Raw genomic sequence first — 72,089 nt, forward strand, 5'->3', positions numbered from 1 at the left:
TCAATTTCAGACGTTGGTGAGCTAGGTGGAGCCGGTGGGGCCTACTAGCTACTCCTCGCGGCACGAATTTCGTACTTTTGCTCTTTTGTTCGTTGTGTAAGTATTCAGGCCGCTCTTATGTGTTAGTTGCTTATGTGTTTTGATATGTATGAAAAGGGTACCTAGGCGAGGGTGTACTTTATCGCACTCGACCTAAACCCTAATTTACGCACACATTTGTATATGGCATATGTATATGAATCATTTTGGAACTAAACCCCTTGAGCTTGTGGCTCGGGGTGACTTTTGAATAATTTTGTGAAGTTTGTGAGTTTGGGGTTGATCTTCCGACCGAGATGGACTATTCGAGCCGGTCAGGGCTTGGTCGAAGCCAGTCCAACTTAGTCTGAGGTCACCAAGTTTGTGAATCCGGTTCACCGAGAATGTGGACCAAGTTTGTGACCCGAGCTTGTGATTCAAGCTCAAGTTTGTGATTTCGTTCGCCCGGGCAAGTTTGTGAGGTGACTGGCCAGTGAGGGTGATAAGGTGTTCGGTGGGTGTACAAGTGAAGTTTCTACGGACCTTATCTATGGTCGACGGAGTGTCGACAGGAGATCACGCATGGCAAATGACTTGGCTTTGGAGCCACCTGTATCCTTATTATGTGATGTTACTTTTCTGCTTTTGCTTTACTCTTACTGTGCAATTGTTGTTACGTGAGATTTACGCTTTTGCCCCTATTTACTTACTAAGCATATAGCTTACCCCTTTCCTTTTGTTTTCCTTAGCAGGGGCCGACGCGGGGACTTTTGACACATACACTAGTATAGTTAGGTTTGATTGTAACAGTCGGACAGTTAGGATGTTTGTTTTTGTTTTGGTGGTTTGTATAAGAACCCTCCATAGGGTCTACCTTCTGCTGGTTGTTATTCTAATGTATTAGAGTGGTTTGACTCGATACTTTTGAAGATGTAAATAGAACTCTTTTGGCATTAGATATCTTGTGAATAGTATGCTTGTAGGTTTATTTAATTTTATTGTTTTAAAATTTTGAGTCCCGGCGAGAGCTGGGCAGGCGGCCCGCCGAACCCTTTGGTTCGCCTTAGGGGGAGGTGGGGCCGTCACAGAAATAGGCGGGAAAGTAGAGCATATTTAGGACACTATCTTATGATATTATACCACGTATCACGTATATACCTATTGAAACCTTAAAGCATACTTCGTATATCAAGAGTTTCACACCTTATACCACATCTTTGTTTCCAAAATCTCTCTACCTACTTCCAAAATTCTCAATCTCGGTACGCTAATAATCAAGCCAAGTTCATACGGGAATATTAGTGGATAGGTATCAAGGAACTATAGGCAAGGGTAGTTCGTCGAGAACCAAGCTACTGATATCCGATATCCAATGTGAGGTAGAGACCTAGATCATTGCAGTCAGGCCATCTAAAATCAAATAAACACTTATCAAGTCCTCACAGTCATAGCAAAAGAAAACAGGTCTTAGGTGTGAATTCCGCAATGTACCCTACAATCTAGTCACTCTCTATTACTCCCTAGCCAGACTAGTACGAGATTAGTCCATGATAACACTTCCAGATCCAACCCCCTCGATCAGTCTAATTACTAGGTCCAATATAAAGATCTTCCGTGCCTTGTTCTTGGCCATCAAGACTTACCTCAAATTCAATCAAGATACAGACCCTTATTCTAGTGCTCTCCACCCTTTGGTACTCAGGTCCAAGAATCTAAAATAAGATAATTCACAACTCGAGCCGGCCGGTCCCAAGAGTAAATCATCCATATTAAAGATTCTTACCCGACATACATATCTATTATCTGCAAGTACCATAAGAAAGGTTTGAAACCTATAACATGTCATGATTCACAACATATGATCGAAAGAGCACTTAGACCTTTAGGCCCGTTCACGAAATCAGGACCATAACACCCCTTGGCCCAAACTCACTCCATGCAGAGACCACGCGAAGCGGCTCTGATACCACCTGTGACGGTCCCACCTCACCCTAAGGCGAACCAAAGGGTTCGGCGGACTGCTTGCCCAGCTCTTGCCAGGACTACAGAGTCGAATCACACAAACCCGATATAGCGCACGAACGAATCCCCAAGAGAACAATCAATCGAACACTACTAAGTTGAGAAACATGAGTTCTACACCGTAAGGTACCATGGTTCTTCGAGTAAGCACCTCAATGGAAACGAAATTGAAGACGAAAATGCAAATGGAAAGTGGACACATCACAATCCGGCCAAGATACGGCCGGATTTGGTGAACAGTTCCTGCCAGAATTTTCTTTCCTTGTTCAAATGTCGCGCTCATCCGATCGTCCAATGGTTACAAGTAGCATCTCAACCAACGCAAAGGTACCATCTCAAATGAATACACTTAATGTACATGATAAAACACTTATATACATACATTGAAAACTATACAATTAAAAGCGTGATACTTAATTAAAAGACAATTAGGGTTTTGATTACACAAGAGCTAACAAAAGAACGTTTACACTAGCTCAACCCTTTTCTCAAAATCACGGTTCAAAGTGTGGTTCCCTATAAGGAAAACAAAGATAACGGGAAGGGGGTGAGCTTACGCTCAATGAGGTACCAAAATAATAGCAATTAAGAATCATGGAACTTCATATTCAATTAGTCACATATGCAAATGAAATAAAGAAATGAACAAAGACCAAAGATAGAAAGGATACGGGTGGCTCTCAGGAGCCCAAAATTTTCGGTTACAGTACTTGATCCAAACCCGTTAACTCTCCGTCAACGTATGAAGAACAACCATGTCCGTAGACCCCCACTTTACACCAAATTCCGTCCACCAAACTTACCCCTTACCGGGCCCGAACACCTCAACAGAAACAGAAGTGGTAATCCTCGAGTATACCGGAATGAAGAGTCTCAATACCCAAAGATTCCTAGAAAGAGACTACTGTGGTTCGTTATCTAATCGACCTGGCCCTTGCCGGCTCGACTTGAGTAACTAGCCACAGGTTTTGAGCTCAGAGATCGCAGACTTATACAGAGAACAGACACAGATAACAGATACAGAGAGCAAATACAGACTTATACAGTATGCAGGAAACAAAGTAAATAGACAAAAGAAACGAGAGTGATAAAGTTGTGAGAACCCGTAATTTTTCCATTTTTAGGTTTTATTCGGGTTAATGTCCTGTTTTCTGCATTTTCTTTATTAGGAAAATTTTTCTAGATAATTTTTATGAGTAAATATAGTTTTTAGATGATTTTTCTAGTATCGAATAGGTTTTGAGAAATTAAGAGCGTATACCGGACGTGGGACCCACTAGTGCGAAAAGTTCAGAAAAATTCGGCCAACTAGGTTAAGTCTCGGATACTGGGTTTAATTTGTCGGGTGCTAAGAGATATTTAGAAGATACCAAGTGGATTGATATGAAAGAGAATAAAGAGATAGAGATGCATTAAAGGGGTGACAAGTGTCACCATAGGATTGGATTTACCATTTTGAACACTATTCACCCTTTTACCATTTGGTTAAAATAACTCCAAATTTGACCAAAAATCACTCCAAAATTCACTCCTTGAAGCCGGCTCTCTTGACAAGAAGAAAGAAAGAAACTCTCCAAGTTCTTGATTCCATCTTGCTCCAAATCATCAAAACAACCACTTAATCTTACTTTTGTTCCATAGAAAAACTTAAGTGAGTGTTTGTGTGGGGTTTGGTGGAGTTGTTTAGAAAGCTAAGAGGACTTGTTGCTCTCTCTCTCTTGTTTCTAAGGTGAGTTATGAAGAACCACTCTCCTCCCTCTAATGATGCTTAATTTATGATTAGTGGTGGTATAAGGTGCAACTTTATGGATTATATTGTGATTTTTGGTTGAATTGATGAAGTTTTGTAATTATTGGGGATTTTTCTGTTTTAATATGAATATGATTGTGTGGCTATGTATGATGATTGGAAATGGTATGTAAGGGACCTAGGAGGTGGAAAAAGCGGTTAATTGCAAGCAATTGCTGTTTTGGAAAGAAATTGAAAACTTAGGGTTTCATTGTTCTTCATTCTGCCCGGTTTTGTAACTCATAGTTACAGTCCGAATTGGCCTTATCTTGAAACATGAAAGTTGTAGGGAATTATATTTTAGAGTTGCCTGAAAAATTTCAGGTCAATCGGAGTAGTACAGCTTGATAAAAGTCGAAATTACCCTTGCTGTCCTGGTTTCACCCGAATTTGGGAATTGCTTCTGCAATTGGTTATTTTGGTTAGGAATGCTTCCGAATTGGTTGTTGAGGTATTCTGATGAAATGTATACCTGTTTCTAAGCTTTCGGATGGCTTTGGAATTTCTGGATTTGGACTTAGGTAGGCTGATTTATGATGTTTACACCAGAATGCGTTTTGTGAATCTGTTTTTCCGGTTCTGGTGTAGTATCTTGCATTTTTGACCTTGTTACACTCGAAACTGGATAGAGTTGCCTTCTGGAACATTGTATCCCTATCTCTTAGCTTCGAAACGGTGGCTCTTGCACCTTCCTCCGATAATCGTAGTGCCATTGGCACCATTACCGCAAAATGAGGTCAAAAACTGTTTTTTTCAGGGCTAAAGCTAATTTTATTTCCGGATTTTTCTGGTTTTCTCTAATGCTTGTATATGCTTATGGAACCCTATTTTGGGAATATTTGGCATTGGTTTATGCCTCGTTATCGAGTCTCATTGTACTTGGTTGCATGTTTTAGGGCGTGATGGTGGTTCACGACGTTCTTTTGACGGTAGTGCATGAAACACCATTTTCAAGCTTGGTGAGTGTACTACTCACTTGTGTGTTACTATATGGCTTTGATACTTGAACTTTATGAGTTAAATGTTATTGTACCATCGATATTAATTGAAGTAAGGGTGTACTTTATCACTCTCACTTATTTCTCATGTTATTGGAATGTCACATGAAATGAAAAGTACTTGATTTGGCGTCGTTTGGAAGCTTGTATCCAACGACCTTTCTGTGACCTTTGGGCTCAACACCTGTGGCCAGTTACTCGAGTCGGGCCGACAAGGGCCTGGTCGATTAGATAACGAACCACGGTAGTCTGTTTTGGGATCTTTGGATATTGAGACCCTTGATTCCGGTATACTCGAGTAATACCACAGTGCAAATGTTTGGATTTCGGGCCCGGTAGGGGTATGTTGGGTGGAAGGAATGGAAGTAAAGTGGAGTCTACGGTTGGTTACTCTTAAACATTGACGGAGGGTCAATGAGCTTCGATCAAGAATGCAAACGAGGAAAAGGGCTCTTGAGAGCCGCCCGTATCCTTTTTATCTCCACCATTAATGTGTGCCTTTGCTTATTTTTGATGAATTGAAATGAAAAACTTTATGCTTATGTGAACTTTGCTGATTGAGTGGTATTATCTCACTGGGCAATTAGCTCACTCTATTCCTTTTGTTTTCCTTACAGGAAAATAAATACTTTTGGACTGCAATTGATAATTGGTTGCCGAATTGAGCTAGTTGGACATACCTTTTGTATAGCTCATTTATTGAAACTCTAAATGTACTTTTGGGACCGTTTCTCTTTTCATTTGGCAAACCGTACTTGTATCCACTTTTGAATCACTTTGGTATGCCGCTTTGGATTGTAGCTGCTAAATTTCAACATGTAAATATTTGCTTGATGTTTGGTTGGGGTTTCGACGGGTCGGTTACTATTCATGACCGACTCCGATTTTATTTTTTTATTTTTTTATTTTGACTTGTTTACGCATGTTTGTAAGTTCCGGATCGTAGCTCGCTCTATACCGAACCGTTAGTCCTGGCGAGAGTTGGGCAGGCAGTCCGCTAACCCCTTTGGTTCGCCTTTGGGGAAGGTGGGGCTGTCACAAAAGTACACCCTCGTTTCATATAGAGTATACAGAAGTCACGGATAGCCAGATAAGCAACAAATTAGGGAAGTGGTACACTCACTAGTTCAAGTAACACAAATTCAAACGTTCCCCCGCCCGAAGTACTTCCTGGATCACCAGCGCGTCCTAAAATGATCAAAGTAAAACAATTATGGTTCCTATGGGAATGAGATTCACAAATGAAACTCATCTATGAGTCGTATGCCTAACCAAACGAACTACGAATGCAAGGGTGCAAAAGCGTGATTTTGGAACGAAAAGGTAACGAGAGGACCTAGGACTTGAACGACCCAAAAGCCTTTCATTTCTACCAAAACGACAACTCAAACTTAAAGGGACCAAACGGCCTAGAAAATTGGACAGCATCTCCTCTAAATTTGCTTACTTTTCCATCCTACAATCAACACCAACTCATCTCAAATCAACCACAATTCTACATACAAATCATAAATACTCCTTTCGGCATAACAACCACAATTGAAGCTACACTTATCGGATTGAAACAAATTTTATGGCATTTCGAAACTAATACATATACCTACATTTCTTATGAAGGCCTCCAAAGCTAAAACATGCATTTCCAGGGTCAAAATGGGAAATCTCCATGGAAACAGAAAACTGTCCGTGAAACAGGGCTTATGGGCAGTCAAGGGTATTTCGGTCATTTCACATGATACAGTGCTATGATTGAGTTGAAAATTTACAGGGAGCTAGATAACTCAATTACCAAAAACTTTCATGTTTTGAGAAAGGGCTGATTCAGCCTTCCTCAAGGACGAACGTACAGTGCAAAACAGGACAGATTTGAAACCCTAAACCTGAAATTTCCGCACAAATTCTGAAATTTTCCGCAAACAACCGCAATTAACGCACAAAGGCTCCATTTAACACAATTTAGAGCTATCAATCCAAGGCTAACCATAACCATCATATAAAAACAGAAAAATTCTCAAAAAAATCAGAAATTTAGCTAACTCCACTTTAATCCATGAAATCTTCCATAAAACAACCTATTTAGCCACCATAAATCACTAATTTACCATTATTAGGAACAAAGAGTGAGTTCCAAGCAAAATACCTTAATTCCTTAAGAAAGGTAGTAGATTAGGGGTTTCTCCTCCAAAACAACTCCACCAAGACCTTCAAACCCCCTTAGCAAGTCACTTTGGTGGACAAATTCAAGAGTTAATCGGTTGGATTTCAAGATTTAAGCAAGAAATGGAAGAAGTAGTTGAAGCTTTCTTTTCTTTTCTCTCAAGGAGAGGTTCAGCCAAGAGGTTGGAAATGAAGATGGTTTCTTGGTCAAAATTGAAGATTTTAGTAAAGGTAAGAAAGTTAGGCAAGTCCAACTTCGAATAAGAAAAGGACACGTGGCACCGTTTATGCTTTAAAGTTATCTTCTTGTCTCCCCATGGTTAATCCATCTAGATAACCTCTAATTATCTCCTAACACCTAGTAATTAAATCCCTTTATGCAAAATTTAATCTAATTGGCCGAATTTCTCTCACTTAACGCACTAGCGGGTCCTACGTCCAATATACACTCCAAACTTAACATGAACTAACTTATATCAGGAAAATGATTTAAAAACTCTATTTACTTATAAAATCTCTAGAAAAATCAATATCATAGGGTATAGTGAAGAAAATGCATGAGAGAAAATAAAATAAAATAAGGGAAATTTATGGGTCCTCACACCTAGCTATTAAGGGGTATGATGTTATCCTAAGTATGGATTGGTTAGCTCGCTACCATGCTCAGTTGAATTGTAAAACGAAAACAGTAGAGCCTATGTATTCCGGGAGAGGCAACCCTAAAATTGGATGTAAGGGGTAGACTAGCCTCGTCTGCCCTTATTTCAAGAATTCGAGCCAGAAAGATATTGAGTAGGGGAGTTCAAGGATATTTGGTATTTCTTATAAATACTCCTGGTGATACGGGGAGGTTGGAGGATATGTCAGTGGTAAAGGAATACCCAAATGTTTTTCCTGAGGAATTAGAGTCATTGCCACCAGAAAGAGAGATAGCATTTAAAATTGATGTGATTCCAGGGGTAGCATGTGACGCCCCCATTTCTCCCTAGGGCGAACCCTAGGGTATCCGCGGAACGCCTGCCCAGCTCTCGCCGGGACTCACTACAATCCATAATTCAAAAACTAGAAATACTTCAAATAGTTTTCAATATACATTTAAAGTACTCCAAAACATTTCATACTTACCATTAGTTAACTTTCAAGCTTAAATACAAGCCAAAAGAATATGTACTACAACCATCTGCTATAATACAACTTAAAGTCTCCAAAGAAAATAACTTAGTACTATTCACGAGCACTCTCGATTTTGAACCCTGTTAAGGAAAACAAAAACGTGGAATGAGCTAAATAGCCCAGTGAGGTTCCAAAACACATAAGCAGTTATAATAAATCAAGTAAATTAAGCGTAACACATATATGGTTCAAGATTTCACATTGGCACATTAAAATGAGACATTTATCATTTTACAGAAATAAACACACATTAAAGGGATACGGTGTTCACGTGGAACTGTTTCGGTCAGCTGCACCTTATAATCCCAATAATTTCCCTGATTTGTCTGGCCATCGCCTTATTCCTCCAGTGGTAATACTCGAGTATACCGATACGGTGGCCCAAGGTTCCAACCTACCCGATCGAGTCCAGTCGTGGCTCGAGCAGGTTAGCAACCAAGGGCAGGGCCCAGTTCAGCTAAGCGCTTACAACATGTGCAAGTAATCAAATATACTGGTAAACGGTAGAAATTCACGGTTAAACAGTAGAAATTTATTATTTTTGTAGGTCGAGTGTGATAAAGTACGCACTCACCTTAAAACGGTGAAAAATTACATATGAGCTATTATAGGTAGCAGTTAGCACTTAAACAAACAATAAATATGAAGTAAACATGTAGTAAGACTATTCAAGTCACCCATACACGCGAGGAACACTCACAATTACGTGCGATATGTCTCGGTTCCTGGATAACACCCTTGATTACCCTCGAGTCCTGAGGTAAGAACCAACAAGTTTATATGAAAGTGAAAAACAAGACCTTAGTGTTTTCGCACTTAAAAAGTGAAGAAACAAGAGGTTGGTATATAATTCTCAAATGTATACTAAAGATTAAAGTGAGTCGTTATAGTTTTGAATCAAGCCTTTTCAAACTTAAAGTTCAAAAGTAAGAATGAAACCATGAGGAATCAAGTTCTAGGTCAAGAACTAAGCATAATTAAAGAACATCAAGGTTTCTCATTTAAATCCAAGGAAACATAAAGTACAAAGGAAAACTTGTATCCTCCATGAAATCAGGTTTAAAATGAACCATCAATCTCAAAAGGAAGTTGAATGTTCTTAAAAGTTAGTTTCTTAAGAAATCAGAAAATTTCGGCTTTACACGACAAAACTTGGAAAATCAGATCTTGAGTTTGGTAAGTCCAAAAATGGAAAACTTTATACTGTTGGAAACCAAGGTAATAAAAGTTCCTAGAAGACACTTTTCCAAGATTCCAAATGGAAGGCATTCATTTTTCAGATCAAAGTTGCTGATTTAATAAGGCAAGACAGACCCAGTCTTGGTTTTCGGTGATATTTGGAAATTCGAAAAAATTCACAGAAAGTGAACTAACCTTTGAAATTCGTAACACAGTAATAAGTCCCATATAAAGATTTAAACACCGCAAGCGGAACCAAATTCAGAGTTTCGAGCAATAAGATACAACAGTTGGAAGTTGGTTGGTTTTTGTACCCTATTCAGTGAATTTCCAGATTTGAGGACAAATCTTTTGGGCATTATTTGAGTATCGAAATGGCATTGAAATCACACCAAATCTGGTACACTTAAACTTCCATATATGAACTATTTCTCTACCAAAATTCAGGTAAAAACTCGTACGGAAAGGCAGTTAACGAAACGACCAAATGTGACGACCCCACCTCCCCCTAAGGCGTACCAAAGGGTTAGGCGGACCGCCTGCCTAGCTCTCGCCAGGACTCACTCACTCGTACCTCGCGCATTCATCCACGGGCAATAAATAACATCGCAATTCGAACTTAAAATTTACATCGATGCACAAATCAAGATACAAAACTTCTATACACCCAACATATTCCAAAGTATATATAATCCAAGTACAAGTCATCCTAATCGAGTGATAGCGCGAGTACAAGTCAAAAGTCAAAACATCTAGCCTATGCTAGTCTGTACACGTCTCACGCCTCGCTCGTACCCCTGTAAGGAAAACAAAACTAATGGAGTGAGCTAAACCTCAGTGAAGTTCCAAATATCAAATTGGCAAACAAATAAAGTAAAAGTAGCAATAGAGTGAAATAGCGAGCAAACAAGTCAAAATTGAGCAATAACACTTCGTATAGCCAAATAACAACTATTTCACATGTCACATGTAAGGATACAGTTGCTCGTATATCGGCTCCACCATAGCTTGATCGATTGATAGTTGACACTCTGTCAACTTTCAAGTAAGAAATGAGTCCAGTAGAACACCACTTAACTCCAATCTACGTCCACCGATCAAACCCCTTACCGGGCCCGAACTCCACAATAAACACTGGTGGTAATACTCGAGTATACCGATTAGTCGAGGAGATAACACTCCACTCGACATCACTAACTACCCAGGGTTCGTTATCTAATCGACCAGGCCCTTGCCGGCTCGACTCGACTAACTAGCCACAGGGTTTCTGGAATTCCAGGCAAGATGTACTTCATATACAGGTATAGCAAGTCAATTGCAATTCGATGACAAGAACAAATCAAATTAGGGCAAGTGCGATAAAGTACACTCTTGCCCTATCAATTCACTCATATATATCATGTAATCACATTGGACAAGTGTTACACACAAATATCAAGTTCAATCAGATATTTGGAAGCACTCACCAAAGTGTAGTGCCTCAGTGATCACGTCGGGGTTGGAGTCCAAATCTGCGATAAAACTTTATTTAAGAACGTTGAAAAATGACTAAGGTTTGAAACGTAAACGTTTCGTTCAATACGAATCAATTAATTGAAATTCATTTTGAGCATATTCGTGAAACACTTGCTTGCTTTTCAAACTATGAAATTTGGTAACATTTATATTCGGAAATACCATTTGAGTCGAAAGTACGAGGAAAACGTATTCATAGTAGTCATTATTTCATTTTTCAAGGGTACAAGTTCGGCCAAATCCTTACTTATATACCTCGATAAAAGAAGACGCAAATATCCTAGATGGTTCAAGTGGTAATCACTCTTAACCCTTACTCAAGTTGCAAGTATGTCTACCTAGCCCTTGAGCGTAAATTTGGGCAGCACACTCTTTGTATTTTCCTATTTTCCAGCCATTTATGGTTTCATTCTTTTCCTCAATCAACCCCAAAGTTACACACAAAATAATCTCATTTCAATAGCTGTTCAATAGGCTCAAAGTCATACAAGTACAAAATCAAGCTAAGGACATGTGCGGAAATGAAGTTTAGCACAAGACAGATTTGACATTGTTTTACGTAACGGACACAACCGAAGCTACACTTATCGGATTGAGGTTCAATTTATACCATTTCGAAGCTAAGGCAGAGAGCTAAAACTTTGGTGAAGACCACCTAGTCCAGTTCGTAGTGTATCTTGGTCAAAATTTGAAATTACTGAACCAGAATCGCACAAACAGGTCAGTTAACCGTGCTATGTTTAAATGACAATAACTCAGGTTACCGAAGTCCAATCAAGCCGATTCCAGAGGCGTTGAAAAGCTAAGACATAGGAATACAACTTTTATTTTTTCGTCAAACACTAATTCAGTACACATCAGGGTGAACAGAAGCGGTCATATTGGTGAAATGTCAAAACTATCCCTAAAGTTCTTCCTATGGCAGTCAGGGGTATTTTTGTCTTTTTACATTATACAGTGCTTGGATTGAGCTGAAAATTTACAGGAACCTATAAAATATCATTATATACAACTTTCATGTTTTATACTAAGCCTAATTCGGCTTCTAACATGATGAACTAGAACCGGGCAGAACAGGGTGCATACTAACTTCAATTCTGGAAATTTGCTACAATCAAGATATAATTCCTATTTTTAGTTTCAAACCATCACTACCACCCCATATACAAGCTTGTATACATCATATATCATCCATACAACAAGTTTGAGAAGGAAATCATTCAAACCCTAACTCAAGTGCATCACCCCAATCATCCAAATTCTCTTGATTTAAGCACCACAATCACAAATACAAGTTACTAAACAACTCCACCAGGATTAAGGAAAAAGAAAAGGGTGGTCAGCCATATTACCTCAAAACAAAGCTTGCTAGAGCTATCCTCCACTTCTCCTTGCAATTTTTTGTTCCTTAAGCTTCCCAAGCTCTCAACCTACAAGTTAATCGGTTTAGTTTTTCTTGGTTTCACTCAAATGGTTCAAACTCAAGATGATTTGAAGTTGTTTTCTCTTGCTCTCTCTCTCTCTCTCTCTCTTGCTCACGGGTGGTAGGAAGAAATGGGGAGAAATTGTGTGTTTTGTTATGATAAATATGGAGGAAAATGAGTTAGGCAAGAAGCCATAGATGGCCGCCACTTGTCGCCACCAAAATCCATCTCAAGTTTTTTTTTTATTTTCTCTTGTTTTCTTGGTCAAAAAATTCGACCAACATGATCAGATTTGGGCTGATATTTAGGCTCTAAGAATAAGGAGATTAACTTGATAAAATGGTGGTCAAATGGTGGGTTCAATCGGTAGTGAACGGTACTCGTCGGTTCTAGCCGTTTTTTCTTAAATCGCGTATACTAGGTTTTTAAATTATAATTCACTAACTTATTATTATCACCTCTAATCCCACACTTACTAGCATCTAAAACTCAGTTTTAATCACCAAATGTGATCCACACTTCGTACCGGATAGTCGCATTACGGATAAGCTTAAAACCCTAATTCACGCTAACATAAAAAACGGAAAGTGAAACTCTACTTTCTAGGTTCATTTGCACTTATTGTGGGGTGATTGAGTAGGGGCTATTATAAAATAATCATTTCCAAATTTAAGGGAATTTTTAAGAAAAACATAAACAATTTACAAGTCCTCACACCAAAGTTCATAAAATGTTTCAAAGCTAATTTGCCCTCTTGCTTTTCTTTCTTTTCAAACGTTTTGTCCAACACAATCAGCTCCAATTCGCTCCAATTTTAAAACCAAAGTTCCAGAAACATTTCGTAAACAATTGATGGTTAAATGAAACTAAAATTTTTGAAATATAACCTCCCAAAACAGATTCGACCATTCGGTCAACAAGGAAGGGAAATTCTTCCAATTTCCAGCTTTATCGCATTTTCGAAACCAAACCATATCTAGCTCTGTACAACTCCGAATTGAGATTAGTTTATGGTGTTGGATACTAGGTTCCAAATACTACAATTCATCAGAAGACATCATTTTGAAGATCATTTCATAAGTGGGACAAAATTGAGCCACAAGATGCAGCTTCCAGTTTCGTTCGCATACACAGTCAAAACAGAACAGCCAACTTTGCCGACTCGCTACAGTTCACACAAAACGAACCAGTAGGTGATTTTTTTACTGTTAGAAAGTTATGAATGTCTAGTTTTGAATGCCATTAATGGCACTCAATTTCAATTTCTGTACACAGAGATACATTCGGACAAAGAGGCACAGTCCGAGTGCACTATTATCAATTTCCAGATTTGAAACTCTTCCCAAAATTCAAGTTTTGCACAACCAAATGATACGATTTTTGAAAGGCACACTCTACACACATGATACAACATATATCACTCAGTTTAGCAGCCAAATAACCAACAAAAATTTGAAATGCAAGCAAGATAACAGCATAGCAGTTTCGGCCAACTGGGAAAGGAAAATTTCTAGATTCTTGGCCAATCTTTTCATGCATTTTTGAAGCACCAACTGAAAAAGTTTTTGGCTACAAATTTGTCGACTTGAAGGTCAACATATCAGCTCTCAAAGGGGCTAAGAAATTCACGAAAATATGGCATCAAAACAGAGTAACAAAAACTCAAAAGTTCGGCCAGCTCTTCTTCCTCTCCTCTCGGTTTCTCTCTTTCCTTTTCCTCTTCTAGTTTCTATCACAAACACACTAACACACACATGAACATCATGGCAGCCCTTATATAACCAAGGTAGGAGTTCATAGAGCCCACTTCAACCAACCAAACCCAACCAACAACAACAAGAGGGAAGCTACAAGCTTCAAAACCAAGAAATGAAACAAGAAAGCAAGAGTTTTGGTAAGAGATGTTTATACCTTCCAAACACAAGAGGAAACCCTAGATTTTTGGTGTGAGAGACTCCCTAAAACAGCTCCAAATAGCCAGCCATCTCTTCTCTTCAAGATGTCCTCAAGTTCAAAGTTAAACTAGCAAGGAGTTGCAAGTCCTCTTGGAACAAAAATGGAAGACAAAGTTGAAATCTTTTGAGGGGAAATGGGAGAGGGGAATTTCGGCCAAGAGAGGTATGAGAGTGAGGAGGGTTTTGAGTTGTGAAACTTGGGGAGAAAGAATGAAGAAAAGTAGCCATTGAGTTTTGTACAAAAGTCAAATTTTCAATAGTGACTCGATAGGGTTTCGTACCACCAATTTCTCTCAGGTTTGATACACTCATGCACTAATCCTCCAAGGTATTTCCTTTAACACTATAATTACTCACACTTACGAGTCTAATATTAATTTCTCAAATCTCTAATTAGTCGTACCGGCGCGACTTTCGAGAAACTATCAACGCGCGCGGTAAAAGATTAATTGGAGCTCACTCACCTCTAATCTCTCAATTAACTTTTCTTAGTCTACTATTAATCTTTTTTAACTCTCCAAGATTATTGCACTCTCGAATCGAATATTGTCTCAAAAAAAAGAGAACTCGTTATTCCTTACTAAATGTGTGACAGCCCCACCTTCCCCTAAGGCGAACCAAAGAGGTTAGCGGACTGCCTGCCCAGCTCTCGCCAGGACTAACGGTGCAGTTAAACATGATCTAAAATATTTCGGGAGAATAAAAGCGCGCTCAAACAAGTCAAAATCGCAAAATAGCCAAACGAAAATCAAAACCGTCGATGAATAGTGGGTGCCATGTCATACAATTCGGAAAAACATTTCCAAACCAAATAGGACATATAAACAGGGTTAAACAGTGTTATACACATACGTTTGTAATTTACAAAACAAAAGGAAGATAATTGGATCAAAATTCATTTAGGGTTTTTCCAACTATCGAGGAGCTTTACAAAATATATTAAAACTAGCTCAACTCGTGCTTCAAAACATCATAGTCCCCAAAAGTGGTTCCCTGTAAGGAAAACAAAGGCAATAGAAAGGGGTGAGCCTACGCTCAATGAGGTACCAAACATACAGGGGTAAAATCATGGCCTTTCACGTTTAATCAATCAGATACATAAACCAGATATAAAGGAAAGCATTTAGACACAGTGATTTAAAAGAAAGGATACAGGTGGCTCTCAGGAGCCAGATTTTCATCTGCAGTACTTGATCCGAACCCGTTGACTCTCCGTCAACGTACATAGAACCAACATATCCGTAGACCCCACTTTACACCAATTTCCGTCCACCAAACATACCACTACCGGGCCCGAACTCCAACCAGTTTAGAAATGGTAATACTCGAGTATACTGGAATCAAGGGTCTCAATACCCAAAGATCCCAAAACAGACTATCGTGGTTCGTTATCTAATCGACCAGGCCCTTGCCGGCCCGACTCGAGTAACTAGCCACAGGTGTTGAGCTCAGAGGTCACAGAAAGGTCGTTGGATACAAGTTTCCAAACGTCGTCAGAACAGATAACAGATTCAGATTCGCACCAAAAATTGGCATATGAACAGATAAGAGAAGGAGTGTGATAAAGTACACCCTCGTCTCAAACAAAATAAACAGATAGTTCAGTCGTTCATATCACAGATTGCATGTACAGAAATCGAGTTAAACAACAAGTGAGGGGAGTGGTACACTCACCGGTTCAAGTACAGATACTTCAAAAGTTTTCACTTCAGATTGGCTTTAATCGCCAAAAAACCCTAAAATCATCAAAGTAAACCAATTGAAGGTTTCACATCCAAAATCGAGTAAACGGAATGCACAAGTGAGGCTCGATTACATGTCGTACGCCTTTCCATGTTAAGTACTAGTACAAAAGAATAAAATATGACTTTTGAGCAAAAAGGATAACAGTTGGTCCTAGGGTTACAAACAACTCCTAAAACCCATCATTTTTACCAAGATCAACTCAACTTGAAAGAATCGCGTAGCGCTAAAATTTTGGGCAGCATGCCCTCTGTATTTACCTATTTTCCCAGCCACTTATGGCTTCACTATTTTCCTCAATCAACCCCAAAGTCATACGCAATATAAATTCATGAATAGGAATTCAAGTACGCTATGACCGCCCTAACAGTTTTGACGTCGTTTAGCGTATTGGACACAACCGGCACTACAATTATCGGATGGAGGTGAAATATACACCGTTTCGAAGATAACAGAAAGGGATACAATGTTGAATAAGGCCCCTCAGTCCAGTTTGTAGTGCAACTAGGTCAAAATTTCAATGTACTAAACCAGAACCGCCTAAACAGGTTAGCGAACTGTATTCTGGTTAAATAACCATAATTCAGGCTACCATAGTCCAATTCACTTGATTCTAAAGCCATCCGAAATCTAAGATACTAGGATATATTTCTTAAGAAGACATCAACAACCAAATCAGTAGTATTCCTGGTCAAACTAGCCAATTACAGAAGCGGATTCTCAGTCTCGGGTAACTACAGGGAAGCCGGGGTAATTCGGTCTTTTCACAGGCTACGTTACTTCGATTGAACTGAAATTTTGTAACCTACTATAAAACGTCATTCTATACAACTTTCATGTTTTAATCTAAGGCTAATTCAGCCTCTAACTAAGGGAAACAGTACCGGGAAGAAAGGGGGTAATTGAAACCCTAAGTCCGAAATTTCCTTCCAAAGCGGAAAGTTTTCGTAATTAGCCACAAATTACGCACCATAGCTTCATTCTAGATCATTTCCCACCATCATCCAAGGCCAATCAATATTAAATATATAAAAACAGAAAAATCATGAATAAGTAGAAAAATTCAACAATTGCAACCAAAATCATGAAATAGCCCACAATTTCACCTCTTAAACTACCACAAGCCATCAATTAAACATCATTAGGTAGAAAAGAGAGGTTTCTTAGTTGCTCACCTTATCAACTCAAGAAAAGGGACCACTTAGCACTTTAGCCTTCCAAACCACTTCACTAATCACCTTACAAGCACTAAACTAAGAGATTTTATGGAAGAAATTCAAGATTAAATGGTTAGTTTGTGAGATTGGGCAAGATTGGAGCAAGAGACTTGGGAGCTTTTCTTTCTTTTTCTCAAGCAAGAGGTTCGGCCAAGGAGTGGGATATGTGATGACATTTTGGGTCAAATTTGATTAAATTGGTAAAGTAGAAAAGGTAGTCAAAAGCAAGACTAAACCTGCAAGTGACACTTGTCACTACCATTAATGCATGGCTATCCTTTTGTCTCTCCAACTCTCATCCATTTGGTATCCTCTAATTACCTCTTAACACCTATTAAAATAAACCCAGTATCCACCACTTAACCTAACTGGCCGAATTTTACCGAACTTTTCGCACTAGCGGGTCCCACATCCGATATACGCCCTTAATTTCTCAAAAACTAACCGATACTAGAAAAATCATTTTAAAACTATATTTACTCATAAAATTTATTTTTAAAATTTTTTGAATAAATAAGATGTGGAAAAACGTGCAATTAAAAGAAAATAAAACCTAGAAATTAAGAAAATTACGGGTCCTCACAAAATGAGCCTAAAAAAAAATTAAATTTGCTAACGGGACGTTTTAAAATATAAGTGAGACATTGTTCCATGTAAATGGATTTAAAATGGTTGAAATAAATTATTCGGAGAAAATGAGTGAATAAATAATTAAATAAGCCAGTAAAATAGCAACTAAAAGTAAGTAAAATTCGGGTCCTCACATAGCAACTATCTCTAAGATACCTTATAGAATGGCTCCAGCTGAATTGAAAGAATTGAAATTGCAATTGCAAGATTTACTAGAGCGAGGTTTTATTACAAAAAGTGATTCTCCGTGGGGAGCTACAGTATTATTTATTAAAAAGAAGGATGGGAGCTTAAAACTGTACATAGATTGCCGAGACTTGAATGATGTCACTGTTAAAAACAAGTATCCTTTACCCCACATTGATGAATTGTTCGACCAATTGCAAGGGGCGGTAGTATTTTTAAAGTTGGATCTCAGACAGGGTTATTATCAATTGAGAATTTTGAAAAAAAATATACCTAAGACTGCCTTTAATTCAAGATACAGACACTTTGAATTTTCCGTGATGCCGTTTGGGTTAACAAATATTCCTGCAGCTTTCATGGATTTAATGCACCGAGTCTTTAAGCCTTATTTAGATCAATTTGTGGTGGTGTTCATGATGATATACTGGTGTATTCTAAAACTTTGAAAGATCATGAGAAACATTTGAGAATTGTTTTGCAAACCTTGAGAGAACATCAACTGTACGCTAAGTTTAACAAATGCGAATTTTGGTCGGTCACATAATCTCCAAGGAAGGAATTAAGGTGGATCCGACCAAAGTAGAAGCAGTTTCTAAGTGGAAGCAACCGGAAAATCCTACTGAAGTTCGAAGTTTCTTAGGGTTAGTAGGGTATTACCGCAGGTTTATCAAGGATTTTTCTAAGATTGCGGGACCCTTAATCGAGTTGACTAAGAAAAGTGAGAAGTTTATGTGGAGTTCTAAGTGTGAAGAAAGTTTTCAAGAGTTAAAGAAACGATTGACAAGGGCACCTATTTTAGCCTTACCTAATGGAAAAAATAGTTTTGTGGTTTACACAGATGCTTTAAAAGAAGGCTTGGGATGTGTGTTGATGCAAAATGACAGGGTAATTTCGTATGCTTCTCGAAAGTTGAAACCTCATGAGAGAAATTACCCAACTCATGATCTGGAGTTAGTGGCAGTAGTGTTTGCATTGAAGAAGTGGAGACATTATCTATATGAGGTGATATTTGAGGTTTTTACCGATCACAAGAGCCTTATGTACTTGTTCTCCCAAAAGGAGTTGAACCGGAGACAACGTAGATGGGTGGAGTTCTTCGAGGATTATGACTATACGATTAATTATCATCCGGAAAAAACTAATGTGGTAGCTGATATTTTAAGTCGTAAAGTGCAAGTAGTTGGTTTGATGATAAAAGAGTTGCACCTATTAGAAGAAGTTAGTGTTTGGAACCCTCACCTTGAACCCAGAAAGGTGATCCTTGGGAACATTGTTGTGAGATCTACATTATTAGATCATATCCAGGAGGTATAAAAGTGTTTAGAAAAAGTTAAAAAGGGAGAAACGTTAGATTTTAATTTGGGATCTAACGAAGTATTAAGGTTTCGAAATCGTATAGTAGTGCCAAAGGATGAAGGGCTAAAAGGGAAATTTTAGAAGAAACTCACCGTTCCAAGTATACGGTGCATCCCAGAGGAAATAAAATGTACCATAATTTAAAGAGTCTTTATTGGGGGGAGAATATGAAGAAGAAATTGTTCGATTTGTACAGACTTGTTTGATTTGCCAGCAAGTTAAAGCCGAACATCAGAAACCCTCTGATTTATTGCAACCTTTGAAGATACTTGAGTGAAAATGGAAAAATATCACGATGAATTTTGTATCTGGATTACCGAGGACACAAAGAGGTCACGACGCCATTTTTGTGACAGTGGATAGACTGACCAAGTCTGCTCATTTTCTGCCGATTAGTATGAAGCATTTATTGGAGAAGCTAGCCAAGCTGTATTTGGATGAAATTATAAGGTTACATGGGATACCAGTAAGTATAGTGTCCGATCGAGACCCTCGATTTGTTTCTCGATTCTAGTAGAAGATGCAAGAAATGCTAGGAATTAAGTTGAGTTTTAGTACTACCTACCACCCACAGACAGATGGACAGTCAAATAGGACAATTCAAACTCTTGAGAACATATTGAGATCGTGTATTTTGGATTTTGGAGAAAGTTGGAGTCAATACTTAACATTGGTGGAGTTTGTTTATAATAATAGCTTCCATTCATCCATTCAAATGGCTCCTTATGAGGTTCTTTATGGCCGAAAGTGTAGATCTCCAATTTGTTGGGATGAAATAGCCGAAAGAAAGATCTTAAACCCAATTACAGTACCATGAATTGAAGAGGCGTACGAAAAGGTGAAGTTGATACGCCAAAGGATTCAAACAGTTTAGAGCCGCTAAAAGAGCTATGCAAATAATCGAAGGAAAGATTTAGAGTTTGCAGTTGGAGATCAAATTTTCCTTAAAAGCAAGTTTGATGGCAGGAAGAGAAAAGAAATTGCAACCAAGATTTGTAGGACCCTATAAGATTCTCCAACGTGGCCTATAAATTAGAACTACCACCAAGTTTGTCCCGAATCCATAATGTTTTCCATGTATCTATGCTCAAGAAATACCATCCAGATCCCTCCCATGTACTACAATCAGAGAATATTGAGATTGATGAGGCATTAACATATGAGGAGAAACCAGTGAAGTTTTTGGACAAAAAATTGAAAGAACTGAGGAATAAGCAAATCCCTTTGATAAAAGTCCTATGGAGGAATCACGGAATAGAGGAAGCAACTTGGGAGGTAGAAGAAGAGATTCGAGAGAAATATCCAGACTTATTTTCGAATCAAGGTATGAATTTTGTGGACAAAATTCTTTTTAAGGGGGAAAGAATGAGAGGACTCGTACTTTTATTCTTAATTTCACCTATTTTAAAATTATTTGCATTGGTGTTAATTAATTTTATTGTTTTAGCATAAATTTTACTTAAATTATATTTTATTGCTTGCCAGTCAAAATTTTTCAAAAGTTGCACTGGCACGACTAATTAGGGATTTGGAGAATTTATCTTAAGACTAGTAAGAATGTGTATTAGTGGTACAAGAGAAATTATTTTGAAAGATTAGTATTTGAGTGTAGCAAACAAGAAGGAAACTAGTAGTGCATGACACTATTTGGGTTACTATTTGTAGTTGACCTTTCAACCACCTAAAGCTAGCTTTCTTCTCACCTTCACATCACAATTCAAAGCTTCATCTTCTTTCCTTTTTCTCTCTCATTGGCTGAACCTCCAAGCTCCAAAAGAATAGGAGAAAAACTCCTACTTCATCCACAAATCTTGCTCCAAGAATTCATCCAATACCTTCAAACTTTTGGAAGTTGATCTAGCTAGAAGAAAGCTCTTACCTTGTGGTGATTTCTTGGTGGTTTGGTGGTGCAAATCTTGGCTCTAACTAGGGTTGAAGAAGCTTTGGAGAGGTAACAAGCTTCACTTCCCTTGATCTTTAGTTTTATACAAGAGTTAGTAGTGGTTTTGGGTTGTTATGCAAGGATATTTGAAACCCTAACCAAAGCTGGGCTAGATGACTTGAGGAAATCCTTATTTTCTTGATTTATGCATAGGTAGATGCCTTGAGGTGGATGATTAGGTAGTGGACTTGAGGATTTCTTGTTTGTTTGGTTGTTATTTTTGTGATTTCTAGCTTGATTTTTGGCTTGAATGTTGAAGAGAAAATTTGAAAAGAAAGAGAGGAAGTGTTGTCCGAAATTTTGCCGATTTAATTTCAAATTCTGTTGTTAAATTGCTGTAAAAATACTTGTTATATGTTGAATTGTGTGTGTAAAAATTATCTCTCAAAAATCATTTCATTTGAGTGGTTGAAAATTAGGCTAAAGAGAGAAAAAAATCAAATCTGGAAAATTGATCAGGGCAGTCTGCCTGTCCGCACTCAACAGCCTATAAATTTTCGTCCAAGAGTCAAAATAAAGTGCCGTTTATGGCATTTGAAACTAGACTCCAAGGGCTTTCTAACGGTATAAAGTACCCCTTGTGACGCCCCCACTTCTCCCTAAGGTGAACCAAAGGGTATCCGCGGGACACCTGCCCAACTCTCGCCAGGACTCACTACAATCTACAATTCCAAAGCTCGAAATACTGCGAATAACTTCAATATATATTCAAAGTACTCCAAAGTATTGCATGGTTACAATTAGTTAGCTTTCAAGCTTGATACATTCCAAAAGAATATGTACTACAACCATCCGTTATAATACAACTTAAGGTCTTCAAAAGAAAACAATCTAGTACTATTCACAAGCACCCTTGGTCTCGAACCCTGTTAAGGAAAATAAAAACGTGGAATGAGCTACACAGCCCAGTGAGGTTCCAAGACATTCTACCAGTTTTAATAAATCAAGGAATTTGAGCATACCACATGTATGGTTCCAGGTTACATATTTGGCACATTAATATGAGATAGTTATCATTGTACGAGTAATTTGAGCATAACTCAAGCATGGTTCAAGGTTGCATCTTGGCACATTAGCATGATACAGTTATCAGTGTGCAAAAATAAACACACATTGAAGGATACGGTGTTCCAGTGGAACTATTTCGATCAACTTCACCTTATAGCTCCAGTGATCCCCTCGGTTGTCTGGCCATTACCTTATCTCTCCAGTGGTAGTACTCGAGTATACCAAAACGGTGTCCCAGGGTTCCAACCTATCCGACCGAGCCCAGTCCTGGCTCGAGTAGGTCAGTAACCAAGGGCAGCGCCCAGTTCAGCTTAGAGCTTACAACATGCACAAGTAATCAAGTAAATCGGTAAACGGTAAAAATTTATCAATTTTGTAGGTCGAGTGAGATGAAGTACACACTCACCGTAAAACTGTGGAAAAGTTCATGTGAACACGTAATTTACGGTAATCACATAATCAAGTAGTCAAGTAATCAAGTAACCAGGTAATCAAGTAAATAATCAGGTAAACGGTGAACGGCAAATGGTAAACGGTAAATGGTAAACAATCTTGGTTAACGGTAAGATTTATCATTTTAGTAGGTCGCCCATTGGCCGTTTTCCACATTTACCACTTAAGAGTCGAGGAGATTTACTCCCATCGACTCATGCAGCCATAGCATAATCAATCATTGAAACACTTCGCGTAAATATGCATTTCAATTATTTCATTTCGAATAATTCAAGTACATTTTACTTAAATGAGAACGAGTGCGGTAAGGTACACACTCGACTCAAAATGGTGGAAAAGTCCATAGAAACAATTATCGATAGCATTTAACAATTAAACACATAATGACCATGGAGTAAACATGTCATAAAACTATTCGAATCACGTATTCCTATATGGACCACTCACCAACCAAAATAAATGAGTAAAGAAAGTCGTCAGTGATCCACTTCGGGATTCTCTTCGAGGCCTTCTTGATCGTCTGAAGAAAAGTGACCAATAATCACCCTCACAATTTCACAAATTCCTTATCAAACAAGAAAGAATGCATACTTGCTTTAGAATTCAAGTCAATGTCTTCATAAGGGTTTTATTTTATCGAAAGTTAAAATTCAAAAGTGTGGATTTTAAAGTTACTGAGGAAACTCATATCCTCCACGAAATTGGGTTCAAAACGATAGATTAATATCAAGATAAGAAGTCAAGTTTCCAAAATTTCATTTTCTAAGAAATCGGCAAATTTTGGCTTTGTGCGTCAAACTTAGAAAAATCATATCTTGCACTCAGTAGATCGAAAAATGGAAAATCTTATACCGTTGGAATCTTGTTTCAAAGTACTAAAAGTTCCTAGAAGACACTTTTCTAAGATTCAAATCAGACAACAATCATTTTTAAACTAAAGAGGCTGATCTGAACAGGCAAGACAGTTTTAGTCATATTTTTCGGAAAACTTTGGAAATTCGGTAAAATTCACAAGAAGTGAACTGGCCTCTAAAATTTGTACCTCAATTAGAATTCCAATCAAGGTTTAAAACACAAAAAACAGAACTGAAATCAGAGTTTTGAGTGTCAAAATATAGCAGCTCAAAGTTGGTCGCAATTTATAAATTGTTCTGTCATTTTCCAGGTTTGAAAGGCTATCTTTGAAGTATCATTTGGCCATCGATTTGGAATTGGAAATACACCAAACTTGATACACTAAGTCTTCCATGTGTGAACAACATTTCTACCAAGTTTCATATAAAAACTCCCACGGGAAGGCAGTCATTAAAAGAACTAAAGTTCAAGAAATGTTCCAAGGCTAATCTGCCTTCTCACGTTTCCTTCCTTTTTTAAAAAACTTTGATCCACACCATCAACCTCAATTAATTCAAATGTTGTAACCAAGGTTCCATAAACATCCAATAAGCAATTTAGAGATAATTGACATCAAGGTTTTCGAAATATAACTTCCCAAAACAGATTTGACCATTCAGCCAAGAGCAAAGGAAAAATTTTCCAGATTTGAAGAGCAACTTTGGGACATCGTTTGGGTATCAAGATGGTCTTAGAATAACACCAATTTTGGTACACTAAAACTTAAATATATGAACTATATCTCTACCAAATTTCACGTAAAAACTCACGTGGAAAAACAGTTAACAAAATGACTGAAGTTTGCAAAATTTTCAAAGCAAATCTGCCAACTCAAGCTTCTCTTTCCTTTTCAAACACTTTGTATCATGAAATCAGTCCAATTTGGCTCATTTGTGAAACCAGTGTTTCTAGAAACATTTGATAAGTACTTGACAAACAACGGACATCAAGAATTTCGAAACAAAACCTCCCACATCAAGCTAAACCTGTCGGCCAGCATGACGGAAGGGATTTTTCCAGATTTTCAGCTTTATCACATTTTCAAAATCAGGCCATAACTCACTCAATTCAAATTGGAATTGAGCATGGTTGGTGGCGTTGGAAATTAAATTCAAAAGGTTACAATTTCTCAGAAGGAATTGTTTTAAAATTCTATCCACAACTAACTCATAATTGAGCATCAAGTCGCAGCTCAAAACAGGGCTTCCAGTACAGACGAGAAACAGAACAAGCAACTTTATAAGGTTGGTACGGCTCACTCAGCTGGCATCAGGATGTTTATTTTATACCGTTGGAAAACTGGGAATGTCTAGTTTCCAATGCCGCAAACGGCACACGATTTCGACATCGGAGCAATGAGTTATAGCTGTTTGAACATCACTGCCAGAGCAATGCGGGACAAAATTCCAGTTTTGGTAGAATTTTGAAATCTCAACATTTGCCCAACCAAATCAAGTAATTTGACCACCAATGGGGTTGAGCTCAGTGATTACAGTAATGGTCGTTGGAGACTCATCCAAACGACCCCAGTTCAAGTATGTTCAAGTAGAATTCAATTAATACAGTAAACAGTCACATATGCCATAGAGCGCGAGAGTGATAAAGTACACCATCGTCTTAAACAATTTCATCCATATACATAAGCATTCAAGTCATAAATTTCAAGTATAACCAAGTCATGTAGCAACAATCACGTGAGTAGTACACTCACCAAGCAAACACAGAGTGAAATCACAAATTTCTGCCCAACAAGTGCTCCGCGTCACCGGCACGTCCTAAAACATACAATGAAACACAATGAGACTCGAGTACGAGTCATAAACTGAATCTACATACTGCTAGAGTAAGACCAAATAGAACGTATAAGTGCAAAATCAAGCTAGGACATGTGCGGAAATGAAGTTTAGGTTGGAAAATAAAAGGCAGATTTGACATTGCTTAGAGGAACTAACACAACTGAAGCTACACTTATCGGATTGAGGTTCCATTTACACCGTTTCGAAGCTAAGATAAAGGGCTACAACTTTGTTGAAGACCACTCAGTCCATTTCGTAGTGCAGCTAGGTCAACATTTCAATGTACCAAACCAGAATCGTACAAACAGGTTAGCTAACTGCATTCTGGTTAAACAACCATAACTCAGGCTACCGAAGTCCAATTGGGACGTTTCTAGGGCCGTTAGAAATTTAAGACACAGACTACAACTTTCATGTTTTCAGCAAAATCAAACTCAGTACGCATCAGGGTGAACGGTCACGGTCAGTTTGGTGAACTGCCAACCCTGACCGTCGAACTCCTACCTAGGGCAGTCTGGGTATTTCCGTCTTTCCACAGGTTAACGAGCTCAGATTGGGCTGAAATTTTACAGGCAATACAAAACATTATTTTCTACAACTTTCATGTTTTAAGCTAAGGCTAATTCGGCCTTCTTCCTATCCAAATAGTACCAGGAAGAACAGGGTTAATTGAAACCCTAATCTTGAATTTTCCGCACAAAGTGGAAATTTTCCGCAATTAGCTACAATTTACGCACTATAGCTTCATTCTAGACTATCCCAAGCCATCATCTATAGCCACACAATATTAAACATATAAAAATAGAAAAATCAAGAATAAATCTAAAAATTCACCAATCTCCACCAAAAGGCACAAAATCTTACACAAAATCCCCTCTATGACTACCACAAGCCACTAATTAAACATTATTGAGAACAAAAGAGAGGTTCCTTAGCTACTCACCTTACCAACTCAAGCAAGGAGCCAACTTAGAACCACTTTCTTCCAAACCACTTCACCAACAACCTCACTACTACTAAACTAAGAGTTTGTATGGAGAAATTGGAAGTTTAAACGGTTGATTTGTTAGATTGAGCAAGCTTAAGATGAAGGAAGTTGGAGGTTTTTCTTTTCTTTTCTCCCTTGAGAGAGTCGGTCAAGGTGATGGTGAATGAAGATGATTTTGGTCCAAATTAGATATTTAGTAAAGTTAATGAATAGTATTGAGTAGGAAAGTGACACTTGTCACCCTTTTGGCTTAGAGTTATCCTTTTGTCTCTCTAATAATAATCCATCTAGGTAACCTCTAATTATCTCTTAATACCTGATAAATTAAACCCGGTATACACAACTTAACCTAATTGGCCGAATTTTATCGAATTTACCGCACTAATGGGTCCCACCTCCGGTATACACTCTTAAAACCTTATAAACTAACTTATACTAGAAAAATGATTTTAAAACCATATTTACTCATAAAAATTATTTTTAAAATTTTCTGAATAAAGAAAATATGGAAAAGCGTGCAATTAAAAGAAAATAAAACCTAGAAATTAAGAAAATTATGGGTTCTCACACTCTCTCCCCCTTAAAAGAATTTCGCCCTCGAAATTTCTCACCTTGATTCACGAACAGGTCAGGGTATTTCTATTGCATTTCCTCTTCGAACTCCCATGTAGCCTCCTCTATCCCATGGTTTCTCCACAATATCTTTACCAAAGGAATCTGTTTGTTTCTCAGCTCCTTAACTTTTCGGTGAAGTAACTGTACAGGTTTCTCTTCGTAGGTGAGCGATTCATCTATTTCGATTTCCTCCAGCTGTAAGATATGAGACGGGTCGGGATAGTACTTCTTAAGTATCGAGATGTGGAAGACGTCGTGAATTCTGGATAGACTTGACGGTGGTTCAAGGCGATACACTACTTTACCAACCCTTTGGAGAATCTTGAAAGGTCCGATGAACCTCGGTTGGAGTTTCTTTCCTCTACCCGCCGTGACACTTCGTAATGGTGTGACCTTGAGGAAAACCTGGTCCCCAACTTCGAACTCCAGATCTTTTCTTCGATTATTCGCGTAGCTCTTCTGTGGGCTTTGAGCTGTTTGGAGTCTTTGTCGTATTAATTTCACTTTTTCTCGTGCATTCTCCATCCATGGAATAGTTGTTGGATCTAGCACTTTCCGTTCACCTACTTCGTCCCAATAGATCGGTGACCGGCACTTTCTCCCATAAAGCGCTTCGTATGGAGCCATTTCAATTGATGAATGGTAACTATTACTGTAAGCAAACTCTACTAAGGTCATATGTTGACCCCAATTCCCTCCAAAATCCAGAATGTAGGTCCTTAACATATCCTCAAGAGTATGGATTGTTCGCTCCGATTAGTCCATCCTGTCTGAGGGTGATAGGTGGTGCTTAGGTTGAGTTTAGTCCCTAGAGTCTCTTGAAACTTCTGCCAAAACCTAGATACGAAGCGGGGATCTCTGTCAGAAACGATGCTCATAGGAACTCCATGCAGTCTTACGATCTCGTCCATGTACACCTGAGTCAATTTCTCCATGGAGTACCTCATGTTTACCGGCAAGAAATGGGCCGATTTGGTTAATCGATCGATGATCACCCAAACAGCATCGTGTCCCCGTTGCGTTCGCGGAAAATCTGAAACGAAGTCCATTGTGATGTTTTCCCACTTCCACTCGGTATCTCAAGAGGTTGTAATAAGCCCGATGGTTTTTGATGCTCCGCCTTAACCTGTTGGCAAACGAGACATTTTTGCACGTACAGAGCGATCTCCTTCTTCTTGTTATCCACCAATATGTTCCTTTTAGGTCTTGATACATCTTGCTACTACCCGGATGGATTGTGTATCTGGACCGATGAGCTTCCTCTAAGATCTCCGTTCATACCGCTTCATCTTTAGGCACCACCACTCGGTTTCGGTATTTTAGAATACCCTCGGGACTAAAGTTGAAGTCGGTTAATTCCCCTTTTTTCACCTTCTCTCCCCACTTTCGCACCATCGAATCCTCCTTTTGCGCTTCTTTAATTCACTCCAGTAGGGTGGATGTTACCTTAATATTACCAAAAACCACCTTATGACTCCCAAGGCAGGGTTTCCAATCGCAAACGAATTCTAACAAATCCCACTCTTTAATCCTTAACCCTGCTACTTGAGCCTTGCGACTTAAGGCATCAGCCACCACGTTCGCCTTCCCCAGATGGTAGTTGATAGTGCGGTCATAATCCTCCAGAAATTCCATCCACCGTCGCTGCCTCATATTCAATTCTTTTTGTGAAAAGAGGTACCTAAGGCTCTTGTGGTCTGAGTAAACCTTGAAGGTCACCCCGTACAGGTAGTGTCTCCACTTTTTCAGAGCGAAAACAACCGCGGCTAACTCAAGATCGTGGGTTGGGTAGTTCTGCTCGTGGGGTTTCAGCTTCCTAGAGGCAAAAGATATCATATTCTGGTTCTGCATCAGCACACACCCCAGACCTTCCCGCGATGCGTCGGTATAAACGGTAAACCCGTCTACTCCGTTAGGCAAGACTAGAACTGGCGCCATAGTTAATCTTTTCTTTAGCTTCTGAAAACTCATTTCGCATTTGGCATCCCACACAAACCAGCCATGCTTCTTTGTCAAGTCGGTTAAAGGACCAGCTAGTTTGGAAAAGTCTTTAATGAAACGTCGGTAATACCCCGCCAACCCTAGAAAACTACGAATCTCCATGGGATTTTCTGGCCGTTTCCAATTGGTCACCGCCTCTACTTTCGCTGGGTCAACCGAGATACCCTCTTGGGAAATTACGTGCCCTAAGAAAGAAATTTTCTTCAGCCAAAACTCGCACTTACTGAACTTGGCGTATAACCGATGCTCTCTTAGGGTTTGCAGAACAATTCTTAGGTGTTGTTCATGCTCCTCGCGAGTCTTGGAGTAGACCAAGATGTCATCAATGAAAAGAACGATAAATCGGTCCAAGTAGGGCTTAAAAACCCTATGCATTAGATCCATGAAGGCGTCAGGGGCATTGGTCAGTCCAAAGGGCATAACTGCGAATTCGTAGTGCCCATATCTCGAATTGAAAGCAGTTTTCAGAATATCCTCTTTCCTAATCAACAACTGGTAATACCCCTGTCGAAGATCTAATTTCGAGAAGACCACTGCTCCTTGCAACTGGTCGGACAACTCATCAATATGGGGCAGTGGATACTTATTTTTAGTCGTCACATTGTTTAGCCCCCGATAGTCTATACACATCTGCAGACTCCCGTCCTTCTTCTTCACAAACAGTACAGGGGCTCCCCAAGAAGACCCACTCTCTTGGATGAACCCCCGCTCCAAAAGGTCTTGTAACTGCCATTTCAGTTCCTTAAGTTCCGTAGGGGCTATCCTGTCGCGCCCCACTTTTCGATTCGAGTTGAATTGTGTGGTGTGTGGTGTGTGTAGTGTGGTGTGAACGTGTGCAAAATGAAAATAAAGGCCATGGGACTTGATAAAGCGACGGTTTGGCCATATAAAGTTCAAAAAGGGTTTTTTGTATAAAAAATGGAGTCGCCACTTGGTATAGAGTTAGGGTGTACCAAGTCACCCAAAAATGATTTTTGTTTTTGAATGAAAAAAGTAAATAAACCCTTTTAGAGAACTTTTGGGTCTACGTAACCAAAAGAGGGATCGGGGGTCACATTTGACGAAGGGGAAGGCAAGGATAAAAATCCAAGGCACCCCTTCGACCTAGCCAAGGCTAGTTGCGTGACTTAAACCAATTTTTCCTAATTTTTCTACCCAAGGTATGCATCGCGTGTTTGGATATGTCTATATGAATGCAAAAACCTAGACCTAGGGGGACATGGGGGAAATTTCTCTTCAAAGGTTGAGTGATGCCAATCACATTAATTGTGAAGCCCAACAATGATCCTTTTGGAGAGGTCACACCTAAACCTAAATGACGTGAAAAATGAGTGGAATGCATGCCATGTGAAAGTGTGAGTTTGTGAAGTGAGAGGAACGATAAAAGTAATAAGATAAGAGTGAAGGTGTGCAAATGTAGATGAAAGTACTCGTGTGCGAGTGAAGATAAAATGTTCGTGTGCAAGTGAAGATAAAAGGGTTCGTGTGCTAGTGGAGACAAAAAAAAGTGTTCGTGTGCAAGTGAAGGTGATAAAAAGGTGCATGTGTGCAGATGAGACAAAAGTGAAAGTGTAATGATAGGGTGGATTGAGAATGCATGAGCCTAGGGAATTCATGCAAATTGGGTACGGGGAGACCTAAATCGTGACTTGATTTTCCCTTTGATTAGAAGGCGAAACTAGCGTGCTAAGGCTATCGAGTAGCCACACTCCCTCGTTTCCCTTATCAGAAGGGGACACTCAAGCAAAATGAACCCTATAACTAGCATGAAATGCAAAAATCCTAAAATGGAGGGAAAACGGGCTCGAGGATCATGCCAAATGATAAAACTAAGGAAAAAATGCATGAAAATGTAGTGAGCAAGCAAATGATGTGCTAACGAGGGGAAATCCCTACGGGTCTAGCGTTGGACTAGCCCACTCTATGAACTCCGACTAGCGTTGGACTAGCGGAAACGTACATTCATCCATTCCATTCATTCATGGCTATGAAGGCAAGTAGACATGCCAAAACGCTCGTAAACACGTAGCACGTAGCACTTAGCATGCTCGACTAGATGCAAGAGCCTAATAAAGCAATTAAACATGTAGCAACAAAAGCAAGCAACCAAGGGGAAGGGGAAATGGACCAGATGCTCTCCGAGCCCTATCTATTACAAGCCAAGAGGTGTACACATACCCCATAAAAGCATAAAGGGAAAGGGGAAATGGACAAGATGCTCTTCGAGCCCTATCTATTACAAGCCAAGAGGTGTACACATACCCCATAAAACTTAAATAAAAGTAAAGCAAGTAAATGCACGCAAGGAGGTAAGGAAAGCGGAGTAGGCATGCATATTCACATAACACGTAGGAGCACGTAGGGTCAAATGAAGTGCAAATAAAGGGGTAGAATGTACCTCCCTTGAATCGACGCCCTAATGTAGTGAAGTTACTAATTTACCCTCCAAAATAATAAAAAGGTCAAGGTACCATTTAAATTATCAAATAAATCAGAGAAAATGGAAACAAACGTCAAATAAAAATTAAAGAGGTCCAAAGGGCCAATTTATTACTATTATAGACACTAAAGGACTAAAGCATAAAATAAAATTAAGAATCTAAGGTGAAACTTACCAAATCAAACTAGAAAATTCGCAAAAAAGGTAAATGAGGAGCAAGTTACTAGTATCTAAGCAACAAAATGCCAAAAAATCCAAGAAAAACCAAATTAACTACAAGTCTAGGAAAAAGAAATTATTAGACCCTTCAAATTCATTCTACAACTCTTTAGGTATCTACCCAAAATAAATCAAGATGAATTAAAGAGGGAATGGCATGTTAGGAGGATAAAATTAATTAAGTTTTCCAATTAATTGGGCCATGGATGCATTAGATGGAAGCCAAAGGGTTGGAGTGCAATTTTTGAAAGCCATTTTACATGCAAGTTTCATGCAACCACGTAAAGAATGCTTCTGCAAACATTTGCTTAGGCTTTGAAGCCTTTACACTTTGCATGACAGATTTTCTAAGAAAACGAGGCAAAACTTTCAAACCAAATCCAACTTCAAGTTCCTACCAAATTTATTATGCATGCAAGAGCCAAAACGAAGATGATTTCTATGCAAAATTGGTACAAAACCATTCCAGCAACAAAACGAAGCTTGCTGCAATTTTCTTTTCCAGCCACAGCTTATCATGCAAACCAGATTTCTGGCCCAAATACAATGCTTTGATTAGATATTCTTCATCTCAACATCGCAGCCTCAGAACTGAGCAACAAAACTTCATGATAATCACAAACCAAAGACCAAAAATTTGAGAAGATATCATACCAGAAATCTGAAAGTAAGTGCAGAAATGGTCTCGGTAGCCTGTTTGTTTGCTTTTCAGCAAGGTGTTCGATCATGGTTCTAGTATTTTAGACCCTAAACATGCAAACTCAACACCCAACCCCCTATTTCCATTCCCTCAAAACAGATTAAACATGCAACTTAGGTGGAAAGACTTGATGTGCAGCTACGGAAGAGAAGACAGAACAGAAAATTCAATTCCTTTTGTTGTTTGCTGCGGAATTTTCTGCAGCTATGAGCTCATGTAGATTAAAGGCAGAAACATTGCTTTGGACTCCCCATTCATCTACCAAATGCATGCACATTTCCCAAACATCAATCTCAGTAGTGAGGAAACAAAAGAAAAATAGCAAAGAAAGCATCAACGTCCACTTAAAATTTTGAACCAAAACATTCGTGGACATATCAACTCTCGGGTCATGAAGCAAAGACAGCATTAGACATTCACACAGGGTGTTCTGAGGCAACATTTGACAACCGTGGAGGCTTATACGTAAATATCAACCAAATAGGGAACAAATCATAAGCTTCAAACAAACCTACGTCTGACCGAGCCAAAGAAGGAAACAGAATTTCTGCAATTCATTGCCCAGGAACATTTCCAATCAGATTTTGTAAACATGCGAGACCTTATAATCATTTTCACTTTGTAATCGCACATTCAACAACAACGAAACAACGGGAAACCAGAAAAACAGATGGCTAAACGAAGAGAGTAAACATCGATAAGCAATGAAAGCTTCGGTTCCACAGATTCCTTCTTGTATATATATGGAATTGAACAAGGGGCTGGAGAGTTACCTTTTTCTGCTTTAAAGATTCGAGATGGTGGGGGAAATCCCCAGGCAGGATGAGCGAACCTCAACAAAAATCGAAAAATCCCAAGTTGCAGCGTTTTAGTATGCCGACGAAACCGACGTAGCAGAGGTGAGATTGCTCCTTTGCGGCCAAATTCGGCGACCCTCCGGCTGTTCTTCCTTCAAGACATCTGAACAAAAATCCCTCCTTTCACTTTGTAGGTTGACCAGAAGTTCACGGCTTCACCAATGGAGCTAAATCGGGGCAGAGAATCCTTGCGAAAGCAGGCTGAAAAATCAGCCTGTTTGTGGGTTTTGCATAGGAAGAAAATTCTGCACTTTCCTTCGTGGTTTCTTGTCTAAAGCTCCTTCTTCCTCCCCAGAGCCCAGCCGCTGTTCTCACCTCCCCTTCCAGCCGTCCCTCTCTGTCTTCCTCACGCTGCTCTCCTCTCTTGTTTTCTAGCTTTTTTAGAATCCCCCCGTCAATATCTTCTCGCTGGTCTGTTTCTCTCCCCGTTAGCCACCCCCCACGAACAAGCTCCCTCTCTTTCAGTCTTTCTTTCACTCTTTCTCTCCCAACACCCTAGCCGTTAGCTTTCCCTTTCCTTTTCTGGTTCCTTCCTCAGCCCCAAGACTCCATCTTGCTCAGCTTTTCTCTCCTCCAACCCGTCACTCTTAGCTCCCCCTAGCTCTGCAGTTTTTCTTTTTCGTTAGCTCTCCTGAAGCCCCCCCCTCTGCGGCTACTGTTTTCATTCCTTTTTTACCCAGTTAACCAACCCCAAAACCCTATGTTCAATGGTCAGCAATCATCCCGTCCAGCCCTCTTTTTTCTTGGTCATTTGATCAGCCTCCCTTTGTCCTTTGCACGCTGCAACAAAAATGCAGCGTGCAAGCCGCGACATCTTTTTTCTTTTTTTCTTTTTTTCTTTTTTTTTAACTTTACAACTAATTAATCAAAAATGATAAAATGAAATATAAATAATAATAATAACAGAGTTACACAAACCAGGTAATAATAATAATAACAAAACAAGAATAATTTTAAACAAAAAACTAAACAAAAATGGCCATTTTTAAATTTTCCTATTTTCCATTTTTCATCATTTTCTTTTTCCTCAAAATAACTTAATAAAAATAACTAAAGTGCCCAAAGATTGAATAAACGTATTTTTGTGCCCAAAGATTGAATAAACGTATTTTTGTGAACAAATTTTCCTTTTTCCCTTTTTCTCTTTTTTTTCATTTTTCCAATCCAACTAAAGCCTATTTTTTGAATTTTTCTTTTCAAGAAAGAATTGAATAAAAACAAAATGACTACAACATATTTTTGATGTTTTCCTTTTCTTTCAAAACATCTAATAAACTTAAAAAACTAAAAAAAACTAAAAAACTAAAATCTAAAACTTAAAATTGAGTAAAACCTGAAATAACAAAATAAAAATGAGTAGACAAACAAAAGGGCAAAATGAAATAAAAAACTAAAATAAAATAACAACTAAAAAATGCAAAAACACACAACAATGAATAAAATGCAAACAATCTAAAATGAAAATCATGAAATAGATGCCACATAAAATTATTCAAAATTTGGTGTCTACAGTTTGCCCCTCTTTGTCTGAGTTTTGAAAAAACTTGAGACAAAGAAGTAGACACCAAATACTTACCTGTGTTATTTGGCTGCAAAAGGATCCCAATGAACAAGAATTTGAATACGGGACTGACCCGAACATGAAAAATAAAACGGGACTGACCCGAACCAGAATTGAAAAACGGGACTGACCCGAACTGAAATTTTGAAATCGGGATTGACCCGAACAGTAATTTTAACATTGGGATTGACTAGAGATAGGAAATTCAAATGGGATTGTATGAAGAAAACTGTATAAGACTTTATTTGAAAACGTATCCACAGATTTGCCCCAGTAATGAATTGGTCAGTGGGATTAAACCCGGTCCTGCCATGAGATTGGGCGATCCTGCCGAGGTGAAACCCGGTCCCAATTTGATAAAAAGCGGTCAGCGGGAATTATACCGTCCTGCCAAAGATTGGCGGGATAAACCCGGTCCCAATTTGATAAAAAAAGCGGTCAGCGGGATTATACCCGGTCCTGCCGAGATTGGCGGGATGAAACCCGGTCCCAATTTGATAAAAAGCGGTCAGCGGGATTATACCCGGTCCTGCCGAGATTGGCGGGATGAAACCCGGTCCCAATTTGATAAAAAGCGGTCAGCGGGATTATACCCGGTCCTGCCGAGATTGGCGGGATGAAACCCGGTCCCAATTTGATAAAAAGCGGTCAGCGGGATTATACCCGGTCCTGCCGAGATTGGCGGGATAAAACCCGGTCCCAATTTGATAAACACGGTCAGCGGGATTATACCCGGTCCTGCCGAGATTGGCGGGATGAAACCCGGTCCCAACGTGATAAAGTGATGTTGGCGGCACCAAGTCCAGGCCCAACGTGATAAAGTGAATGGCCAGTGGGATAAGACCCAATCCTGCCATCCAATTGGTCAAGAAATTAAGCGTGATTGTCAAAGAAAGGGGGAAATAGAAGAGCGCGCGGCATATGCCAAGACATCGCCAACAAGAATTGATTTTTCAAGAAACAAAAAATTGAATTTGATTTTCCTTGATTTTTCTGATTGATTTTTGATTGATGATTTTTTGGATTTTTGGATTTTTGATTTTCGAGAGAATCTTTTCCAAAAATACATTGCCTCAGTGTCGGCCCTTTTCTTCTTCTTTCTTCTTGCTTCACTTTTCCGGCATCGGCCTTCCATCTCAATTGATGTTTCTCCATTGTTTGGACCCATGAATACCTGCACAGGGGGCTTAACAAAGCATGACATGCACTTGAATTTCAAAATATTGCAACTACTATTCATAGAAAGAGCAGTGTGATTGATTTGAAAGTATATTACTTGGCTCTTTGACGAAATCCTCAAATGAACTATAAAAAATTTTGCCCCAGTGTGGGCTTATTTTGCGAAATCTTGCCAATAAAAATTTTGCCCCAGCATGGGCCCATTTGAATGTAAAAATTGGTTTGGATGCCCCTCCATTTATTTGAACAAAGCAAGAAACTGTGTTTCCTATATAATGTGAAGAAATCTGAACGTCTTGCTTAAAATCACATAGAAAATTTCATGATGAATTTCTCAAAATAATGCCAAATTACAAGCGATTCCTTCTTCACTTTAGCATTGATGCTTTGGGTAATGGGTGTTATGTCTGATTTGGAAATGGGAGGTAAAGATTTGTCTATTCTTTGTGCCCAAACGGTATGTAATCCCTTCAATACCACATCTTAGTGAAAGCAAAGAGTTTGTCACCCTTATTTCTTAAGAAAACTTAGTCAACGTATAAGCTTCATGGGCTTGCAAAATTTTGGGTAGAAATGATAGCTAAACATGTGAAATCTGGTTATACCCTTATGATAGATTTTTATGAGCATAATCCTCACTTTGGATTGTCATGAAGGAATAAGTCAACGATGGACTTTATTAGCTTGTAATTTGGCTTGAGAACGATAGCTAAAGAAATAATTTCCAAAGGACATTGCGCCGAAGATCGCATTTCAACATTGCCCCCATCTGGACTCCAGATTCTTGGACTTTGTTTGACTTTTTATCATCACCCAACAGGGTCTTTCAGCATCAAATCTTTTTGCATCTTTCTTTTGCATTCATTTTGCTCGTTTTTCTCTTCTTTTTCCCCCTTTTCAAAAATACCCTCGCGGGGTTTCACATGAAGAGCAGTGTCAACCTCACACCTAATCAATTCAGAAATACAGCTAAAATTTTCGACATCAGAGATTTCCTTGACAAGGCCAGTGCAAAGAACAGAAGTCAGGACTTTCGGCTTTGTAATGGGGTCAGGTGGGGTGCTTAGAAAAGTTAAGGCTTGAAAACGGATTTCAAAAGTGGTTTGAAGAATCTGAGATCGCATTGTTGCGCCAAACCCAATTTTAGGGTAAAATCAGAATTTGCCTCAGTTTTTGCTCAATTGAGGCTTTTCACTTTCATTTCCTTTTTTCTTTTGACTTTTCGGCCTTTTGCCATTCTTTTGAACTTTCACAAAATTTTGCCCCAGTTTATTTTTGAACTGAGGTTCTCTTTTCTTCTTTTGCTTTTGATTTTGTTGCTTTTCACTTTTCACCTTTTGAAACTTTCTTTTCAACTCAAACTCGCCCCCAGTGTGGGGTTTGCGATTCTCAGGGGTTGCCAAACGAAATATTTTATTCTGAAGGCTCAAAAAGGATAACTAGGGATAGAATGTTTGATTGGAAAAGAAGATGGCCTGACTTGTATTCCGTTCCTTACAATAACTCTGAAAGGAAACTTTCATTAATGGGAAATTTCTGGCATGTATCTGAATTAACTGATTGAGGAAGACCCTTGTTCATCCATATTTGTGAAACGTAGGCGATACACGCGGACAAATCTCTTCCTTTTCTTTTTTCCAAAAATTGAAACCCAGATAGATTCAAATTTCTCCAATTTGTGATTCCCTCTTTTCTTTTTTTGAGCATTTTTGCTTTTCTCTTTTCTCTTTTTTCCTTTTTTTCCTTCCCCAATGTGGGGTGCGATCATAGATGCTTTGAAAAGAACCTCCAATTTTGGCTCAAATGAGGATGCAAGGGATAAATAGTGTTTAGGTTGTAGAAACGATGGCCAAAGCATCATTCTTACACCTCATGACAACCAAAGTAACGAAATGGTCATTGAAAATCCATTCCCTTTTTGATATTTGAAAATTTTCCATTATAGGGTAGTGATCATTGGGGCTCTTATTTGAAACGAAATTACTCTTTCAAAGGCTCAAATGGGAGAGCAAATGATAAAATGTGTATAGGTAGAGAAACGAATGCTCAAAGTATCATTCCAAATTTTCAAAACAAGAATGATGCACATTTTGCTTTCACTTCGGATGTGAGTTGAATATAATTAGACACAGTGAAAATTTTCAAGCAAAGATTGCCCCAATTTGCAATTTATCAATCAATGTGACTGATTTTTTTTTTTTTTTTTTTTTTTGGGTTGAAAGATATCTCATTGGGCCTTTTGAATGATCGCTCATCCTTTTCCTTTCTGACCACTCTTATTGTATAGTTTGGATCTCCAATCTAGTGTACGTAAGGATTTTAGAAAGCATACACTTATGAATTTTCAGGCCGGAGGTTGAGGAAATCTTCAATTTGGTCTTATTTCTCAAAATTCATCATAAAAGCTCCAATGACGACAAATGAGGAGAGAAACTTCTAAAGAGTTCCACATATACACTTTTCGTCTCCTTTTCTTTTGAAACAAAAAATGTATCAAGTCACATATACAAAATTTTCCTTGAAAGCAATTATGAAATCTCTTAGAAACTTTTAGCATGGAGCTTTCAGATGGATCTTTCATGTTGCCATTGTTGGATCTACCCAAGAATCAAATAATACTTTCTGAACTTTATCGGATCAAAAATTGTTATCCAATATAGGGAAATATTTTCACCTTATTGAAACATTTTTATGAATGCAGGGGAGGGGGAAAAAAAAAGAAAAATACCCAGAGTTAGTAGGCAAGACTACAAAAATAGTATGCATGTCCTATGGGGGAGCCCTTTTTGTGCCAAGGGTAGGTCTAGCATGAAAATGCAATCCTCCAGAGCAGGCACTATACCATACCTGATGGATCCAATCAGCTTATGGAGTGAAAAATAATTTGAAAAACTTGGCCCATTGGAATGAGAAGAGACGTTTGTCAAAATGAGGACCTCGTCCGAAGGGATTGATCACTTTTGATCGATACCAGAACTTGCAAAAACGCACGGGTTTGACCTTGACGAACTTTCTATCGAAGAGATTGGAATTCGTTTTAACAACTTTTCTCAGTGAAGCACGGGTCAAAACTCCAACTGATCAAATGGCTGGATGCAATGGATGTTTTTCTCAAAAACGTCTAGGTTTTCTATTTTGAAATTCAACATTGAAACCCTAATTGGTCAAATGAAATTGACAATTTATTAAAAATCGACCGGATTACCCTAAAAAGGGAAACAGGTCAAATGAATTGAATGAAATTTAATTTATCCAAATTAATCAGATCACCCTAAAAAGGGTAAATTGATCAAATAGATTGAACGAAACTTGATTTATTCAAAATCGGCTCGGTTGCCCTAAAAATGGGTAAATTGGCCAAATGAATGAAATTGAATTAGTGATTTATTCAAAAATCGGCCGAATGACCCTTAAAAGGGTAAATTGGTCAAATGAATTGACGATTTATTCAAAATCGACCGAATCACCCAAAAAGGGTAAATTGGTCAAATGAAAAGGCGATTTATTTAAAATCAACCAGATGACCCTAAAAAGGGTAAATTGGTCAAATGAATTGATGATTTGTTGAATGAATTGGCAGAATGGATTGGTTGAATTGTCCAGCCATTGGTTATTTCAAAATTATTGAGGTGCATTAGTCTATGACCTTCTAAAAATCAAATTTTGGCCTCAATTTATTTATCGTCTCAATAGGAGGAATCATTTGTGAATTTCTTCAAATTAATGTCCTTCACGCCAGGGACGTTTACCAATTTTGATAAAATGGCCAAAAAGTGATTATTAGATGCTCATATTCCAAAGATCACTCTATGAAAATGATCGGATCCTACCTTACCTTGTGCACTACCCCTTTGGATGGTACAAAATGTAAACGTACAAGTCTCACTGGATTATGTATCCGAGACACAGGGCGGTTTATTCCTAGCACGGGATCCCCTATATGGCATTCCCTTTCTATGGTTTATGCATGATGCCAGTTTATTAAAGCGATATAAATATGTGACAAATATGGCCTAAAGGACATAAATAATGCATCGGGGGGAAAAGGTCTAAAATGAAATGTACTTATTGAAAATTAAGTGTAATGACTGAAATTTAAACATGTGAGTTATCTAGTGGGTAAGTCACTAAAAGAGTGCCAAAGAGGCCTCTTATTGCTATGGCACATGAATGCAGGCCAAGAAAACAAAGAAATGGTTAGTGCAATTGATAGTACACATAACACATTGGGAGCAATTAAGAAAAGAAATACAATGAAAGCAATAAAAGGGGTGGAACCCCTTCCCTCGTGCCTAATGTGCTTAAAAGGGTGAGGTTGACTCTAGCCTAGGAAAATTCTGTAATGGATGCATGAGGTTGGGGTTCACTAATGCCTAGACTCGATAAAGCTTCGGCTCCCAAGCCTTCAGACCTAAAAGCGAAGGGTCATCACTCCCAGGGCCCTTGGTCGGTGGCTCGAGTGATCCTTTAGGTAGCGCTATGGGCGCAGAGCACACCATCCGCCTACCCAAGGCAATCGATCCTAGTCCTACAAGGCGGTGTGGGATGGCGCCCACGAAAATAAAATAAAATGGGATAACAATAAGTAAACGTGCACGTATGAAGTGCTCCCCTATTTTGAGGGAAGGGGTTGAGAACCACGCGAGGCTCTAAGGTGACACACCCCCTCCCAAATGCAATGCAAGCGCGAGATAAACAAGTAAACATACATCCAATCAACCAGTCATACGTACGTGAGTGAAGGAATAGTTGGATACGCGCGCGAGGCAAAAGGCCCTAAAAAATAAAAAATGCAACCCTAATATCCAAAACGCAATGCAAAAAAAGGGTAGAAAAAGGAAACGAATGGCTAAGTCAAATGCTTGGACCCACTTAGGAAGTTCCCCAGTGGAGTCGCCAACTGTCGCGCCCCACTTTTTGAATCGTGATGATATGTGTGTGTGAGATACATGTGATCGTGTGCGAAATGAAAGGTAAAAGGCCATGGGACTTAGGAATGCGACGATTTGGCCAAGTGAAGTTCAAAAGGGTTTTTTAATGAAAATGGAGTCGCCACTTGGTATCGAGTTAGGGTGTACCAAGTCACCCAAAAATGATTTTTTTGTTTTTGATTGAAAAAGTAAATGAACCCTTTTAAAGAACTTTTGGGTCTACGTAACCAAAAAGAGGGATCGGGGGTCACATTTGACGAAGGGGAAGGCAAGGATAAAAATTCAAGGCACCCCTTCGACCTAGCCAAAGCTAGTTGCGTGACTTAAACCAATTTTTCCTAATTTTTCTACCCAAGATATGTATCGCGTATTGGATATGTCTATATGAATGCAAAAACCTAGACCTAGGGGGACATGGGGGAAATTTCTCTTCAAAGGTTGAGTGGTGCCAATCACATTAATTGTGAAGCCCAACAATGATCCTTTTGGAGAGGTCACACCTAAACCTAAATGATGTGAAAAATGAGTGAATGAATGCATGCCATGAAAAATGTGAGTTTGTGTGAAAAAGTAATAAAAACAATAGTGGTAGTGGAAGTGTGCAAAGAAAATGTCCTTGAATGTAAGAGTGTTGGGGTGCAAATGAAAAAAGTGCTCGTGTGCAAGTGAATATAAATATGGCATAGATAGTAGTGTGCAAATGGGTGCAATTTGTGAGGTAGAAAAATAAATAAGTGATAGGAGAGGTGTGTGAACATAGCATGTGAAGTGAGAAAATCATAAGTAGTGAAAAATGTAGATGAAAGAGTGAAATGATAAGATGAGATGCATGAACCTATAGGAGTGCATCAAGTCGGGTACGGGAGACCTAAGTCGTGACTCAATTTACCCTTTTATAGAGAGGATACAAGCGTGCTAAGGCTTAGAAAAAGCCACACTCGTCTATATCCCATATTTAAGGGGACTCTCCAGGCAAATGAACCCTATAACTAGTATGAGATGCAAAAATCCTAAAATGAGGGGAAAAGGGGTTCGAGGAGCATGCCAAATGATAAAACTAAGAAAAATGCATGACATGTAGTGAACATGCAAATATGCACTATCGAAAGGGAAATCCTAAGGGTCTAGCGTTGGACTAGCCCATCTATGAATTCCGACTAGCGTTGGACTAGCGGAAACGTACATTCATCCATCACATTCATTCATGGTTATGGAAAGCGAGTAGACATGCCAAACACTCGTAAACACATAGCACGTAACACTTAGCATGCTCGACTAGATGCAAGGCCCTAACAAAGCAAATTAACATGTAACAACTAAGCAGGCAAGACACATAAGGCAACTAAAGCCCTAACTATTACATTTGCTAGCTAGGCACACGTCTTCGATAGGTCTTCATCGAATGCTCCTCCAAGCCCTATCTATTACAAGCCAAGAGGTGTACACATACCCCATAATGAATAACTTAAACAAAGGGGGAAAGGGAAAATGGACAAGAAGGCTCGCCAAGCCCTATCTATTACAAGCCAAGAGGTGTACACATACCCCATAATGAATAACTTAAATAAAAGTAAAAGTAAGTAAATGCATGCAAGGAGGTAGGGAAAGCGAAGTAGACAGGCATGCTCACATAACACATAAGGTCACATAGGAGAGACAAAAAGGGATAAAAGAAGTTGTACCTCCCTCGCATTGGTAATCAAATGAAGTAAAAATGGCTTCAAAACAATAAAAAGGTCAAGGTACCACTTTATTTAAGAAAAATTAAAAGAAATGTGCCAAAACAAAGCTCACTTGATCATAAAGTCCCTAAGGTCATGTCTTAAGCGCAATTGAAGAAAAGCATGGTAGTTAATTGAAGCAAACAAGCCATGAAGTTGCACAAATAAAAATTATCAAGGACCAATTTGATGAAATTCTTTAATTGATTGGGTCCTAGTGGAACAAGAAGAGACTTGGGGGGTTGGGATGCAATTTTCTGGAAGTTATTCATGCAGAATGCATGCAAATGCTACGAAGACAACGTTTCTGCAACATTTCTTATGCTCTCAAAACTTCAGCAATTTTGCCGGCAAATTCACACAACCATTTCAATCCCAAAACCAACCTCAAACTTCTACCAAACTTATCATGTATACCATAACCAGAATGAAAAAGGTTTGCACGCAAATTATATGTGACAACTGAGAAAACATTCCAGCAGCAAAAGAAACTTTCGGCAAAATGGTTTTTAAACTTCAGCTAGCAAATATCTTTGCTTCAGCCCCTTACATGGCAAATGCATTCAATCATCTCAAACCACCCCAATCCCAAGTTCTTATTAGACTTAGCATGCATACAAAAACAGAATGGGAAAGGTTTCTAGGCCAACCCCATGTAAGCTATGGAAAAGAGTAAACTTTCTGCAAAAAATCTGGGTTAATGCAACTTTCCTAATGGTTGGGACTTCAGCAAAGCAACTCTGATTACTCGCCTAAATGTTTTTGCACCACAACAAAATACCACAGCAACGAAAGAAAGGAATCTGATGACAACATGCATACCAGCTACACAAAAAAACTGTTCTGCAAGGAAAGAGAAGAAATGCCGCAAGTTTCTGCAATTTTTCCCAGCCGAGGCTCTTTTTACTTCATCATGCAAGTGAGTTCAACTTCCAAAACTTCAACTACTGACTAAATGAAACGCAGACCCTTGTTGCAGAATTGAAACCAAACATTTAAGTGGCCCAACAGCAAAGGAAAAGGGAATTTTTCATGCAAGTTTCATGCAAAGAATGAGCTTCTTGCAACCGAGAGAGATGCTACAATTTTTATTCTGTTAAACCACTATCCCATCAGCAAACTACACTCAATCCAAAACTCCACCTTGACCTTAACAACAAAATTACCAAACTCAAAATCCAAATAAACTAAAAGACTTAGCAAGAGGATAGGCAATTCCAGAAATTTCTGCTATCGCTGTCATGAACAACAAAGCATCATTTTTGATCAAAAACACAAAACACAATCCATTTAAACATGATAAAATGTGCACTAGACACTCAATGAAAGAACATCAGCCACAAATGGCCAACTACATCATCTGAATATGCGCTTCTTTCTACCTCACTCTATTAGATTTACAAGTGCAAACATAAAAGACAGCAAAAGCAACGTGAGGATTTGCAGCAATGTACTTCGCTCGCTTCACTCTAGTTTCATGAACGGAAGTGAGCTGATGATTTTTGTTCATTCATAGAGCAAACTATTTCAAAGGACATTCGGTATGGATTAGCATTATCTTGTCATAAAACACAGAGGAGCTAAGTGCACAGAAACAATCAAAGCTGCAAACTTTCTGCAATTCTTCCTTTCGGCTAAGACACAATCACGCAAGACACCGATTCCTCAACCAAACTTCAGATTTTTCATTACCCAAATAAGAACCATCAATCATATTGAATCCAAAGCAGAACCAGTAAACAGCAAAGGAATGCAAACAACCGACTAAAGCAAGCAGCTTTCAACTATAAAAAAAAAGGTGAATACAATACCTTGACCAAGGAATGGAACGTGTGATGACCAAGAAAAGGCTCAAATGATTCTTTTGGATGCTCGAAGGAAATGTCAGGCGATGACGAATGGAAGCCCAGCCGATCCCCTCCTGCAACTTCCAGCCGAGGATTCTTCTTGCTCCTTCCCAGTTTTCTCCTTTTTCGTAAGATTTTTCTATCCCAGCCGAAGATCCTTCTTGCTTTCTCTATCGCTTTCCTTTTTGTCCTCACAAACTCTCTTTTGCTCTCTTGGTAGCAGCCCTCACTTTCCAGATGTTCTCTCTCAGAATTTTCAGTTCAGCCCTCACTCTCATCTGGTTTCTCTCTATCCGTTCACTCCTAAAGAACTCCTTTCCTTTTTTTTTGCTGTGTTTCTATCCCTTCTCCCAAAACCGAGCTCCCTCTGTTTCGTTTTTGCCTTTGCTGTTTTTTCCTTCAGCCGCCCATTCTCTCCCTCCTTGCTCTCTACGCTCTTTCTCTCTCAGACCTCAGCCCAGATTTTTCTCCTTTTCTCTCGGTTTTGTTTAGCCCAGAAAAGCTTCCTCTCCTTTGTTTTCTTTTCAGCCGCTTAACTCTCTCTCCTTTCCCCCCTTGCGGCTGTAGCTTTTCATTCTACTTATACGGGGTACCCAACCCTAAAACCTTCAGTCCTTCTTCTGCAATTTGCAGCCAGGGGCTGCCCCAAAGTTCTCTTGCAAGCTGCGACCAAAACGCAGCTTGCGTGCCGCGATTCTCATCATCATTTTTCTTTTTCTTTTTTTCCTTTTTTCATCAAGCAAAATTGATAAAAATAAAGATAAATAAATAATAATAACAAATTAACAAAATTGTCAACAAAACTAAGTAACAATAATAATAATAATCTAAAAAAATCTAAACCACTAAAACAACAAAAATGGACATTTTTCAATCTTTTTCTACATTTTTCATTGTTTTCTTTTTTCTTTTGAGAAATTCCATGCTAAAAGCTTAAAAATAAAATAACAACATGAAAACTAAAAAAAACTAAAAACTAAAAATGAATAAAACAAACATGACAAAAACAAAAACTAAGAAATAAAGAGTAAATGAACTTGAGCTAAAATTTGGTGTCTACAGACATCATTGATTTATGACATCATTGAAATGAACTATTGTTAAACCGATTTGATTACTGATTTTACTGGTTACTCGCTGAGCTTCTAGCTCACCCCAAAAATATTTTATTCCCCTCCACAAGGCTCAAGGCGAAGGAAGGCTTGTAGTACTTATTCCTGTGATCGGATGAATTATCTCATGTGTACTTTGAATTTGGACTTCCTCTTGTATAATAATTGGGATCATGGATCAGAGTGGCGCAGCGGAAGCGTGGACGCTTCGCTTTTGGATATGTAATTAGTGGAGAATTTAATGTAATATTTGAGATTTATCTTGTAATTCATTTGAGTTATATTGAGATTTATCTTATCTTTGTTTGAGGACTGTAGTGAGCAACTGAGTCCCGGCGAGAGCTGGGCAGGCGGCCCGCCGAACCCTCTGGTTCGCCTTAGGGGGCAGGTGGGGCTGTCACAGTTGGTATCAGAGCTTAGGCTTCAGATCTCGGTAGTGTATCCTAGGCTTGAAGTTTAGGATGCCGGACTGTGGGTTTGATTTGACTCTTAGTGTTTACTTGGAATGCTTGAGTGATTTTTGCGGGATGTCTTGACTTGATTGGTACAAGAGGGAATGTCGAGGACGACATTCTTTTAAGGAGGGAAGATTGTGACGCCCCGAAAAGTATAAGTGTGAGAGCCTGTAATTTTGTTTTAAAGTACTCGGTTTTATATTTTTTTTCTAATTGCACGTTTTTCCACATTTTATTTATGTGAGAAATTGGGAAAAAAATTTTTATGAGTAAATATAGTTTTTGGATGATTTTTCTAGTATCGGATAGTTTTTGAGAAATTAAGAGCATATACCGGACGTGGGACCCACTAGTGCGAAAAATTCGGAAAAATTCGGCCAACTAGGTTAAGTTTTGGATACTGGAATTAATTTATCGGGTGTTAAGAGATAAGTAGAGGATGCTAAGTGGATTGGTATGAGAGAGACAAAAGTTAGGCAAGCATTAAATTAAGTGACAAGTGTCACTTGGCTATTGGGTGGACCATTTGACTACTATTCCATGTCTTACCAATTGACTTAAATAACTAAAAATTCACCAAAATGCCTCATTTTTGTCTTCCTCTTGGCCGACTTCTTCAAGGCAAGAAAAGAAAGAAAACTCTTCAATTTTTGGCTTCAATCTTGCTCAAGTTCAACAATCTAACCATTGAAACTTGCAATTTCTCCATAAAACCTCTTCACTTAGTGTTTGTGAGTTGATTTGTGGAGTTATTTGGAAAGCTAAGAGAATCTATTGCTCCCTCTCTCTTGTTTCTAAGGTAAGTTGTGAAGAACCACTCTCCTCTCTTAATTGATGCTTAAATCATGCTTAGTGGTAGTATGAGATGCAAGTTTATGGATTATTTCTTGATTTGTGGTTGAAGTGATGAAATTTTATAATTTTTGGGGATTTTTCTGTTTTAATATGAGCATGATTGTGTGGCTATCTATGATGATTGGAAATGACATGTAAGGACTCTAGGAGGTGGAAAAAGTGGTTAATTGCAACCAATTTCTGTTTTGGAAGAAATTTTGGAAAGTTAGGGTTATGATGAATACATTCTGCCCGAATTTATAGCTCCTAGTTAGAGGCCGAATTTGTGACGCCCCAACTTCTCCCTAAGGCGAACCAAAGGGTATCCGCGGGACGCCTGCCCAGCTCTCGCCAGAACTCACTACAATCCATCATTCAAAAGCCCGAAATACTTTAAGTAACTTCAATACATAATTAAAGTACTTCAAATATCTCACACTTACAATTATGTAGCTTTCCAAGCTTAAATACAACCCAACGGAAAAGGGGTACAATAGCCATCCGTTATAATATAACTTAAAATTTTCAAAAGAAAACAATCTAGTACTACGCACGAGTACCCTTGGTCTCGAACCCTGTAAAAGAAAACCACAACGTGGGATGAGCTACACAGCCCAGTGAGGTTCCAAGACACTCTAACAATTCAAATAAATCAAATAAGTTGGGTGTGACGCCCCGAAAAAAAATGAGTTTGAGAACTCGGAAATTTTCTAAATTTTCTAGGGTTTATTTTATTTTATTTTTTTTTAAACGCCCGCCTTTTCTACATTTTCTTGATTAGAAAAATTTCCCAGATAAAGTTATGAGCAAAGATAGTTTTAAAATGATTTTTCTAGTATCGGTTAGTTTTTGAGAAATTAAAAGCGTATTTTGGACGTGGGACCCGCAAGTGCGGTAAATGCATTATATTTTTGACAACTTGTTGGAATTTTGTATTAAGTGATATTATTTTACAATGTGTTAAGATATGTGTATTGGAGAGACAAAAAGATAAGATTAAAACCCTAAAGGACCATTTGTCACAAAACCATTGGACCTTGACTTTTGACCAAGACTTTTCTAACTTTACTAAAACCAATTTGGACCCAATTTCTCTCCATTTTAGCTTGTCTTGGACGAAATTTTGAGAGAAAAAGAGAGAGAAAATCCATCATCTTGCACTTCAATTTCTTGTCAAAATCTTGAGTTCCAACCGATTAAATTGCAAATCACTCCATAAAACTTGCTAGCTAAGGAAGATTGAAGCTCTTGGTGGAGTTGTTTTGGAAGAAAAATCCCTAAGTCATCACCTTTCTTGATATTTGAAGGTATCATGTCTAGCCATCCTTTCTTTGTTCTTGATTATGCTAAATTAGAGACTTGTGATGGCTAAAGAGATGGTTTGATGGATTATATTTTGAGTTGTGGCTGGATGGATGAACTTTTATTATTTTTGGGGATTTTTCTGTTTTAATATGAGTATGATTATATGGTTATGTATGATGATTGGAAATGATGTTTAATGATTCTAGAAGGTGGAAAAAGTGGAAGATTGCAAGTAAATTCTGTTTTGGAAGAAATCTGGAAAATTAGGGTTTGATGTTCTTCATTCTGCCTGAATTTATATCTCATATATAGAGGCCGAATTGGCCTTGTCTTAAAACATAAAAGTTGTAGGGAATGATATTTTAGAGGTGTCTACAAAATTTCAGGTCAATCGGAGTAGCGTAGAGTGAGAAAAGTCGAAATTACTATTGCTGTTCTGGTTTTACCCGAATGTAGGAATTGCGCCTGTAATTGGTTATTTTGGTTGGAATTTCTTCCTAATTGGTTGTTGAGGCCTTCTGATGAAATTTAACCCTGTTTCTTAGCTTTCAGCTGGTTTTGGAATTTCTGGATTTGGACTTGGATAGCCTGATTTATGATGTTTCCGCTAGAATGCGTTCTGTGAATCTGTTTTTCCGGTTCTGGTGTAGTTTCTTGCATTTTTGACCTGGTTACACTCGAAACTGGGTTGAGTGACCTTCTGTAATATTGTATCCCTGTCTCTTAGCTTCGAAATGGTGTATCTTGCACCTTCATCCGACAATCGTAGCGCCTTTGGTACCATTACCGTAAAATGACGTCAAAACTGTTTTTCTGGTTTTGAGCTTAACTTTCATTTCCGGACTTTTCCCTAGCTTGACTTGTACTAGTACTACTTGGAGCTTGTTGAATGGCTATTGGATGAACTTGTTGTTGTGTGTGTACCTTTGGGACTGGCTGAGGAAATAATGAAGCCATGATGGCTGGAAAAGTTAGCAAATTTAGGGGAAGTGCTGTCCGAACTTTTAAAGGACTTGTTTGCATTGAGTTTGTGATTTAAGACTTGGATTTGAGCAAGGCAATGATATATGATGGATGGTTCCTGAGCCATGGAGGTGAGTGACCCTAAACTATTTCCAAAGTACTTGTGAAATGTTTCTTGCATTATTTACTCGACTGCATATCATGCGTGCTTGCATGTGAGTTCATGACATGTTTTGGCTTGAAATGAGTACTTGGGGAGTCTTGTGCTGAACACCAACGTCTCCTCCGTTTGTTTATGTTCATGTTTATCTGGAGCTCAAGAAGGGGCTCTCTCTTAATGTTAATGTTAATGTTAAATGATCTATTTGAGCGTTGGGTGTTCAAGTGCTATGATTTCCCTGGCTCACGAGAGCACTAAACGAACATTTGATCTCTGAATCATGACATCATCGAAATGATCGAAATGCAACATTGTGAAATATATTTGTTTAAGGATTTTACTGGTTACTCGCTGAGCTTCTAGCTCACCCCAAAAATATTTTATTCCCCTCCACAGGGCTCAAAGCGAAGGAAGGTCTTGTTGTGCTTATTCACATGTCTGGATGGCCTATATCTTGTACAGTTTGGATTTGAAATCATTTTATGTATAGTTGGGAATTGTTTCCGCTGCAATTGTGACATGTAATTATTGGAAACTTGGATGTATATTTGTGGACCATGTGATGTATATTTGAGATTTATATTGCAATTCATTTGAGGATTGTAGTGAACGACTGAGTCCCGGCGAGAGCAGGGCAGGTGACCCGCTGAACCCTCTGGTTCGCCTTAGGGGGAGGTGGGGCCGTCACATTGGGCATATCATATGCGTGGTTCAAGGTTACACAATGGCATGTTATCATGAGGTGATGATCACTGTACGGGTAATTTGAGACATGTATCATGGTATAAGACATTTATCATGAGACAGTTATCATGGTTCAAGACATTGGCATGTATAGTTCACGAGTAATTGGAGCTTAGTACCGGTGCGAGTAATTAAGCATATTACAAGTATGAAGCATTAACATGAAACAGGTATCATGATATGAGTACATTAAACAGGTAACAGGTATGGAGCATATCGCAGGCATGGCTCAGGATTTCATGTTGACATTTTAGCATGAAACAATTATCATGATACAAGGTAAACATATACTGTAGGATACGGTGTTCCAGTGGAACTCTGTCGGTCATCTGCACCTTATGACTTCCGGATCCCCTCGGTTTGACTGGCCATCACCTTATCCCTCCAGTGGTAATACTCGAGTATACCGAAACGGTTGTCCAGGATTCCAACCTACCCGACCGAGCCCAGTCCTGGCTCGAGTAGGTCAGTAACCGAGGCAGGGCCCAAGTTCAGCTTAGAGCTTACTGCATGCACAGGTAACCAAGTAATTCGACAAAAAGGTAAAATTCATCATCATTTGAGTAGGTCGAGTGAGGTAAAGTACACACTCGCCTATCAATGATGGACAACTTCATGTAACATGTGATTCATGATTGTAAGTCCCAAAGACAACCAAGAGGGGGGGTGAATTGGGTTATTCAAAATCTTAATCAGATTTAGACAATTTTTGCTAAATGAAAATTTCCTTCTTTTCTAGTAATGATCAACCAAGTAGAGTAGAAGACAAGAGCTATATTGATCAGAAACACAAGTATAAACAAGCAATGAGAATTTTATTAAACAGAAAAGTAAATTTGGGGAATCAAACCAAGTGTCTACCAAGCTATCCTCAAACTTGAAGACCACACACTAGGAAGAGCAACTTCTCTTTGATGGAAGACGATCAACTAGATGTACAATGGAGGGAGCACTTCTTCCTTGCCCCAAGCCTCACTTAGTCAAGCTAAGAAGTTTTACAATCACTCAGAAAACCCTCAACAAAGCTACACTAAAGATCCTTTCAATCACAAAAGAAATGCTCACCAGAAATTCACACCACTTTAAAACAAATCTAGCTTTGGAGACTATTTTCTAGCTAAAATATCTCCTGAGATCTTGTAAACAAAGTGTGCAAAAGTCCCTACTTCGTTCAGACCAGTTTGATTTTAAAGGGAACCAGAAATGGGCTTCATCAATGCTTCCAACGGATAGAAGGCAGCTGAAGAGTCAACTAGCCGTTGGGGCTGTCGGACGTCCGACGATCAAATCATCGTCCGAACCAATCGTCCGATGGCATCCAAGTTGACGTTCGGACGTCCGATGCGTCTTGATCGTCCGACACCGCAGCGTCCGATCGTAGGCAGAGAGTTGGCAAGTTAGCTTGGAATTTTTCGGACGTCCGATGCGGTTGATGAGCGTCCGATGGCAAGCGTCCGATCCTTCCGGACGTCCGATGCTTCCTCACGAGCGTCCGACAGAGCTTCCTTCTTGATGCTCTTTATCCTTTCGGACGTCCGACAGATTCCTTTCGGCCGTCCGACGTGAGTATCCTGTTTTTGCTTCTTCTTTTGTTTGAAATGCATTTCATGACCTATTCATACCTGATTCTTTGATATGTAAAGACACTTATAATCGAAGAAGGTTAGATACATTTCAAAATACTTTGTGATCATCAAAACCAAGAATAACATTCTCCCCCTTTTTGATGATGACAAAACAAAGGTTTGAAATGAAATTTTATGATTGCAATGAAAACTTTCTCTTTCAAAATAGACAAGAACTCCCCCTGTCTTAGTGAATCACAAAATTTGAAAATTTTGGAAAACTCCCCCTCACAAGGCTGCCCATCCGAGTTAATCAATTAAGCATATCAGCCAATCCAAATTTAAACAATCAATCCAACATATCCTAACATTACCAATCATCAATCATAACCATCTCCCCCTTTTTGTCATCACAAACGGGCAACCAATCACATCACCACATCCACAAATTCACAAATTTAGACAAATTCACACATCAAAACTTAGACCATCAGAATATCAGAATAGACAATCCACAAATTCATTACATTCACATAAGTAGAATAGACAATCATTCATCAAAATATTCAGACATCCATCAAAACAGTACTTAGACATCCAAAATGAAACTTAAAATATCCATTACATTACACATTCATTGTTGAATACTACAAAAACATAAAAGAGACAAACAACATGCAAATGTCCTAAATGATGAACTAAGTGGATCCAGGTGTCCTCCGAGAGAGCTGATATTGATCAAGATCCTCCTCTTCAGTTTCTTCATCATCTTGAGCAGCCTCTTCAACTGGTGCCTTGCCTTTATCTGATGTAGAGGTGCCATGAGGAGTCACAGGGGTTGAAGAACCAGGATCCGGAATTGATGAACTTGGATCAGTGGGGTGTGACTCTTTGTCATGGGAAACTTCCTCAACAACAGGGGGGGGAAACAGGAGGTTCTTTTTGTCTAGGAAGGCAGTTTGTTGCTCAGAGGACATAGTGAGCATTAGACCATGTTCTAGAAGAAGAACATGCTGTTTGAGTTCACGAAGGAGCTCAATTACTTCATCACTGGAAGAGGAAGATGCTTTAGTGGCAGACTTCCTAGGGTGAATGGGAGTGAGTGAAATGGGTGAAGGATCATGTGCAGTCTTAGACCTAAGTTCACTAGAAGATGCACCCTTATAAGCCCACAGATTATCTTTGAAAACAAGATTTTTTCTTTCAAAATACCCTTTTGTAAAGGCATAAGAAGATGCTTCTTTAGGACAAACACCTAGAATAGGGACTTTGTTAAACTCAAAAATCTTTTGAAGAAACTTTCCATAAGACAATTTTCTGCGAGAATCAGTGGCATAGCGAAGTAAGAACTTGCACATGACAAAACCAAAATCAATACGAATTTTTTCTTGAAAACAATAAAAGAGGTACAACTCCATTTTGTTTGCATCAGTTCTGTGCCCATCAGTGGGCACAAGCAGGTTTGAAATGATAGAAAAAGCAACTAAATTCACAGGAGCCAGATCATTCAATTTAGCATCAGCAGGTGAGGAAAAACTTCTTTTGAAATAGGTTAACATTTTTGTCCCATCAAAATGATTTGCAGCAGTAGGAAGCTCTTCATAAGAAAAGAAATTAGCAATCTTATCTTTGCATAAACGTTCAATGGTAGTATTTAAAATGGAGTTCACAATTTCAGAGTCAATGATTAAGTCTACCCCATTAACCCTGGAAAATATTTCAGTTGGGTCAGAACCTTTCCTTAGATTGGCAAAAAATTGATGCAACATATCAGGATAGTAGACATTTGGCATAGAAATAAGATGTGACCATTTCTGGAAAGCAAATAGACTCAGAATGGATTCTAAACCTATGGAGCGAAATTCAGAGGGGTTTACAGTTCTTTGAGGGATGACACCCTTCTGGGATATCCAGGAGTATTTGTCTTTCGCAGCATCATCAAAGAATGTAGGAGGAGGGGCTGATTTTGGAGGCGGTTGAGAAGATGTCCCCTGTCCAGATTCAGGCTGAGAGGAGGGTTGTGGTGTAGGCCGTGACATTTGACCCTTGATAGCTCCTCTTTTGAAGCGTTTGGATGTCCGTTTGACAGTGGGAAGACTCTCATCCTCATCCCTGAGTGGATGCTTGCGTCCGGCAGTAACTTTTCCTCCCCTTAGATTCACCATTGTGCGAAATGTGTGGAATGAGGAATGCAAATGATGCACACAGCAGTAGGGAAGTGAATCGTACAGAAATTTTGGGACACAAAGTCCTTGAACAAGATTTGACAGAGCAGTTATGAGAAAGTAGGGTTTTGAGGGAAATTTGGGAATTTACGAAATGTTTTGCGATTCGATGAAATAATTAGGAGAAATGAATCGCAATCAATCAGGAAAAGTTTTGTTTGAATCAATTTGGGAATGAGAGCTTCAGAATGGTATGAATTTGAGAGTGAGAAATGAGAGGGTTTTCGTCCGAGAGGAAATAAAAAAAAATTGAAGCAAATGAGGGAGAAAGTTGATTTAAAAAGTGATCCGTTGCACTGTCGGACGGCCGAACGAAGTTTTGCGTCCGACAGTTGCGTCCGAACAGGCGCAATTCTGGAAAATGGCTGAAGAACATTATCGGACGTCCGTTCATCTTCTTTCGGACGTCCGAAGACTTTGAGAAATTTTAGGATGATTTTTCGATTATTCCTAATTTTGATCTTAGATGAATGAACTGATCTAATGGCAGAGCTTTGGTAAAAATATCAGCAAATTGATCTTTAGAACAAACATAATTTACACATATGTCACCTTTTTGAACAAGATCACGAATAAAGTGATGCTTTATATCTATGTGCTTTGTCCTAGAATGATGAATAGGATTTTTGGTCAAATTTATAGCACTAGTATTATCACAAAATACAGGCATGCAGTCATACAACAATCCAAAATCATTCAAAGTGTGCTTCATCCATAAAAGTTGAGCACAACATGCACTAGCGGCAATATATTCCGCTTCGGTTGTAGACAAAGATATTGCATTTTGCTTTTTGCTAAACCAAGAGACTAAACAATTTCCAAGAAAATGACAAGTTCCACTAGTACTCTTTCTATCCACACGACAACCTCCAAAATCAGCATCCGAATAACCATATAGTGCAAACTCATTAGATCTAGCATACCAAAAACCATAGTCTAATGTACCTTTCAAATACCTAAAAATTCTTTTTACAGCATTTAAATGTGAGTCTTTTGGACAAGATTGAAATCTAGCACACAAGCAAACAGCAAACATAATATCAGGTCTACTTGCGGTTAAATAGAGTAGACTTCCGATCATACCTCTATATTGCTTTTCATCCACATGATTACCTTCTTCATCTTTGTCAAGCTTTGTAGAAGTGCACATTGGAGTTCCAACTTGCTTTGAGTCCTCCATGCCAAACCTTTTCAGCACTGATTTTTGGCAAGCCTCTAACTAGCTCCTTTTTCGAAATTTCCTTTAGTAACTCCATGTTAAAATGACAAAGTCTTCTATGCCACAACCAAGGATCTTCATTTGAAGCTTTAAGACATGTTAAGCTAGAAGAATCAATTTTATCAAGAACCACAATATAAATGTCGTTGAACCTCTTACCTTTGAACACAACATTGTATTTGGAATCAAGTACAATGCATTCATGCTTTCTAAACAACACATTCAAGTCTTTATCACACAATTGACTAACACTAAGCAAATTATAACCCAAGTTATCAACTAAGAGCACATTATGAACAAAAGTTTCACCATCCTTACCAACATCACCTATTCCAATTGTTTTAGCTTTCACATCATCACCAAATGTCACTTTTCCACTTGATCTTGATTTCAGCTTTATGAACAAAGATGGATCACCGGTCATATGCCTTGAACAACCGCTATCAATGAACCATTTGGACTTGTGTGAGCATTTTTCCTGAAAAGAGAAAGTGTTTGGTACCCATTTTAATTTTTGGGTCCATAATAGTTAGCATTATATCTAACTAACCACATGCATTTCATCCCTTTGTTCAGATTTCTTTTCACATAGCAATCACTTTTCAAATGCCCTCTTTGACAACAAAAACCACACATAATGGAAGAGTCCTTAACATGTACTGGTTTGACATATCTTAATCCACCTTTTCTATATGTTGTGAAACCATGTGCATTTTTGTTGTGTGCAAATGTTCTTTGAAAAATAGTAGGATGTGTAGGTGACATGTTCCTTTTGATAAACTCCTGCTTTCTTGCTTTCAACGTCTCATCCAATTTGTCCATTCTCCTTTTTAAATCACCATGTCTTTCCTTCAGCAATTTACAAATATTTGTCTTTCTATCAAGCTCATTCTGAACATCAAATCCGGCTCTTACAAGACATTCATTGTCAGTTTTTAGTTGTTTATTTTGTTGAAGGAGACATGCATTTTCATGAATGAGAAAAGCAATTTTCTGTTTTAGCTGCTTGTTCTTATCATAAGATTCCTTCAAAGCATTATGCAGTTTTTCAACAAATGATTCAAGATCATCATCTTCTTCATCATCACTTTCAGATTGAGAGTGTATGGAAGTTACCTCATTATCTCCAATAGCCATGAAGGCCATTTGAGCTGATTCTTCCTCTTCTTCAACTTCCCCTTCAGAGTTGCATTCATTCCAAGTAATCTGGAAGTTGTTGAATCTTGGCTTTCGATCAGCTTTTCCATCTTTCATTTTCTTCATGGGGCATTCGTTTGCATAGTGTCCAGGCTGTCCACATTCATAGCATTTGTCCACTTGCTTCTTGTTGAATTCTTGTTTTCCTTTGTTCCTTGCATTTGATGAATAATTTTGGAATTGATTGCTAGGTCCTCCCTTTCTGAACTTCCTTTTATTCAAGATTCTTTTGAAGCCTCTTGTGATGAGAGCAAGATCATTATCATCACCATCCGAATCTTCATCATCCAAGTGAGCTGGATCATCTTCACTTTGAGTAATCTTTAGAGCAATATTTCTTTTTGCTCTAGCATCCTCTTCCTCCTGCACTTTTGATTTCAGTTTTAACTCATAAGAGGTTAGTGAGTTAATGATAGATTCAATAGGCACAGAACTTAAATCCTTAGCCTCCTCTATTGCAGTCACTTTATTTTCCCATTCTTTGCCCAATGCATTGAGAATTTTTCTGTTCTTTTCTCCCAAGGTGTACTCTTTGCCCAACACCTCGAGATCTTTGATCAAGTCAGTGAACCTGCAAAACATTTTGTCAATATCCTCAAGAGGTTCAATCTTAAAAGATTCATACTTTGTGACCAAGATGGCCTTCCTCTGTTCTCTCACATTGTCACCACCCTCATGGATTTCTCTTAACTTATCCCACATTTCTTTGGCTGATTTACAGCCTTTCACTCTAATTGATTCATTTGAATCTAAGGCACTATAAAGAACATTCATGGCCTTGGCATTCAATGTGAGGTTAGTCCTGTCTTGAGCATTCATTTCAGCTCTCATTTTTGGCCGAAGCAGCCCTGTATCTGCATCAAGAAAGTTAGCTTCAAGCGGTCCTTCACTCACAATAAACCATAGTTCAATATCAATAGATTGTAAAAAGATAATCATCCGTTCTTTCCAGCTAACATAGTTAGAGCCACTGAACATGGGAGGCCTAGTAACAGATTGTCCCTCAACAAACATAGCATGACTGGTTGTCATCTTTACTCCAAGCCGTTAGAGCTTAATCTCAAGGAGACCAAGCTCTGATACCAATTGTAAGTCCCAAAGACAACCAAGAGGGGGGGGTGAATTGGGTTATTCAAAATCTTAATCAGATTTAGACAATTTTTGCTAAATGAAAATTTCCTTCTTTTCTAGTAATGATCAACCAAGTAGAGTAGAAGACAAGAGCTATATTGATCAGAAACACAAGTATAAACAAGCAATGAGAATTTTATTAAACAGAAAAGTAAATTTGGGGAATCAAACCAAGTGTCTACCAAGCTATCCTCAAACTTGAAGACCACACACTAGGAAGAGCAACTTCTCTTTGATGGAAGACGATCAACTAGATGTACAATGGAGGGAGCACTTCTTCCTTGCCCCAAGCCTCACTTAGTCAAGCTAAGAAGTTTTACAATCACTCAGAAAACCCTCAACAAAGCTACACTAAAGATCCTTTCAATCACAAAAAAAATGCTCACCAGAAATTCACACCACTTTAAAACAAATCTAGCTTTGGAGACTATTTTCTAGCTAAAATATCTCCTGAGATCTTGTAAACAAAGTGTGCAAAAGTCCCTACTTCGTTCAGACCAGTTTGATTTTAAAGGGAACCAGAAATGGGCTTCATCAATGCTTCCAACGGATAGAAGGCAGCTGAAGAGTCAACTAGCCGTTGGGGCTGTCGGACGTCCGACGATCAAATCATCGTCCGAACCAATCGTCCGATGGCATCCAAGTTGACGTTCGGACGTCCGATGCGTCTTGATCGTCCGACACCGCAGCGTCCGATCGTAGGCAGAGAGTTGGCAAGTTAGCTTGGAATTTTTCGGACGTCCGATGCGGTTGATGAGCGTCCGATGGCAAGCGTCCGATCCTTCCGGACGTCCGATGCTTCCTCACGAGCGTCCGACAGAGCTTCCTTCTTGATGCTCTTTATCCTTTCGGACGTCCGACAGATTCCTTTCGGCCGTCCGACGTGAGTATCCTGTTTTTGCTTCTTCTTTTGTTTGAAATGCATTTCATGACCTATTCATACCTGATTCTTTGATATGTAAAGACACTTATAATCGAAGAAGGTTAGATACATTTCAAAATACTTTGTGATCATCAAAACCAAGAATAACAATGATAATCAAGTAATCAAGTGGATACTTAGCACATAAGCACGTAAGCAATACAAGTTGATTTCATGGGAGCATGTAATTCACGGATATCGAATAGTCATGTAGATTGGAAATCATGTGAGCAAATAGTCAAGTAATCAGGTAGTAATGTCGGTTGGTAAACGGTTCACGGTTCACGGTTAACGGTTGACGGTTAACGGTTGAGTAGTGACGGTCAATTGACAGGCATTTGTCATATGAATAGGCCATCATTGGCCGTTATCCCATTTTTACCATGTGAGAGTCGAGGAGATTCACTCCAACGACGTATGCAACCATAGCATACCAAGTCATGTTATTGGAGCACTTCCAAGCATGAGTTATTCATTTCAAAAGAGAACGAGTGCGATAAAATACACACTCGACTCCATTTTTTCAAAACCAAGTAGGCTAGGCAAGCAATCTAACAAGTTAAACATGTATCGAGTTCATATGGTCATTTGATATGGTTAATCATTTAACCAATTCATGTAAATATGCAATTCAAGTACACATTCCTTAAATAGGCATGAGTATGGTAAATACTTAACACATAGTACTTAACACTTAATAATTATGAAATAAGCATGTCCTAGACTTATTCAATTACGTATTCCTATATGGAACACTCACCTAGTCAAAACAAGCGAGTAGTTCTCAAACAAGCGTTTTAGGTGTCCGCTCCGAGATCCTCTTGAAGGTTCCCGCGAGTGCCTGAGCAAACAATAATCAAGTACCACTCAATATCACTACGAATCTCTAATTATCGAGGAAGATTGTACACTAGTACAATCTAAGAAATTAACGCGGAGATGAGTGTAAGAGTTCGTGTAACTCGAGGTTCAAAAGTGGGGTTTTAAAACACAAGACAAATCTGATTTCTATCTCTGAAATCAAATGTAAAATGATCAAATGATATTGAAGGAAAATGGAGAGTTCGAAACCCTTAGTTTCCTTTAAGTTAGAAAATTTCAGATTTAATAAGCAATCTTTGAAAAATCATATCTCACTCTCTACAAGTCCAAAATTGGAAAAATTGATACTGTTGGAAACCCCTTTGAAAGTACTAAAAGTTCTTAGAAGACACTTTTCCATGATTCTAAATGGAAGATATTCAAAAATTGGCTCAAAGTTATTGCTTTAGAATACCAAGACAGTTTCAAGATTGGTTTTTGGGCAACTTTGAAAATTCGGTAAAATTCACACGTTGTAAATCAGCCTCCGAAATTTGTAACTCAATTAGAGTTACAATCAACATTTAAAACAAAACAAGCGGAACGAGAAACGGAGTTTTGAGCACCAAGATATGGTAGCTCAAAGTTAGTGAAAATGTGAAACTGTTAAGTAAATTCCAGGTTTAATTCACAACTTTGGGACTTTGATTGAACACCGAGATGGACTCGGAATGGAACCAAAATTAGCAGTATAATACTATCATATAAGGACTATTTCTATGCCAAATTTCATGGATAAATAAGCATGGGAAGTTGATTAACCAAAAAACCAAAGTTTCAAAAATTCCAAGGCAGATCTGCCTTGTGAGTTCCGTTTTCCGTTTTCAAAACATTTAGCTTATAAAGTACCTCAAACACGGTCCATCAGCATAGAAAATGTCTAAGAGGCATTCAAAACAAAATTTGTGGGTGACTAACACCAAGAATTTCAAGTACAAGTCCCAAACCAAGATTAGTTAAAGATCAGTCCAAAATGAAGAAATTCATAACTGAGTCAGTTTCAAACTTTGGTCACAACTCACTCAATTCAACTTGGAATTGAGTATGGTTGGTGGCGTTGGAAAATACATTCATAAAGCTGAATTTTATCAGAAGGAACCATTTTCAAATTCTATCCACAAACAGCTCGTTTTTGAGCATCAAGATACAAGTCCTGCCCTGTCTCCTGGAGAGAAACGAAACAGGACAGTGATTTTCAATCGAATGGTGTGGCTCACTCAGGTGGAACCAGAATGTGCACTTGGTACCAATGGAAAGCTCGAAATGGCTAGTTTCCAATTCCACAAACGGCACTTGATTTCGACATCGGAGCAAAGAGTTATGGCCGATACAAAATGACTGCCTGGGCAATACGGGATTCATTTTCCAGTTTTGCTAACTTTGGAAATCAACTCATTTGACCAACCAAATCATGTTATTTTTCAATGAAATTTTGTACACAACCAATATAACATGTAAACAACGTAATCAAGCCATTAGAACGTCAAAATTTTGCACATGAGTGGTCGGACAAGGCAGGGGTAAAATCGAAAACTTTTGCTTCTTGCACCCAATGAAGTTTCTATTAATTACACACCATTAATCCATCATTTTAACCACTAAACCAACAATACATCCATCATCAATTATCAAATCAGCAACAACCCAAGAGTGGGAGTTCATAGAGCCCACTTTCACATTTTTCCAACAATATCAAGTCATCTACTTACATGCAAGTGCTTAGAGATGCATATCTACCACCATAAATCAAGTTTAAGGTGATGGATCATGTTATACCTTCTTAATGTACTAGATCAGAATTTTTGGCCCTCAAAATGCTCCAAGAAACCGTGATTTCCAGCACCCTTTTTGCAGCTCAAAATGATCTCCTAGTGTTAAGCTAAGTGTGGTGCAAGTTTGGTTAAATTTGGAGATGATTTGGTGGTGGTTTGAGTAAGATTTGTGGAGTAAAATGAAGAACAATGGAGCTTAAGAGAGAGAGAGGTTGGCCGGCAGTCTTGGGAGGAAGAGAGAGAGTGATCAGATTTTTTTTAAGCTTCCAAGAGAAGATACTAACTTGTGGCCACAAATCACCCATTAGTCAACTCACATTAGGGTGCGTTTGGCGCGATTCGGGCTCGATTCCTCTTGCGTTTGTTTCACTAGTACACTAAACCTCTAATGCACTTATATTCATATAAATATTATTCACTCTTAATTGTCCTAAAATAAGGGTCTAACGTTCCTCAATTTAAATCGCGCGTGTAAAAACGCGTATCTCCAATTTAAGCGCGATAACACGAAACTTCCGAGAAATTCTTATATCGATAGTACTAATAACTATCACTTGAGTATTTAAACATTAAAATACCTAATTTAGGTCCATTGTACATGTCTCTAATATTCCAAACTTATTGTACTCTCAATCGGTCAAGATTTCCAAAGACGTGTTTACTATTTTCAATAAACGAGTTCCGGAAAATTAATTTTTGAAACAAGTCACTTTAAAAATATAATGAAACTATATTTTCATGTAATTAGGTCTCAAGAGCTTAGAAAATAATATTCGGGGTAAAAGGCCAAATAAATAATTAAATAAGCTAGAAATAGGAGATTAAATAAGTAAATTTTGCGAGTCCTCACAACCTCCCCTCCTTAAAAGAATTTCGTCCTCGAAATTCATACCTTCTGTAATCTCAGACAACTCTGAACCGTGTGGTGTGTTCATGTCATGCGTTCTTTCAGACGCCACTGGTCGGTTTCTCCTTCCATTGACTTGTCGAGGGACAGTTCCATTTCGTTGTTGAGCAGTAGTTTCTCGTGGATACCTCCTTGGACAGTCATGAACTTTATGGTTGGTACTCCCACACCCCATACACTTTCGTCCCTTTAGCCAACAGTTTTCTTCAATGTGATTCGTCCTTCCACAATATCCACAAGTCGGACGAGGTGTTGTGACCTGACTGGCTTGCGAGGTTTTCTTTGATCGTGTCTGTTCTACTGAAGTCCCTCGCGACATAGTTCCTTTTGGTTCCTTTATCATGAGTGGTGCAGGAAATAACAGTCCTACTCCATCCACTTCTTTTCTAACTTTGGGTGGTGGTCCATTTCCTCCTAGTGTACTATCAGATGCATCTCTTTTCCTTGCTTGGAGAGCTCTCAGTTGAGATTTTGTGCTTTCTACCCTTTGCGCTTTTTCGAGAGCGTCACTAAATGTTTCAACCTGTGCTGCAGCAAGGGCATCTTGGATTTCTAAATCTAATCCTTGGATAAACCTTCTTATTCTCTTCCGTTCAGTAGCCACCAATTCTGGGGCATATGTAGATAACTTTGTAAAGCGTGTTTCATACTCAGCTACGCTCAAAGTTCCTTGACGAAGCTTTATAAAATCATCTTCTCTCTTTTCTTGGACAAGTGGAGGAAGAAATTTCTCATTAAATTCACGTACAAAGTTTATCCAAGTCCTTAGGGTTTGATCTCTTTCCCACTTGTTTCTTATAACATTCCACCAGGCTCGGGCTGCTCCTTCAAGTTGAAATACAGCAAAGGTGACTTGTCTCTCCTCTGTGTAATCCAAGGCATCGAATATATTTCTTATATTCTCTAACCAATTCTCAGCCACCTCTGGATCAGGTCCTCCAGCAAACTTGGGCGGGGAAAATTTCTGAAACCGCTCTAAAGCTCGATCCTCCCCTATTTCTTGGTTTCCACGTTGGTTTCCTTGTCCTACACCTTGACCTTGTTGAGCTACTAAGAGCTCTAGGATATCCGTCATGCGAGTTAAAACTTGTCCCATTTGGTCATTTCCTCTCCCAGCACTTAGCTCAGCATTTTGGTCAATATCAGATCCATTATCTACTCTTTCATTTCGGGGTTGTCTAGGTTGACGTCCTTTTCGTTGTCCTCTAGTTTCCATGTTCACAGCTAATCTATACACATATGTATAAATCTCACACTAAGCCATAGTCGAACTACACACATATGCCAGTAACAACCTTTAAAGGAAAAGAAATCACATATACAAATATCATTATCACTATGCAAGTAAACACAAACTAGAGTTCATTAAATCATAAAACAAGTTATGGCCAAGCAAAGTTCATGCCAAGTCAAAGTCAATAACAAAAATAAACAAGTGATTATCACAAGTACATTCATCTCCAAGGCGCAAACTCTTAAGTTCTACTCCCATCGTCTCACTATGAAAGATCACAAGTAGAGATTCACTAGATTAATTGGAACTAGACGATTCTCGTTCCCTAACATGCTCGATTTCAATCCCAACACAAGGATCTTTTGGGTTACGATATTTTCCATCTTCCACTCTTAATTATCGTACCATCTTAACCAAACAATTATTGGTTTCCTGTAACCATTCACATGAAATATCAATTCATTCATATTCCCCACAAATGGAGATATCAAGCCCCTTAGGGTTGTTTTCCACCCTCAAGTACTCGGGTACAAGAATCCGAAATAAGGTAATTCACAACTCGAGCCGGCCGGTCCCAAGAGTAAATCACCACATTCGAGATTCCTACCCAACATACATATCAAATTCCCTCCAATTATCAAGATAAAAGTTTTACAACCTATAACATTCATGATTCACAGCTTACATTTCTAGAAGGGCACTTAAGCCTTTACTCAATCACATAGTAAGGACCATAACACCACTTGGTCCTATCTTGCTCCTTTGTAGAGACCACGCGAAGTGGCTCTAAATTTCATCGCTACAAGCAATCATTTAACTTTCAAACCGGTCCCACAGTCCGGCATCCTAAACATTTAAGCCTAGGATACACTATAAAGATCTGAAACCTAAGCTCTGATACCAACTGTGACGCCCCCACTTCTCCCTAAGGCGAACCAAAGGGTATCCGCGGGACGCCTGCCCAGCTCTCGCCAGGACTCGCTACAATCCATCATTCAAAAGCCCGAAATACTTTAAGTAACTTCAATATATAATTAAAGTACTTCAAATATCTCACACTTACAATTATGTAGCTTTCCAAGCTTAAATACAACCCAACAGAAAAGGGGTACAATAGCCATCCGTTATAATATAACTTAAAATCTTCAAAAGAAAACAATCTAGTACTACTCACGAGTACCCTTGGTCTCGAACCCTGTAAAAGAAAACCACAACGTGGGATGAGCTACACAGCCCAGTGAGGTTCCAAGACACTCTAACAATTCAAATAAATCAAGTAAGTCGGGCATATCATATGCGTGGTTCAAGGTTACACAATGGCATGTTATCATGAGGTGATGATCACTGTACGGGTAATTTGAGACATGTATCATGGTATAAGACATTTATCATGAGACAGTTATCATGGTTCAAGACATTGGCATGTATAGTTCACGAGTAATTGGAGCTTAGTACCGGTGCGAGTAATTAAGCATATTACAAGTATGAAGCATTAACATGAAACAGGTATCATGATATGAGTACATTAAACAGGTAACAGGTATGGAGCATATCGCAGGCATGGCTCAGGATTTCATGTTGACATTTTAGCATGAAACAATTATCATGATACAAGGTAAACATATACTGTAGGATACGGTGTTCCAGTGGAACTCTGTCGGTCATCTGCACCTTATGACTTCCGGATCCCATCGGTTTGACTGGCCATCACCTTATCCCTCCAGTGGTAATACTCGAGTATACCGAAACGGTTGTCCAGGGTTCCAACCTACCCGACCGAGCCCAGTCCTGGCTCGAGTAGGTCAGTAACCGAGGCAGGGCCCAAGTTCAGCTTAGAGCTTACAGCATGCACAGGTAACCAAGTAATTCGACAAAAAGGTAAAATTCATCATCATTTGAGTAGGTCGAGTGAGGTAAAGTACACACTCGCCTATCAATGATGGACAACTTCATGTAACATGTGATTCATGATAATCAAGTAATCAAGTGGATACTTAGCACATAAGCACGTAAGCAATACAAGTTGATTTCATGGGAGCATGTAATTCACGGATATCGAATAGTCATGTAGATTGGAAATCATGTGAGCAAATAGTCAAGTAATCAGGTAGTAATGTCGGTTGGTAAACGGTTCACGGTTCACGGTTAACGGTTGACGGTTAACGGTTGAGTAGTGACGGTCAATTGACAGGCATTTGTCATATGAATAGGCCATCATTGGCCGTTATCCCATTTTTACCATGTGAGAGTCGAGGAGATTCACTCCAACGACGTATGCAACCATAGCATACCAAGTCATGTTATTGGAGCACTTCCAAGCATGAGTTATTCATTTCAAAAGAGAACGAGTGCGATAAAATACACACTCGACTCCATTTTTTCAAAACCAAGTAGGCTAGGCAAGCAATCTAACAAGTTAAACATGTATCGAGTTCATATGGTCATTTGATATGGTTAATCATTTAACCAATTCATGTAAATATGCAATTCAAGTACACATTCCTTAAATAGGCATGAGTATGGTAAATACTTAACACATAGTACTTAACACTTAATAATTATGAAATAAGCATGTCCTAGACTTATTCAATTACGTATTCCTATATGGAACACTCACCTAGTCAAAACAAGCGAGTAGTTCTCAAACAAGCGTTTTAGGTGTCCGCTCCGAGATCCTCTTGAAGGTTCCCGCGAGTGCCTGAGCAAACAATAATCAAGTACCACTCAATATCACTACGAATCTCTAATTATCGAGGAAGATTGTACACTAGTACAATCTAAGAAATTAACGCGGAGATGAGTGTAAGAGTTCGTGTAACTCGAGGTTCAAAAGTGGGGTTTTAAAACACAAGACAAATCTGATTTCTATCTCTGAAATCAAATGTAAAATGATCAAATGATATTGAAGGAAAATGGAGAGTTCGAAACCCTTAGTTTCCTTTAAGTTAGAAAATTTCAGATTTAATAAGCAATCTTTGAAAAATCATATCTCACTCTCTACAAGTCCAAAATTGGAAAAATTGATACTGTTGGAAACCCCTTTGAAAGTACTAAAAGTTCTTAGAAGACACTTTTCCATGATTCTAAATGGAAGATATTCAAAAATTGGCTCAAAGTTATTGCTTTAGAATACCAAGACAGTTTCAAGATTGGTTTTTGGGCAACTTTGAAAATTCGGTAAAATTCACACGTTGTAAATCAGCCTCCGAAATTTGTAACTCAATTAGAGTTACAATCAACATTTAAAACAAAACAAGCGGAACGAGAAACGGAGTTTTGAGCACCAAGATATGGTAGCTCAAAGTTAGTGAAAATGTGAAACTGTTAAGTAAATTCCAGGTTTAATTCACAACTTTGGGACTTTGATTGAACACCGAGATGGACTCGGAATGGAACCAAAATTAGCAGTATAATACTATCATATAAGGACTATTTCTATGCCAAATTTCATGGATAAATAAGCATGGGAAGTTGATTAACCAAAAAACCAAAGTTTCAAAAATTCCAAGGCAGATCTGCCTTGTGAGTTCCGTTTTCCGTTTTCAAAACATTTAGCTTATAAAGTACCTCAAACACGGTCCATCAGCATAGAAAATGTCTAAGAGGCATTCAAAACAAAATTTGTGGGTGACTAACACCAAGAATTTCAAGTACAAGTCCCAAACCAAGATTAGTTAAAGATCAGTCCAAAATGAAGAAATTCATAACTGAGTCAGTTTCAAACTTTGGTCACAACTCACTCAATTCAACTTGGAATTGAGTATGGTTGGTGGCGTTGGAAAATACATTCATAAAGCTGAATTTTATCAGAAGGAACCATTTTCAAATTCTATCCACAAACAGCTCGTTTTTGAGCATCAAGATACAAGTCCTGCCCTGTCTCCTGGAGAGAAACGAAACAGGACAGTGATTTTCAATCGAATGGTGTGGCTCACTCAGGTGGAACCAGAATGTGCACTTGGTACCAATGGAAAGCTCGAAATGGCTAGTTTCCAATTCCACAAACGGCACTTGATTTCGACATCGGAGCAAAGAGTTATGGCCGATACAAAATGACTGCCTGGGCAATACGGGATTCATTTTCCAGTTTTGCTAACTTTGGAAATCAACTCATTTGACCAACCAAATCATGTTATTTTTCAATGAAATTTTGTACACAACCAATATAACATGTAAACAACGTAATCAAGCCATTAGAACGTCAAAATTTTGCACATGAGTGGTCGGACAAGGCAGGGGTAAAATCGAAAACTTTTGCTTCTTGCACCCAATGAAGTTTCTATTAATTACACACCATTAATCCATCATTTTAACCACTAAACCAACAATACATCCATCATCAATTATCAAATCAGCAACAACCCAAGAGTGGGAGTTCATAGAGCCCACTTTCACATTTTTCCAACAATATCAAGTCATCTACTTACATGCAAGTGCTTAGAGATGCATATCTACCACCATAAATCAAGTTTAAGGTGATGGATCATGTTATACCTTCTTAATGTACTAGATCAGAATTTTTGGCCCTCAAAATGCTCCAAGAAACCGTGATTTCCAGCACCCTTTTTGCAGCTCAAAATGATCTCCTAGTGTTAAGCTAAGTGTGGTGCAAGTTTGGTTAAATTTGGAGATGATTTGGTGGTGGTTTGAGTAAGATTTGTGGAGTAAAATGAAGAACAATGGAGCTTAAGAGAGAGAGAGGTTGGCCGGCAGTCTTGGGAGGAAGAGAGAGAGTGATCAGATTTTTTTTAAGCTTCCAAGAGAAGATACTAACTTGTGGCCACAAATCACCCATTAGTCAACTCACATTAGGGTGCGTTTGGCGCGATTCGGGCTCGATTCCTCTTGCGTTTGTTTCACTAGTACACTAAACCTCTAATGCACTTATATTCATATAAATATTATTCACTCTTAATTGTCCTAAAATAAGGGTCTAACGTTCCTCAATTTAAATCGCGCGTGTAAAAACGCGTATCTCCAATTTAAGCGCGATAACACGAAACTTCCGAGAAATTCTTATATCGATAGTACTAATAACTATCACTTGAGTATTTAAACATTAAAATACCTAATTTAGGTCCATTGTACATGTCTCTAATATTCCAAACTTATTGTACTCTCAATCGGTCAAGATTTCCAAAGACGTGTTTACTATTTTCAATAAACGAGTTCCGGAAAATTAATTTTTGAAACAAGTCACTTTAAAAATATAATGAAACTATATTTTCATGTAATTAGGTCTCAAGAGCTTAGAAAATAATATTCGGGGTAAAAGGCCAAATAAATAATTAAATAAGCTAGAAATAAGAGATTAAATAAGTAAATTTTGCGAGTCCTCACAACCTCCCCTCCTTAAAAGAATTTCGTCCTCGAAATTCATACCTTCTGTAATCTCAGACAACTCTGAACCGTGTGGTGTGTTCATGTCATGCGTTCTTTCAGATGCCACTGATCGGTTTCTCCTTCCATTGACTTGTCGAGGGACAGTTCCATTTCCTTGTTGAGCAGTAGTTTCTCGTGGATACCTCCTTGGACAGTCATGAACTTTATGGTTGGTACTCCCACACCCCATACACTTTCGTCCCTTTAGCCAACAGTTTTCTTCAGTGTGATTCGTCCTTCCACAATATCCACAAGTCGGACGAGGTGTTGTGACCTGACTTGCTTGCGAGGTTTTCTTTGATCGTGTCTGTCCTACTAAAGTCCCTCGCGACATAGTTCCTTTTGGTTCCTTTATCATGAGTGGTGCAGGAAGTAACAGTCCTACTTCATCCACTTCTTTTCTAACTTTGGGTGGTGGTCCATTTTCTCCTAGTGTACTGTCAGATGCATCTCTTTTTCTTGTTTGAAAAGCTCTCAGTTGAGATTTTGTGCTTTCTACCCTTTGCGCTTTTTCGAGAGTATCACTAAATGTTTCAACCTGTGCTGCAGCAAGGGCATCTTGGATTTCCAAATCTAATCCTTGGATAAACCTTCTTATTCTCTTCCGTTCAGTAGCCACCAATTCTGGGGCATATGTAGATAACTTCGTAAAGTGTGTTTCATACTCAGCTACGCTCAAAGTTCCTTGACGAAGCTTTATAAAATCATCTTCTCTCTTTTCTTGGACAAGTGGAGGAAGAAATTTCTCATTAAATTCATGTACAAAGTTTATCCAAGTCCTTAGGGTTTGATCCCTTTCCCACTTGTTTCTTATAACATTCCACCAGGCTCGGGCTGCTCCTTCAAGTTGAAATACAGCAAAGGTGACTTGTCTCTCCTCTGTGTAATCCAAGGCATCGAATATATTTCTTATATTCTCTAACCAATTCTCAGCCACCTCTGGATCAGGTCCTCCAGCAAACTTGGGTGGGGAAAATTTCTGAAACCGCTCTAAAGCTCGATCCTCCCCTATCTCTTGGTTTTCACGTTGGTTTCCTTGTCCATTACCTTGACCTTGTTGAGCTACTAAGAGCTCTAGGATATCCGTCATGCGAGTTAAAACTTGTCCCATTTGGTCATTTCCTCTCCCAGCACTTAGCTCAGCATTTTGGTCAATATCAGATCCATTATCTACTCTTTCATTTCGGGGTTGTCTAGGTTGACGTCCTTTTCGTTGTCCTCTAGTTTCCATGTTCACAGCTAATCTATACACATATGTATAAATCTCACACTAAGCCATAGTCGAACTACACACATATGCCAGTAACAACCTTTAAAGGAAAAGAAATCACATATACAAATATCATTATCACTATGCAAGTAAACACAAACTAGAGTTCATTAAATCATAAAACAAGTTATGGCCAAGCAAAGTTCATGCCAAGTCAAAGTCAATAACAAAAATAAACAAGTGATTATCACAAGTACATTCATCTCCAAGGCGCAAACTCTTAAGTTCTACTCCCATCGTCTCACTATGAAAGATCACAAGTAGAGATTCACTAGATTAATTGGAACTAGACGATTCTCGTTCCCTAACATGCTCGATTTCAATCCCAACACAAGGATCTTTTGGGTTACGATATTTTCCATCTTCCACTCTTAATTATCGTACCATCTTAACCAAACAATTATTGGTTTCCTGTAACCATTCACATGAAATATCAATTCATTCATATTCCCCACAAATGGAGATATCAAGCCCCTTAGGGTTGTTTTCCACCCTCAAGTACTCGGGTACAAGAATCCGAAATAAGGTAATTCACAACTCGAGCCGGCCGGTCCCAAGAGTAAATCACCACATTCGAGATTCCTACCCAACATACATATCAAATTCCCTCCAATTATCAAGATAAAAGTTTTACAACCTATAACATTCATGATTCACAGCTTACATTTCTAGAAGGGCACTTAAGCCTTTACTCAATCACATAGTAAGGACCATAACACCACTTGGTCCTATCTTGCTCCTTTGTAGAGACCACGCGAAGTGGCTCTAAATTTCATCGCTACAAGCAATCATTTAACTTTCAAACCGGTCCCACAGTCCGGCATCCTAAACATTTAAGCCTAGGATACACTATAAAGATCTGAAACCTAAGCTCTGATACCAACTGTGACGCCCCCACTTCTCCCTAAGGCGAACCAAAGGGTATCCGCGGGACGCCTGCCCAGCTCTCGCCAGGACTCGCTACAATCCATCATTCAAAAGCCCGAAATACTTTAAGTAACTTCAATACATAATTAAAGTACTTCAAATATCTCACACTTACAATTATGTAGCTTTCCAAGCTTAAATACAACCCAACAGAAAAGGGGTACAATAGCCATCCGTTATAATATAACTTAAAATCTTCAAAAGAAAACAATCTAGTACTACTCACGAGTACCCTTGGTCTCGAACCCTGTAAAAGAAAACCACAACGTGGGATGAGCTACACAACCCAGTGAGGTTCCAAGACACTCTAACAATTCAAATAAATCAAGTAAGTTGGGCATATCATATGCGTGGTTCAAGGTTACACAATGGCATGTTATCATGAGGTGATGATCACTGTACGGGTAATTTGAGACATGTATCATGGTATAAGACATTTATCATGAGACAGTTATCATGGTTCAAGACATTGGCATGTATAGTTCACGAGTAATTGGAGCTTAGTACCGGTGCGAGTAATTAAGCATATTACAAGTATGAAGCATTAACATGAAACAGGTATCATGATATGAGTACATTAAACAGGTAACAGGTATGGAGCATATCGCAGGCATGGCTCAGGATTTCATGTTGACATTTTAGCATGAAACAATTATCATGATACAAGGTAAACATATACTGTAGGATACGGTGTTCCAGTGGAACTCTGTCGGTCATCTGCACCTTATGACTTCCGGATCCCCTCGGTTTGACTGGCCATCACCTTATCCCTCCAGTGGTAATACTCGAGTATACCGAAACGGTTGTCCAGGGTTCCAACCTACCCGACCGAGCCCAGTCCTGGCTCGAGTAGGTCAGTAACCGAGGCAGGGCCCAAGTTCAGCTTAGAGCTTACAGCATGCACAGGTAACCAAGTAATTCGACAAAAAGGTAAAATTCATCATTTGAGTAGGTCGAGTGAGGTAAAGTACACACTCGCCTATCAATGATGGACAACTTCATGTAACATGTGATTCATGATAATCAAGTAATCAAGTGGATACTTAGCACATAAGCACGTAAGCAATACAAGTTGATTTCATGGGAGCATGTAATTCACGGATATCGAATAGTCATGTAGATTGGAAATCATGTGAGCAAATAGTCAAGTAATCAGGTAGTAATGTCGGTTGGTAAACGGTTCACGGTTCACGGTTGACGGTTGACGGTTAACGGTTGAGTAGTAACGGTCAATTGACAGGCATTTGTCATATGAATAGGCCATCATTGGCCGTTATCCCATTTTTACCATGTGAGAGTCGAGGAGATTCACTCCAACGACGTATGCAACCATAGCATACCAAGTCATGTTATTGGAGCACTTCCAAGCATGAGTTATTCATTTCAAAAG

The sequence above is a fragment of the Coffea eugenioides genome, chromosome 11, assembly GCF_003713205.1.
Source record: "Coffea eugenioides isolate CCC68of chromosome 11, Ceug_1.0, whole genome shotgun sequence".
Taxonomy (NCBI): domain Eukaryota; kingdom Viridiplantae; phylum Streptophyta; class Magnoliopsida; order Gentianales; family Rubiaceae; genus Coffea; species Coffea eugenioides.